Source organism: Oncorhynchus clarkii, chromosome 31, assembly GCF_045791955.1.
Source record: "Oncorhynchus clarkii lewisi isolate Uvic-CL-2024 chromosome 31, UVic_Ocla_1.0, whole genome shotgun sequence".
Lineage (NCBI taxonomy): Eukaryota > Metazoa > Chordata > Actinopteri > Salmoniformes > Salmonidae > Oncorhynchus > Oncorhynchus clarkii.
Window position 1 is genome coordinate 7,635,407 of NC_092177.1, and position 54,797 is coordinate 7,690,203.

General features: G+C 44.0%; 3 protein-coding genes across 8 annotated transcripts in view; all 3 read right to left on the reverse strand.

Annotated features, from left to right (window-relative positions):
• Positions 1-9,495: 9,495 nt before the first annotated feature.
• LOC139390921 (E3 ubiquitin-protein ligase synoviolin-like) lies at positions 9,496-24,127 on the reverse strand. 3 transcript variants are annotated; one of them, XM_071138315.1, is made up of 17 exons: positions 24,060-24,118; positions 23,866-23,939; positions 23,135-23,280; positions 22,941-23,033; positions 22,469-22,621; positions 22,250-22,298; positions 21,707-21,810; positions 21,405-21,531; positions 18,754-18,853; positions 18,500-18,565; positions 18,214-18,330; positions 17,241-17,401; positions 13,116-13,265; positions 12,724-12,861; positions 12,326-12,509; positions 12,098-12,210; positions 9,502-11,692 (listed from the first exon to the last, which is right to left on the reverse strand). In XM_071138315.1, exons 3-17 carry the CDS (start codon positions 23,264-23,266, stop codon positions 11,508-11,510), a joined length of 1,872 nt encoding a protein of 623 aa, XP_070994416.1. In that variant the 5' UTR covers positions 23,267-23,280; positions 23,866-23,939; positions 24,060-24,118; the 3' UTR covers positions 9,502-11,507. The 3 variants fall into 3 exon arrangements, with proteins under 3 accessions (XP_070994414.1, XP_070994416.1, XP_070994417.1); XM_071138313.1 differs by lacking the exon at positions 23,866-23,939 and having other exon boundaries at positions 9,496-11,692; positions 24,060-24,127; XM_071138316.1 differs by lacking the exon at positions 24,060-24,118 and having other exon boundaries at positions 10,311-11,692; positions 23,866-24,018.
• A 323-nt stretch (positions 24,128-24,450) lies between these two features.
• Positions 24,451-42,610, reverse strand: LOC139390923 (mothers against decapentaplegic homolog 5). 4 transcript variants are annotated; one of them, XM_071138321.1, is made up of 9 exons: positions 42,463-42,605; positions 38,428-38,756; positions 38,077-38,274; positions 34,552-34,767; positions 33,515-33,793; positions 31,171-31,272; positions 26,745-26,966; positions 26,157-26,413; positions 24,451-25,847 (listed from the first exon to the last, which is right to left on the reverse strand). In XM_071138321.1, the coding sequence occupies exons 3-9, from the start codon at positions 38,261-38,263 to the stop codon at positions 25,704-25,706; spliced, it is 1,407 nt and encodes a 468-aa protein (XP_070994422.1). In that variant the 5' UTR covers positions 38,264-38,274; positions 38,428-38,756; positions 42,463-42,605; the 3' UTR covers positions 24,451-25,703. The 4 variants fall into 4 exon arrangements, with proteins under 4 accessions (XP_070994422.1, XP_070994425.1, XP_070994424.1 ...); XM_071138324.1 differs by having other exon boundaries at positions 24,944-25,847; positions 33,521-33,793; positions 38,664-38,756; positions 42,463-42,610; XM_071138323.1 differs by having other exon boundaries at positions 24,944-25,847; positions 33,521-33,793; positions 42,463-42,609.
• A 7,550-nt stretch (positions 42,611-50,160) lies between these two features.
• Positions 50,161-54,797, reverse strand: part of LOC139390919 (transforming growth factor-beta-induced protein ig-h3-like) — a 22,190-nt gene continuing 17,553 nt past the window's right edge. Inside the window, exons 11-17 of the mRNA XM_071138310.1 lie at positions 54,539-54,675; positions 53,862-53,992; positions 52,333-52,457; positions 51,366-51,468; positions 51,186-51,235; positions 50,994-51,021; positions 50,161-50,910 (exon numbers count right to left, since the gene is read on the reverse strand). Of these exons, the coding sequence (XP_070994411.1) occupies positions 50,849-50,910; positions 50,994-51,021; positions 51,186-51,235; positions 51,366-51,468; positions 52,333-52,457; positions 53,862-53,992; positions 54,539-54,675 (636 nt within the window). The 3' untranslated portion in view covers positions 50,161-50,848. The remainder of the gene's footprint in view (positions 50,911-50,993; positions 51,022-51,185; positions 51,236-51,365; positions 51,469-52,332; positions 52,458-53,861; positions 53,993-54,538; positions 54,676-54,797) is intronic.

Sequence of the window (54,797 nt, forward strand, 5' to 3'; positions counted from 1 at the left end):
CAGCTGCAGACAGTCAACACCTCATTCCAATAGACTGATGCTGTCTGTCTGTTGAAGTGCTCTCTCTCGGGTTGCTGACCACTCACAGCTGCAGACAGTCAACACCTCATTCCAATAGACTGATGCTGTCTGTCTGTTGAAGTGCTCTCTCTCAGGTTGCTGACCACTCACAGCTGCAGACAGTCAACACCTCATTCCAATAGACTGATACTGTCTGTCTGTTGAAGTGCTCTCTCTCAGGTTGCTGACCACTCACAGCTGCAGACAGTCAACACCTCATTCCAATAGACTGATGCTGTCTGTCTGTTGAAGTGCTCTCTCTCAGGTTGCTGACCACTCACAGCTGCAGACAGTCAAAACCTCATTCCAATAGACTGATGCTGTCTGTCTGTTGAAGTGCTCTCTCTCAGGTTGCTGACCACTAACAGCTGCAGAGAGTCAACACCTCATTCCAATAGACTGATGCTGTCTGTCTGTTGAAGTGCTCTCTCTCAGGTTGCTGACCACTCACAGCTGCAGACAGTCAACACCTCATTCCAATAGACTGCAGGGTAGAGGATGCCATTTTGGACAGACCCTGATGCTGTCTGTCTGTTGAAGTGCTCTCTCTCAGGTTGCTGACCACTCACAGCTGCAGACAGTCAACACCTCATTCCAATAGACTGATGCTGTCTGTCTGTTGAAGTGCTCTCTCTCAGGTTGCTGACCACTCACAGCTGCAGACAGTCACTGACACCTCAGGTTGCTGACCACTCACAGCTGCAGACAGTCAACACCTCATTCCCTGATGCTGTCTGTCTGTTGAAGTGCTCTCTCTCAGGTTGCTGACCACTCACAATAGACTGATGCTGTCTGTCTGTTGAAGTGCTCTCTCTCAGGTTGCTGACCACTCACAGCTGCAGACAGTCAACACCTCATTCCAATAGACTGATGCTGTCTGTCTGTTGAAGTGCTCTCTCTCAGGTTGCTGACCACTCACAGCTGCAGACAGTCAACACCTCATTCCAATAGAGGTTGCTGACCACTCACAGCTGCAGACAGTCAGGTTGCTGACCACTCACAGCTGCAGACAGATGCTGTCTGTCTGTTGAAGTGCTCTCTCTCAGGTTGCTGACCACTCACAGCTGCAGACAGTCAACACCTCATTCCAATAGACTGCAGGGTAGAGGATGCCATTTTGGACAGACCCTGATGCTGTCTGTCTGTTGAAGTGCTCTCTCTCAGGTTGCTGACCACTCACAGCTGCAGACAGTCAACACCTCATTCCAATAGACTGATGCTGTCTGTCTGTTGAAGTGCTCTCTCTCAGGTTGCTGACCACTCACAGCTGCAGACAGTCAACACCTCATTCCAATAGACTGATGCTGTCTGTCTGTTGAAGTGCTCTCTCTCAGGTTGCTGAACACTCACAGCTGCAGACAGTCAACACCTCATTCCAATAGACTGATGCTGTCTGTCTGTTGAAGTGCTCTCTCTCAGGTTGCTGACCACTCACAGCTGCAGACAGTCAACACCTCATTCCAATAGACTGATGCTGTCTGTCTGTTGAAGTGCTCTCTCTCAGGTTGCTGACCACTCACAGCTGCAGACAGTCAACACCTCATTCCAATAGACTGATGCTGTCTGTCTGTTGAAGTGCTCTCTCTCAGGTTGCTGACCACTCACAGCTGCAGACAGTCAACACCTCATTCCAATAGACTGATGCTGTCTGTCTGTTGAAGTGCTCTCTCTCAGGTTGCTGACCACTCACAGCTGCATACAGTCAACACCTCATTCCAATAGACTGATGCTGTCTGTCTGTTGAAGTGCTCTCTCTCAGGTTGCTGACCACTCACAGCTGCAGACAGTCAACACCTCATTCCAATAGACTGATGCTGTCTGTCTGTTGAAGTGCTCTCTCTCAGGTTGCTGACCACTCACAGCTGCAGACAGTCAACACCTCATTCAATAGACTGATGCTGTCTGTCTGTTGAAGTGCTCTCTCTCAGGTTGCTGACCACTCACAGCTGCAGACAGTCAACACCTCATTCCAATAGACTGATGCTGTCTGTCTGTTGAAGTGCTCTCTCTCAGGTTGTTGACCACTCACAGCTGCAGACAGTCAACACCTCATTCCAATAGACTGCAGGGTAGAGGATGCCATTTTGGACAGACCCTGATGCTGTCTGTCTGTTGAAATGCTCTCTCTCAGGTTGCTGACCACTCACAGCTGCAGACAGTCAACACCTCATTCCAATAGACTGATGCTGTCTGTCTGTTGAAGTGCTCTCTCTCAGGTTGCTGACCACTCACAGCTGCAGACAGTCAACACCTCATTCCAATAGACTGATGCTGTCTGTCTGTTGAAGTGCTCTCTCTCAGGTTGCTGACCACTCACAGCTGCAGACAGTCAACACCTCATTCCAATAGACTGATGCTGTCTGTCTGTTGAAGTGCTCTCTCTCAGGTTGCTGACCACTCACAGCTGCAGACAGTCAACACCTCATTCCAATAGACTGATGCTGTCTGTCTGTTGAAGTGCTCTCTCTCAGGTTGCTGACCACTCACAGCTGCAGACAGTCAACACCTCATTCCAATAGACTGATGCTGTCTGTCTGTTGAAGTGCTCTCTCTCAGGTTGCTGACCACTCACAGCTGCAGACAGTCAACACCTCATTCAATAGACTGATGCTGTCTTTCTGTTGAAGTGCTCTCTCTCAGGTTGCTGACCACTCACAGCTGCAGACAGTCAACACCTCATTCCAATAGACTGATGCTGTCTGTCTGTTGAAGTGCTCTCTCTCAGGTTGCTGACCACTCACAGCTGCAGACAGTCAACACCTCATTCCAATAGACTGATGCTGTCTGTCTGTTGAAGTGCTCTCTCTCAGGTTGCTGACCACTCACAGCTGCAGACAGTCAACACCTCATTCCAATAGACTGCAGGGTAGAGGATGCCATTTTGGACAGACCCTGATGCTGTCTGTCTGTTGAAATGCTCTCTCTCAGGTTGCTGACCACTCACAGCTGCAGACAGTCAACACCTCATTCCAATAGACTGATGCTGTCTGTCTGTTGAAGTGCTCTCTCTCAGGTTGCTGACCACTCACAGCTGCAGACAGTCAACACCTCATTCCAATAGACTGATGCTGTCTGTCTGTTGAAGTGCTCTCTCTCAGGTTGCTGACCACTCACAGCTGCAGACAGTCAACACCTCATTCCAATAGACTGATGCTGTCTGTCTGTTGAAGTGCGCTCTCTCAGGTTGCTGACCACTCACAGCTGCAGACAGTCAACACCTCATTCCAATAGACTGATGCTGTCTGTCTGTTGAAGTGCTCTCTCTCAGGTTGCTGACCACTCACAGCTGCAGACAGTCAACACCTCATTCCAATAGACTGATGCTGTCTGTCTGTTGAAGTGCTCTCTCTCAGGTTGCTGACCACTCACAGCTGCAGACAGTCAACACCTCATTCCAATAGACTGATGCTGTCTGTCTGTTGAAGTGCTCTCTCTCAGGTTGCTGACCACTCACAGCTGCAGACAGTCAACACCTCATTCCAATAGACTGATGCTGTCTGTCTGTTGAAGTGCTCTCTCTCAGGTTGCTGACCACTCACAGCTGCAGACAGTCAACACCTCATTCCAATAGACTGATGCTGTCTGTCTGTTGAAGTGCTCTCTCTCAGGTTGCTGACCACTCACAGCTGCAGACAGTCAACACCTCATTCCAATAGACTGATGCTGTCTGTCTGTTGAAGTGCTCTCTCTCAGGTTGCTGACCACTCACAGCTGCAGACAGTCAACACCTCATTCCAATAGACTGATGCTGTCTGTCTGTTGAAGTGCTCTCTCTCAGGTTGCTGACCACTCACAGCTGCAGACAGTCAACACCTCATTCCAATAGACTGATGCTGTCTGTCTGTTGAAGTGCTCTCTCTCAGGTTGCTGACCACTCACAGCTGCAGACAGTCAACACCTCATTCCAATAGACTGATGCTGTCTGTCTGTTGAAGTGCTCTCTCTCAGGTTGCTGACCACTCACAGCTGCAGACAGTCAACACCTCATTCCAATAGACTGATGCATTTTTGCACAACAACAACAACAACAAAATGTTCAGAACGTCCTCACTGAATATAGTAACTAGGCAACGTTTAATCTGATCAACAGATGACTGACATCTGCAAAAGGGGGAGGGGTCTCTTGTTTTATTCCTTTGATTGGTCACAATGTGTTTTGTCAACTGACCGTTGTATTCATTAGCTTGATTGTGCTATTTCATGTCAACTCCTTGCCTAGTGGTTGACGTCATTTCCGGTCACGACTTGCAGACTTGTTTTTGAGTTGCTGTGCGTTTTGTTGCCAACCTGTTTTGCTACCTGACAAATTTACGGGTTTTACTTTTTAATTACCGTTTATATTTTTTCCTACTCAACTTTTTCACTCCGGACGCTTTATCTGGACACGGTTCGTCAGGACCTCCAACAGCCGAAGCTAAGTAGTAACATTAACATGATGCCTTCTAATTGCAGTCGCTGTACTCGCCTTACGGCGAGGATAGCTGTGCTACAAGCCCAGCTTCAGACGCAATCGCTAGGCAAGAGTAATTTTAGTGTAGGAAAGGATGAAACAGCGTCTGTGCCACCAGTAAGTACAGATAGTAGTATAAATCCCCTCGCACAGTCCCCGCAGCCGGACAACTTTCTCACGGTTTCTGGAAGGAAATGCTGTAGGAACGCTCAACCGGTGTCGCTCATTCAGCCGACAGAAACTTTCAACCGGTTTTCCCCATTAAGCAGCGGGTCGGAGTCAGAGGCCGAGTCTTCTCTGGTCTCTACTCCTCCCGTTACGGGGTCTGAGACGCCGAAGCTTCCCACCATTAGCTCTGACAAATTGAAAACTCTAGTCATTGGCGACTCCATTACCCGCAGTATTAGACTTAAAACGAATCATCCAGCGATCATACACTGTTTACCGGGGGGCAGGGCTACCGACGTTAAGGCTAATCTGAAGATGGTGCTGGCTAAAGCTAAAACTGGCGAGTGTAGAGAGTATAGAGATATTGTTATCCACGCTGGCACCAACGATGTTAGGATGAAACAGTCAGAGATCACCAAGCGCAACATAGCTTCTGCGTGTAAATCAGCTAGAAAGATGTGTCGGCATCGAGTAATTGTCTCTGGCCCCCTCCCAGTTAGGGGGAGTGATGAGCTCTACAGCAGAGTCTCACAACTCAATCGCTGGTTGAAAATTGTTTTCTGCCCCTCCCAAAAGATAGAATTTGTAGATAATTGGCCCTCTTTCTGGGACTCACCCACAAACAGGACCAAGCCTGACCTGCTGAGGAGTGACGGACTCCATCCTAGCTGGAGGGGTGCTCTCATTTTATCTACCAACATAGACAGGGCTCTAACTCCTCTATCTCCACAATGAAATAGGGTGCAGGCCAGGCAGCAGGCTGTTAGCCAGCCTGCCAGCATAGTGGAGTCTGCCACTAGCACAGTCAGTGTAGTCAGCTCAGCTATCACCATTGAGACCGTGTCTGTGCCTCGACCTAGATTGGGCAAAACTAAACATGGCGGTGTTCGCCTTAGCAATCTCACTAGGATAAAGACCACCTCCATTCCTGTCATTATTGAAAGAGATCATGATACCTCACATCTCAAAATAGGGCTACTTAATGTTAGATCCCTTACTTCAAAGGCAATTATAGTCAATTAACTAATCACTGATCATAATCTTGATGTGATTGGCCTGACTGAAACATGGCTTAAGCCTGATGAATTTACTGTGTTAAATGAGGCCTCACCTCCTGGCTACACTAGTGACCATATCCCCCGTGCATCCCGCAAAGGCGGAGGTGTTGCTAACATTTACGATAGCAAATTTCAATTTACAAAAAAAAAGACGTTTTCGTCTTTTGAGCTTCTAGTCATGAAATCTATGCAGCCTACTCAATCACTTTTTATAGCTACTGTTTACAGGCCTCCTGGGCCATATACAGCGTTCCTCACTGAGTTCCCTGAATTCCTATCGGACCTTGTAGTCATAGCGGATAATATTCTAATCTTTGGTGACTTTAATATTCACATGGAAAAGTCCACAGACCCACTCCAAAAGGCTTTCGGAGCCATCATCGACTCAGTGGGTTTTGTCCAACATGTCTCTGGACCCACTCACTGTCACAGTCATACGCTGGACCTAGTTTTGTCCCATGGAATAAATGTTGTGGATCTTAATGTTTTTCCTCATAATCCTGGACTATCGGACCACCATTTTATTACGTTTGCAATTGCAACAAATAATCTGCTCAGACCCCAACCAAGGATCATCAAAAGTCGTGCTATAAATTCACAGACAACACAAAGATTCCTTGATGTCCTTCCAGATTCCCTCTGTCTACCCAAGGACGCCAGAGGACAAAAATCAGTTAACCACCTAACTGAGGAACTCAACTTAACCTTGCGCAATACCCTAGATGCAGTTGCACCCCTAAAAACTAAAAACATTTCTCATAAGAAACTAGCTCCCTGGTACACAGAAAATACCCGAGCTCTGAAGCAAGCTTCCAGAAAATTGGAACGGAAATGGCGCCACACCAAACTGGAAGTCTTCCGACTAGCTTGGAAAGACAGTACCGTGCAGTACCGAAGAGCCCTTACTGCTGCTCGATCATCCTATTTTTCTAACTTAATTGAGGAAAATAAGAACAATCCGAAATTCCTTTTTGATACTGTCGCAAAGCTAACTAAAAAGCAGCATTCCCCAAGAGAGGATGACTTTCACTTTAGCAGTGATACATTCATGAACTTCTTTGAGGAAAAGATTATGATTATTAGAAAGCAAATTACGGACTCCTCCTTAAATCTGCGTATTCCTTCAAAGCTCAGTTGTCCTGAGTCTGCACAACTCTGCCAGGACCTAGGATCAAGAGAGACGCTCAAGTGTTTTAGTACTATATCTCTTGACACAATGATGAAAATAATCATGGCCTCTAAACCTTCAAGCTGCATACTGGACCCTATTCCAACTAAACTACTGAAAGAGCTGCTTCCTGTGCTTGGCCCTCCTATGTTGAACATAATAAATGGCTCTCTATCCACCGGATGTGTACCAAACTCACTAAAAGTGGCAGTAATAAAGCCTCTCTTGAAAAAGCCAAACCTTGACCCAGAAAATATAAAAACTATCGGCCTATATCGAATCTTCCATTCCTCTCAAAAATTTTAGAAAAGGCTGTTGCGCAACAACTCACTGCCTTCCTGAAGACAATGTATACGAAATGCTTCAGTCTGGTTTTAGACCCCATCATAGCACTGAGACGGCACTTGTGAAGGTGGTAAATGACATTTTAATGGCATCGGACCGATGCTCTGCATCTGTCCTCGTGCTCCTAGACCTTAGTGCTGCTTTTGATACCATCGATCACCACATTCTTTTGGAGAGATTGGAAACCCAAATTGGTCTACACGGACAAGTTCTGGCCTGGTTTAGATCTTATCTGTCGGAAAGATATCAGTTTGTCTCTGTGAATGGTTTGTCCTCTGACAAATCAACTGTAAATTTCGGTGTTCCTCAAGGTTCCGCTTTAGGACCACTATTGTTTTCACTATATATTTTACCTCTTGGGGATGTTATTCGAAAACATAATGTTAACTTTCACTGCTATGCGGATGACACACAGCTGTACATTTCAATTAAACATGGTGAAGCCCCAAAATTGCCCTTGCTAGAAGAATGTGTTTCAGACATAAGGAAGTGGATGGCTGCAAACTTTCTACTTTTAAACTCGGACAAAACGGAGATGCTTGTTCTAGGTCCCAAGAAACAAAGAGATCTTCTGTTGAATCTGACAATTAATCTTAATGGTTGTACAGTCGTCTCAAATAAAACTGTGAAGGACCTCGGCGTTACTCTGGACCCTGATCTCTCTTTTGAAGAACATATCAAGACCATTTCAAGGACGGCTTTTTTTCCATCTACGTAACATTGCAAAAATCAGAAACTTTCTGTCCAAAAATGATGCAGAAAAATTAATCCATGCTTTTGTCACTTCCAGGTTAGACTACTGCAATGCTCTACTTTCCGGCTACCCGGATAAAGCACTAAATAAACTTCAGTTAGTGCTAAATACGGCTGCTAGAATCCTGACTAGAACCAACAAATTTGATCATATTACTCCAGTGCTAGCCTCTCTACACTGGCTTCCTGTCAAAGCAAGGGCTGATTTCAAGGTTTTACTGCTAACCTACAAAGCATTACATGAGCTTGCTCCTACCTATCTCTCTGATTTGGTCCTGCCGTACATACCTACACGTACGCTACGGTCACAAGACGCAGGCCTCCTAATTGTCCCTAGAATTTTTAAGCAAACAGCTGGAGGCAGGGCTTTCTCCTATAGAGCTCCATTTTTATGGAACGGTCTGCCTACCCATGTCAGAGACGCAAACTCGGTCTCAACCTTCAAGTCTCTACTGAAGACTCATCTCTTCAGTGGGTCATATGATTGAGTGTAGTCTGGCCCAGGAGTGGGAGGGTGAACGGAAAGGCTCTGGAGCAACGAACCGCCCTTGCTGTCTCTGCCTGGCCGGTTCCCCTCTTTCCACTGGGATTCTCTGCCTCTAACCCTATTACAGGGGCTGAGTCACTGGCTTTACTGGGGCTCTCTCATGCCGTCCCTGGAGGGGGTGCGTCACCTGAGTGGGTTGAGTCACTGTCTGAGTTGGCGCCCCCCCCTCCCCCTTGGGTTGTGCCGTGGCGGAGGTCTTTGTGGGCTATACTCAGCCTTGTCTCAGGATGGTAAGTTGGTGGTTGAAGATATCCCTCTAGTGGTGTGGGGGCTGTATCCTTCCTGTTTGGCCCTGTCCGGGGGTGTCCTTGGAGTGGGCCACAGTGACTCCTGACCCCTCCTGTCTCAGCCTCCAGTATTTATGCTGCAGTAGTTTGTGTCGGGGGGCTAGGGTCAGTTTGTTATATCTGGAGTACTTCTCCTGTCCTATTCGGTGTCCTGTGTGAATCTAAGTGTGCGTTCTCTAATTCTCTCCTTCTCTCTTTCTCTCTCTCGGAGGACCTGAGCCCTAGGACCATGCCCCAGGACTACCTGACATGACTCCTTGCTGTCCCCAGTCCACCTGGCTGTGCTGCTGCTCCAGTTTCAACTGTTCTGCCTTATTATTATTCGACCATGCTGGTCATTTATGAACATTTGAACATCTTGACCATGTTCTGTTATAATCTCCACCCGGCACAGCCAGAAGAGGACTGGCCACCCCACATAGCCTGGTTTCTTCCTAGGTTTTGGCCTTTTCTAGGGAGTTTTTCCTAGCCACCGTGCTTCTACACCTGCATTGCTTGCTGTTTGGGGTTTTAGGCTGGGTTTCTGTACAGCACTTTGAGATATCAGCTGATGTACGAAGGGCTATATAAATAAATTTGATTTGAACTCTTTGTCACGTCAAATGTTTGGCTTGACAATGAGCAACAGTGTTGGCAAGAGGACAAACACTGACACTCAGGCTATATTCATTCCACTATGGAAAGTTTATTTTAAACTTTTCTGACGGGACCAAAAGTTTTTTTAGTTTTTTTACAGGTATTGTTTCCTACTTGCCGGCAAGCTAAAAGTAACGTCGGTGTGACCACTTCCAGAAGTAATGGAGACAACAGTAGATTCGTTTGTCATTTTCTGTGATTGTACATTGAAGTTATCTGATTTTAAATAAGTTATCACCTGTTGTTTTAGCATTTATGGAACAAATACCTTGTCATTCTCACCGGAATCCATTTTATACTGGAATTTTCTAGGGGCTTTATAGCTTAAACGGAATATACTGAGATCGGTGTTGTTAATCTTATAATTACAATGAACACATCGAATGTGAATGAAAATACTGAAGTGGGCCATTTCTTCTAGGTTGGTGCGCCTTTCCCCAGTTTAGGGCTGGATTCAATCCATAATTATTATTTTTTTTAAATCGCTGAAGATCCGCGTTAAAATGAAAGTAATTTCCGTTTGAGCCGAGATACGCAGCATCTACGGTGAAAGCAGTCTCTGCGACTGCGGGAACATTGCCTTTTGTCAAATCGCGCTACAAAGCGGATCGACAGTGCTACGTATTGACTGAATAGAGCCCCTACACTACCACTATAGTAAGTGTGAAAACATTAAAGGGAAACACAGATGCGATAGGTTTTCCCACCAGCGGAGTACAGTTCGTATTGGTCTGTCTTTCCTGGACAGCCGAGATGAATATTCCTGATAGTGAACCCATCCACGTAGTACATACCAACAAAGACATGCATGCTGAGCTCTGATAACAGCAACGTTACATTTCAATGGTTTATTCTGCAGTATGTACAGGTCATCCATAGTAAAACTATTTTTTACAGTATGTACAGGTTAAATCAACCCAATTTCTTATTAAGTTATAATGCTCACGCCTGCAGCAAAATCTTGATATCCCAAAGAAAGTATTAAATCGTCCATCACTCGGGACGCTATGGCTACAACCAATTCCCTAGGTAGTGCACTACTTGGACCAGACACCTATGCACTACATAGGGAATAGGGTACCATTACAGACAAAGCCAGATTGAAATTTAACATTGCTTCCTTTAAGTCAATGGGTCAGACCTCCCTGTAACACGGTCTGACAAGCTGGACAATAAGGAGGATAAATTTTATAGTCACGGGGGAAAGCAGAAGAAAAAGTAATCTTTCACAGTTGGAAGGACAAGTACCAGTGACCTGAGATTTAGAAACACTGTTCACTTTGTTGTCACTGAACAAGAACTCAGGACAGGTGTGTATATGAAAAAGTCCAGTCTCAGGATAGGTGTGTCTTTGAAGAAGTCTGGTCTCAGGCCAGGTGTGTATTTGAAGAAGTCTGGTCTCAGGCCAGGTGTGTATTTGAAGAAGTCTAGTCTCAGGCCAGGTGTGTATTTGAAGAAGTCTGGTCTCAGGCCAGGTGTGTATTTGAAGAAGTCTGGTCTCAGGCCAGGTGTGTCTTTGAAGAAGTCTAGTCTCAGGCCAGGTGTGTATTTGAAGAAGTCTGGTCTCAGGCCAGGTGTATATTTGAAGAAGTCTGGTCTCAGGCCAGGTGTGTCTTTGAAGAAGTCTAGTCTCAGGCCAGGTGTGTATTTGAAGAAGTCTGGTCTCAGGCCAGGTGTATATTTGAAGAAGTCTGGTCTCAGGCCAGGTGTGTCTTTGAAGAAGTCCGGTCTGTGTGTTGAATATGACTCCTCAGTATTGGGTAAACGGGAGGGGGGGGGACAAAACCTGCATATGGATCATAAGATGTCAGGCAGTATTTTCTTATCTTACTTTAATGTGTTCCAACAACAACAAAAAGGTTGTGGAACAACAAGTTGGTCCTTCCTCCTCTCTCTTGGCTGTCTGAGTTTAAACAACACAAAACACAGAGTCAGGAGGAGAAAGGAGAGAAATAAAATACAGCTATAATTATTAATTGGTCATCAAATGTATTGATTGATAAGTCAGTTCCCAGAATGCACCAGTTGGCATGTTTTAGTGATCAGGAGGAGGGGGTGTGGTCTCGAGTTTGCGGAGACGACGGCGCCTCAGCTCTGAAGGGTTGGGCTCTCCGTCTTCCCCGACTTCCTCTCCATCCCCCTGGTCTTCACTGTCGCTCAACGTGGTAGAGTCTGGCTGGGAGAAACCTGTGGCACCATTCACAGCTTCAGGTTCAGCGGCTGGAGAGAAGAGACATAGGAGTGAAACTAAAGTGAGAAAATGTGTCTACAGTGTAAAAAAAAATACAAAAAATGGCGCTTTAAAATCCCACTAACGGCTAGTCCGGATTCCTAACTGAACAATTCTGTTTCACAATATCTGTCAGTCAATGGGAAGACTTACCTGACAGTCGTTCTCCTGGGTTTCTGCACTAGTGGAGACTTAGTGCCTTCGGAAAGTATTCAGACCCCTTGACATTTTCCATATTTTTTTTTATAAATTAGCAACATCTTCTAAAAACCTGTTTTCGCTTGTCATTATGGTGTATTGTGTGTAGAAAAACGTTTTTTTTTTTCTTTCATCCATTTTAGAATAAGGCTGTAACTTAACAAAATGTGTGGGGGGGAATCAAGAATGCACTGCACCTGTACTGCTCTGAGAGTTGTTCTCCTGGTTCTCCTGGGTTTCTGCACTAGTGGAGGGAGGAGATGATCCGCTGGCCTCTCCAGCCGCGCTGCTGGTTTCTGACTGAGGAGGACTGAGGAGCAAAGGAGTAGCATGATAATCATATGCCAAACAATAAGGTAAATGTTGACCCACTACAGAAAGATGTGGTTTTTCCCCATATAAAAATTTAAACGAGGCATCATTACATGAGTGTGGCGACGGTAGTGAGGTATTGGTCGATGTTGAGCATGGCAGCGTCCAGTAGAGTGTGGATGTTGTGGAGACACTGCAGTCTGGCCTCCAGGCCTCTACGGCCCTCCTGCTCCAGCTCCCTCAGCTCAGCCTCTGACATGGTGGACAGGGCCGGGGGAGGAGGGGGCATGGATGACACTGGAACAGAGCACACAGCATGACAAGGTTATTCAAGATGCCAGCCTTACAGATTTGTGAACAGCCCTCCCCCGGCAACAGCCCTCCCACCGGCAACAGTCCTCCCCCCGGCAACTTGGTAAATAAGAATGTTGAAAATGGTGGCCAATCTACAGTATATCATGATGGAGGCTTCATTTATAAGTGAAGGAGTAAGAATGACTCTAGCTCTTACCAAACGGTGGAGGTGGTGGTGGCATAGTCAGCCACGGAGCTGAGGGGAATGGTGGGGGTGGGAAGGAGTGGAAGGGGAACCCAGGCATAGGGCCTCCTGGAGCAGGAGCAGCACCGACTGTACTGGCCCCAGTGGTGCCTGATTCACACAAAGAGAAATTATGACTTCAATGTTCACAGAATGTTAGGATGGACACTTTAGGGCTGGTCTCCCAGACCCAGAGGAAGTCTAGTCCTGGACCAAAAAAGCATGCTCAATTGAGAATCTCTATTGAACGTGCCATTTTGTCATCTAGGTCCAGGAAACTACTTCTTCAATTGGTTAATAGCTAGCTATTATAATAGAATGTCAAAATGCCAGTCCAAGTACCAGAGAGGAGAAACGACACTCACCAGCTCCCTGAGTCTGAGCTGCCTCTGTGGCCCCTGGGGTCTCTGTGGCCCCTGGGGCGCCAGCAGCACCAGCAGGGGGGGCCGCTCCAGGGAAGGGCCCCCAGAAAGGAAACAGCCCTGGGGGGAAGTGGGGCATCATTCCAGGGCCAACTAGAGGAGACAAGAGGGAGACGCATGTCAGTCAGCTGCTTGCTTGGGAGTCAACCCAGTTTATATCTAGTAACTTAATGAAACTATTACTAGATTCCTATCAGATACACAGTAACTTAATGAAACCATTACTAGGTTCCTATCAGATACACAGTAACTTCCTGAAACCATTACTAGGTTAGTATCAGATACACAGTAACTTCCTGAAACCATTACTAGGTTAGTATCAGATACACAGTAACTTCCTGAAACCATTACTAGGTTAGTATCAGATACACAGTAACTTCCTGAAACCATTACTAGGTTAGTATCAGATACACAGTAACTTCCTGAAACCATTACTAGGTTAGTATCAGATACACAGTAACTTCCTGAAACCATTACTAGGTTAGTATCAGATACACTACATGGCCAAAAGTATGTGAATGTCCCTTCAAATTTGTGGATTTGGCTATATCAGCCTCACCTGTTACTGACAGGTGTATAAAGTCGGGCATACAGCCATGCAATCTCCATAGACAAATATTGGAAGTAAACTGGCCTTACTGGAGAGCTCAGCGACTTTCAACGTGGCACCGTCATCTTTCCAACAAGTCAGTTTGTCAAATTTCTGCCCTGCTAGAGCTGCCCAGGTCAACTGTAAGTGCTGTTATTGTGAAGTGGAAACGTCTAGGAGCAACAACGGCTCAGCTGCAAAGTGGTAGGCTACACAAGCTCACAGAACGGGACCGCAGAGTGCTTAAACACATAAAAATGGTCTGTTCTCGGTTGCAACTCTCCCTACAGAGATCCAAACTGTCTCTGGAAGCAACGTCAGCACAAGAACTGCTTCTCGGGAGCTTCATGAAATGGGTTTCCATGGCCGAGCAGTTGCACACAAGCCTAAGATCACCATGCTCAATGCCAAGCGTTGGCTGGAATGGTGTAAAGTTCGCCGCCATTGGACTCTGGAGCAGTAGAAACGTGTTCTCTGGAGTGATGAATCATGCTTCACCATCTGGCAGTCCGACGGACGCATCTGGGTTTGGCAGATGCCAGGAGAACACTACCTGCCCCAATACATAGTGCCAACTGTAATGTTTGGTGGAGGCGGCATAATGGTCTGAGGCTGTTTTTTAATGGTTCGGGCTTTGCCCCTAAGTTCCAGTGAATGGAAATATTAACGCTACAGCATACAATGACATTCTAGACGTTTCTGTGCTTACAACTGTGGCAACAGGCCCTTTCCTGTTTCAGCATGACAATGCCCCTGTGAACAAAGAAGCGAGGTCCATACAGAATTTTTGTCGAGATTGGGGTGGAAGAACTTGACTGGCCTGCACAGAGCCCTGACCTCAACCTCATCTAAAACCTTTGGGATGAATTGGAAAGCTGACTGCGAGCCAGAGGCCTAATCGCCCAACATCAGTGCCCGACCTCACTAATGCTCTTGTGGCTGAATGGAAGCAAGTCCCCACAGCAATGTTCCAACATCTAGTGGAAAGCCTTCCCAGAAGAGTGGAGGCTGTTTATAGCAGCAAAAGGGGGACCAACACCATATTAATGCCCATGATTTTGGAATGAGAGGTTCGACAAGCTGGTGTCCACATACTTTTGTATGTGGTGTATCTAGTAATATCATCAAACCATTACTAGGTTAATATCTAGTAATATCATCAAACCATTACTAGGTTCATATCACATCTAGTAACCACCTGAAACGAGGGACCTTGTTTGCCATATATTAAATGATACTAATTGGCTAAAATGAAAATATACCGGTTTCATTTGAGGACAAAAATGTTGACAGCTGTGTCATACAGGTTGCAAAATAAATGGGAAGAGATTTGCGATGTACTGATTCCATGGCACATGAACTGATATACAAAAAAACCTACTCTTGATTCAACACTGAGTTTTTCCCAGTTAAACTATTATATAAAAATGACAGCATGCACTTCAAGTTAATCTTACAACTAGCAGGGTCGGGCGATCTGGAAAGCCAGTCAATAAATAACATAATAATACTCGTAGGAAAGGTTTTCATCTTTAGCTCACAGTCTGTGGATACTATAAGATTAGAATGGTATATTTTGATGTACATTTTATGTAAATTATGTAAAACATCACAGCACAATTCAAAGATAAATGGCCCATTGAAACCAAACGAGGTGGTCTATTGGTGATAGGTGGGATGGGCTGAGAGGTGGGATTAAAGAGCTTAGGTCTATTGGTGATAGGTGGGATGGGCTGAGAGGTGGGATTAAAGAGTTTAGGTCTATTGGTGATAGGTGGGATGGGCTGAGAGAGGCTGAGGGGTGGGATTAAAGAGCTGAGGTCTATTGGTGATAGGTGGGATGGGCTGAGAGGTGGGATTAAAGAGCTTAGGTCTATTGGTGATAGGTGGGATGGGCTGAGAGAGGCTGAGGGGTGGGATTAAAGAGCTGAGGTCTATTGGTGAGAGGTGGGATTAAAGAGCCGAGGTCTATTGGTGATAGGTGGGATGGGCTGAGAGGTGGGATTAAAGAGCCGAGGTCTATTGGTGATAGGTGGGATGGGCTGAGAGGTGGGATTAAAGAGCCAAGGTCTATTGGTGATAGGTGGGATGGGCTGAGAGGTGGGATTAAAGAACCGAGGTCTATTGGTGATAGGTGGGATGGGCTGAGAGGTGGGATTAAAGAGCCGAGGTCTATTGGTGATAGGTGGGATGGGCTGAGAGGTGGGATTAAAGAGCCGAGGTCTATTGGTGATAGGTGGGATGGGCTGAGAGGTGGGATTAAAGAGCCAAGGTCTATTGGTGATAGGTGGGATGGGCTGAGAGGTGGGATTAAAGAGCCGAGGTCTATTGGTGATAGGTGGGATGGGCTGAGAGGTGGGATTAAAGAGCCGAGGTCTATTGGTGATAGGTGGGATGGGCTGAGAGGTGGGATTAAAGAGCCGAGGTCTATTGGTGATAGGTGGGATGGGCTGAGAGGTGGGATTAAAGAGCCGAGGTCTATTGGTGATAGGTGGGATGGGCTGAGAGGTGGGATTAAAGAGCTGAGGTCTATTGGTGATAGGTGGGATGGGCTGAGAGGTGGGATTAAAGAGCCGAGGTCTATTGGTGATAGGTGGGATGGGCTGAGAGGTGGGACTAAAGAGCTGAGGTCTATTGGTGATAGGTGGGATGGGCTGAGAGAGGTGGGATTAAAGAGCTGAGGTCTATTGGTGATAGGTGGGATGGGCTGAGAGGTGGGATTAAAGAGCTGAGGTGTATTGGTGATAGGTGGGATGGGCTGAGAGGTGGGATTAAAGAGCTGAGGTCTATTGGTGATAGGTGGGATGGGCTGAGAGGTGGGATTAAAGAGCCGAGGTCTATTGGTGATAGGTGGGATGGGCTGAGAGGTGGGATTAAAGAGCTGAGGTCTATTGGTGATAGGTGGGATGGGCTGAGAGAAACGGAGAGGCGGGATTAAAGAGCTGAGGTCTATTGGTGATAGGTGGGCTGGGCTGAGGGGTGGGATTAAAGAGCTGACGTCTATGGTGATAGGTGGGATGGGCTGAGGGGTGGGACTAAAGAGCTGAGGTCTATTGGTGATAGGTGGGATGGGCTGAGAGAGGCTGAGAGGTGGGATTAAAGAGCTGAGGTCTATTGGTGATAGGTGGGATGGGCTGAGGGGTGGGATTAAAGAGCTGAGGTCTATGGTGATAGGTGGGATGGGCTGAGAGAGGCTGAGAGGTGGGATTAAAGAGCTGAGGTCTATTGGTGAAAGGTGGGATGGGCTGAGAGGTGGGATTAAAGAGCTGATGTTTGGTAATGTATTATTATGTGACTGCTTTATATGAAAGTATCATAGCAAAAAAGCTGTCAAAAAAAAAGTGAATAGATTTGTCCTCCAAAGACAGGTTAATAAATTAAACTAAAATAAAAAATACATACATATTTTTTTAAATCAATGAATGAAACTACATTTGACGTTAGACAATGGGCGTGTTGTTCTGTGTGGTGCCACCCACCGTTCCCAGGTGGACCAGGGACAGGGGCGTTGACAGGTGCTGCCGGGGCAGGAGGCTGGGCAGGCGCTGGGGCGGGAGGCTGGTTGGGGTTAGAGGCCCGGAGGACATCCATACGACATGTAGGACACGTCTGCTGTCTCTGGAACCAGGAACGAAGGCAACTGGGACACAAAATGAAGGAAAAGGTTAGTTAGCTACACAGTCTCTGGAACGAAGGCAACTGGGACACAAAATGAAGGAAAAGGTTAGTTAGCTACACAGAGTCTCTGGAACCAGGAACGAAGGCAACTGGGACACAAAATGAAGGAAAAGGTTAGTTAGCTACACAGAGTCTCTGGAACGAAGGCAACTGGGACACAAAATTAAGGAAAAAGGTTAGTTAGCTACACAGAGTCTCTGGAACCAGGAACGAAGGCAACTGGGACACAAAATGAAGGAAAAGGTTAGTTAGCTACACAGAGTCTCTGGAACGAAGGCAACTGGGACACACAATGAAGGAAAAGGTTAGTTAGCTACACAGAGTCTCTGGAACGAAGGCAACTGGGACACAAAATGAAGGAAATGGTTAGTTAGTGACATAAAAAGCAGAAAACCAACAGGACCAGCAAAAACACTAATGGGACAGAAATGGTGATGAAATGTATTCATATTTTTAATTTGACCTTTATTTAACTAGGCAAGTCAGTTAAGAACAAATTCTTATTTTCAATGACGGCCTAGGAACAGTGGGTTAACTGCCTGTTCAGGGGCAGAACCACATATTTGTACCTTGTCAGCTCGGGGGTTTGAACTTACAACCTTCCGGTTACTAGTCCAACGCTCTAACCACTAGGCTACCCTGCCGCCCCATATGACTAGACAAATGTAAAAAATATATAAAAAATATATATATAAAAAAAAAAACATGTATTTTCTAATTTCTGATACCGTTCTGTCTAAAACAGGAATAGTATAGTAAGTATCCATAAAATACCTTGCGTGGAAGATATGGTTGCAAGGAAGTTTCTTGGCTCCAGTCACCATCTCTTCACGACAGATGATACACACGTTGTCTGAAGCCAGCAGATCTTCAGGAGTGGCATCTGGGTAACTGCAGAGATACACAGAGTTAATAGACCATGGACTAGTCCATCAATGTTTATTAAAAAAAAATTAAAATATTAATCATAATAAAATGATGAATATGGTAAGAGGAATTATTTTTTCCCCATTGTGGAGACACAAAATAACAAATAAAAACAGATGCATAGCACACTCACAGTGTATTCATGTTGCGGATAGCTCGCCGAGACATTATTGCATCCGTAACAGCTTTCTTGAACTGCCTAAAGAATAGAATCCAGAAATTCAAGTGTTCTAATGGTTACACCTGCCTCTAATGACAACAAACCGATAAGAGAAGACAATCTGTTGGCCAGGTAACATATTGAGTCTTCAGAGAGCCCTGGCTTCCAGGTCTAATCATTTAGAATGGTATCTTTATTTTAAGGTTTAGAGCAGCTGTGTTGCTCACCTCATAGCCAGGTACATGGGCCGGATGGCGAATAGGGGGAAGGTGTGCACCTTTATCATGATGGTCATGAACGCCATGTACAGGAGGACCTTGATGAAACCTGGGGGGGGGATTTTAATGTCTTAAGCATCCCACTTCAGTGTGTGTGTGAGATATATATACACACACACACACACACACACACAAAAGTTTGGGGTCACTTGGCAAAAACATTTCTCAGGCTATTCCATGCAAGAAATTGCAAAGAAACTGGAGCTCTCGTACAACGCTGTGTACTACTCCCTTCACAGAACAGAGCAAACTGGCTCTGACCAGAATAGAAAGAGGAGTGGGAGGCCCCGGTGCACAACTGAGCAAGAGGACAAGTACATTAGTGTCTAGTTTGAGAAACAGATGCCTCACAAGTCCTCAACTGGGATCTTCAGTTTCTTGGCAATTTCTCACATGGAATAGCCTTCATTTCTCAGAACAAGAATAGAGTTACAGAAGAAAGTTATTTGTTTCTTGGCCACTTTGAGCCTGTAATCGAACCCAAAAATGCTGATGCTTCAGATACTCAACTAGTCTAAAGAAGGCCAGTTTTAATGCTTCTTTAAGCAGCACAACAGTTTTCAGCTGTGCGAACATAGTTGCAAAATAATTTTCTAATGATCAATTAGCCTTTTAAAATTATAAACCTGGAGTGGTTCTCTAATTCTCTCCTTCTCTCTTTCTTTCTCTCTCTCGGAGGACCTGAGCCCTAGGACCATGCCCCAGGACTACCTGACATGATGACTCCTTGCTGTCCCCAGTCCACCTAGCCGTGCTGCTGCTCCAGTTTCAACTGACCTGAGCCCTAGGACCATGCCCCAGGAATACCTGACATGATGACTCCTTGCTGTCCCCAGTCCACCTGATCGTGCTGCTGCTCCAGTTTCAACTGACCTGAGCCCTAGGACCATGCCCCAGGACTACCTGACATGATGACTCCTTGCTGTCCCCAGTCCACCTGACTGTGCTGCTGCTCCAGTTTCAACTGTTCTGCCTTATTATTATTATTCGACCATGCTGGTCATTTATGAACATTTGAACATCTTGGCCATGTTCTGTTATAATCTCCACCCGGCACAGCCAGAAGAGGACTGGCCAACCCACATAGCCTGGTTCCTCTCTAGGTTTCTTCCTAGGTTTTGGCCTTTCTAGGGAGTTTTTCCTAGCCACCGTGCTTCTACACCTGCATTGCTTGGTGTTTGGGGTTTTAGGCTGGGTTTCTGTACAGCACTTTGAGATATCAACTGATGTACGAAGGGCTATATAAATAAATTTGATTTGATTTGAGTAGTTATCACAACGTGCCATTGTAACACAGGAGTGATGGTTGTTGATAATGGGCCTCTGTACGCCTATTTAGATATTCCATAAACCAGCCTTTTCCAGCTACAATAGTAATTTACAACATTAACAATGTCTATGCTGTATTTATGATCAATTTAATGTTATTTTAAATGGACAAAAAATTATAACAGGTATCATACCAGTGTAGAGTATATTTAGTGATAACCGGTATCATACCAGTGTAGAGTATATTTAGTAATAATGGTATCATACCAGTGAAGAGTATATTTAGTGATAACCGGTATCATACCAGTGTAGAGTATATTTAGAGATAACAGGTATCATACCAGTGAAGAGTATATTTAGTGATAACCGGTATCATACCAGTGTAGAGTATATTTAGTGATAACAGGTATCATACCAGTGTAGAGTATATTTAGTGATAACCGGTATCATACCAGTGTAGAGTATATTTAGTGATACCGGTATCATACCAGTGTAGAGTATATTTAGTAATAATGGTATCATACCAGTGAAGAGTATATTTAGTGATAACAGGTATCATACCAGTGTAGAGTATATTTAGTGATAACAGGTATCATACCAGTGTAGAGTATATTTAGTGATACCGGTATCATACCAGTGTAGAGTATATTTAGTAATAATGGTATCATACCAGTGTAGAGTATATTTAGTGATAACAGGTATCATACCAGTGTAGAGTATATTTAGTGATAACAGGTATCATACCAGTGTAGAGTATATTTAGTGATAACCGGTATCATACCAGTGTAGAGTATATTTAGTGATAACCGGTATCATACCAGTGTAGAGTATATTTAGTGATAACAGGTATCATACCAGTGTAGAGTATATTTAGTGATAACAGGTATCATACCAGTGTAGAGTATATTTAGTGATAACCGGTATCATACCAGTGTAGAGTATATTTAGTGATACCGGTATCATACCAGTGTAGAGTATATTTAGTAATAATGGTATCATACCAGTGAAGAGTATATTTAGTGATAACAGGTATCATACCAGTGTAGAGTATATTTAGTGATAACAGGTATCATACCAGTGTAGAGTATATTTAGTGATAACAGGTATCATACCAGTGTAGAGTATATTTAGTGATACCGGTATCATACCAGTGTAGAGTATATTTAGTAATAATGGTATCATACCAGTGTAGAGTATATTTAGTGATAACAGGTATCATACCAGTGTAGAGTATATTTAGTGATAACCGGTATCATACCAGTGTAGAGTATATTTAGTGATAACAGGTATCATACCAGTGTAGAGTATATTTAGTGATACCGGTATCATACCAGTGAAGAGCTCGGTGTAGAGCATGTAGACTGCTTTGTTGTCCCAGGGGTTGTCACTCTGGAGGTCGACAGTGTGGAGGGTGTACTTGATGAAGGTGGTGAACACCATTGTCATCAGGATGGCATACTAAACAACAACAGTTATTATTTTGGTAAGAAGAGAAGTGCGCTGAATTATTACCAACTGCTTAGATTCATCAAGTCAACAAATATTACTTCAAAAACAAAATGTGGCATGCATGTACCAATAAAGCATCACATATGACTGAAATTCAAAAATGGCAACGTATAGTTTTACAAACCTCAAACCCAAAGACCAGCTGGACAGAGGCCCCTCGTGTGATGATACTGTGACAGGCATGGTTGACAAACAGGAAGTCCAGGACTCCCAGCAACAACATCAGAGCTAGGTGAGAGATGCAATGATTTTGATAAAATGACAAGTCAGTGGGTTTCTGTCCATGCCTACCAGTCATTTTGACTAAACACACTAGTATTGGCCTTGAGGTTCTTGCCAAGATATGCCAGTTGTGTTATCAAGCTTCAAGGTCCATGTTTCAGTTTAAATGATGTGCATCCAGGACCAGGTGCAGCAGTCTAATATATTTGCATATTAATTTAAGAAACACACTTGGTCCTAAAAACACCAGTTTCACATATCTGTGAATAAATCAGTCACACTCCAATAAGTAGTAACAATTACAGTACTGATATACACACTGTAGAGTCAATTAAAAGATAGCATAACACATACTGTACTGTAAACCACTGAAGGGCACATTACAAGGTATTGTAAATCACTGAGTGGGCCTTTAACACCTTGAAGAGATATAACCCATACTCACAGAACACCCTGAAGTGGAAGACCCAGGATATATTAGGACTTCTCTCCATCTGAGTGAGAAGGTGGGAAAATACCATCAGAACAGACAGACACACGTGCTTTCCTTTCACATTCATTGCCACTTTATGGATGGTAAACATGTTTAAGGGTAGGGTAAACTCAATGTCTTAACCATGTGAAATATCTATACAAATGTGTTTAACATGTAACAGCCTCTCACAAAGTCCACCCTGTCCTCAGCCAGCCAGTGGAAGCACTTGATGAAGAGCAGCAGGGTGAAGAGGGCTACGAAGCGGGGAGAGAAGTCATCTCTAAACACGGTAAAGGCCAGACACGTCTCTGTGACAGCATACCAGGATCGCTCTATCAGATGCTGAATGGAGAGGAAGGTGAATTTTAGTGATAACCTTTTAAAACACTATCATACTGACCCAAACGTGTACTGGCTTTGACATTTTATTTTCAGATTTTCCTTTCTGGCACGAGTCTAGTAAATATGGTGAATGCATAACCAAGACAACACAGCTTGGCTCAGCTGTGTGTAGAGGGTATAATGGTTGCAACACAGGCGTAAGCACTAGCAGAATTACATAGAAGTCCAGTGGTAGTTCATTGAACAACACAGCTCTAGAGCCCTAGCAAACCAAACAGGAGGTAAACAAATACTGAAATAACATATCATTGGTCCATACCTCCATCTCTGCAGCTCTCAGCTGCCCGAAGAAGACTTTACGCATGAACTTTCCCAACAGGAACACCAACACAAACGCCTGGATGTACAACACCTGACACGAAGAGGAGAGGGAGGGAAAGCCACGTTACAGGCCATACATCTGATAAACATGTCAATCAAACAGGGGAATGTAGAGAACTAGTGTGTACTCACTGCCATACTGGGGCTACTCTTGGTGAGGTAGACCACAGTGGGGTAGAACTGGTGTTTGAGCAAGTAGGCATGGGCAATCACAGCGCCAGTCAGAGCCAGACTGGTGGCAGTCACCAGCGCTGCACGCACCATTGTGCAGGCAATATCTACAGCGATGTGGTAGGATGACAGGGCAACACAGTCAGGCAATCAGAACATAGAGCAGGCGAGGACCTTGACATTTCATAATCCTGGTCGTTGGGCAATACAATGTGGAAATTGTCCAATTGTTTCCTTACAACTCGCTAGCTAACTAACAGCCAGTGAATATATACATGCATGTTGACAGCTGCCTAGGGGGCAAGTGTAAACAGAGAGCAATGATTGAACTAGATTGACACTTGACATCAACAAAATTACATATTCACTCAATTTGATTTAGCTTTAATTTCGCTTAAACTAAATCCTGCATTGTTGAAATGCCAAGTTGTATCTATCAAGCTGGGTAGACGTATCGGTTGGCAAGTAAATAAAACAGGCTAGTTTAACATACTAGTACCCTATTCAACTCAGCCACAAAGCTAATACTTAGCTAGTTAAGAGTGTAGTTGAAGGGTTGTGTAAACTAATCTGGCCTGGAAGGGACTGTTCTCTCTGCATACCCAGCTAGTTTAGCTAACGTACTACTGTCACTGAAGTACGAAACTAATTTGGACAACTAGCTAGCTACCTTGCTGACGTTAGCTACTCACGGTTTCCGATGGCGTTTTCGCCACGAAATGAACTTGCTGAGTTTTGATCCAAACGCCTTGATTGAGGGCGTTCACTAGGATTACAAATATATATATATCTCGACTTCAACTATATCACGACCAATTAAGTTCCCATTCTTCAGAACATTTCTGCTGTCTAGTTCACTAACATATATATATATATATATACACACCCCAGGTGCCAAAGACGCCTGAGTCTCTCGGATACGTGTTTCTTCGGCTTGCTCTTCCGAGTTGCCACGTCACTTCCGGGGAAATCCAAACTAGGTAAACCCAGCCATTCAAGGGGATGATTAAACGGAGAAAAACAAAAATCTGTTGGAATAGCAAGTTAACTGGCGTAATATTACAATATAAATTGTGACACTCAACCTGAAGAATGTGTCAGTGTTGTAGCTAATAGCTAGTTAACGGTCCTCAATGGAGTGCATGGGTTTTCACACCGGCGTACCCCGGTGGCGTTTTGGCATTGGATTTGTGTACCCTGGTGACCGTTAATAGACCCATCTTTTAGTAGACATGCGGTACAAAAAAAACACGGACCAATAGATGAAGCAGAAATAATTTACCTATGGGGATCTGGCAAGTTGCCTTCCTACCACCAATCAAATGATGGGTTTTATTAACCGTAATGATTGTAGTGGCGCAACCCTTACATTTCAGCATCATAAAGGTACACACCAATGCAGGTTTTTCTATAGAAGTTGTCCTAACAGGCAAGCAGGGACAAAACCAGTCAAAAATAACAGCTAAATAAAATGTCATTGTTGCCCATTACAAGTTCACATTGTGCTAATGAAGTTGATCATATATCAGAATGCCAGAAACTGTACCCTACACACCAAAACATACCTAGCCTCCACAGGATTCCCCCCCCAATTTTTTTTTAAAGAGGGCACAAAATGGTTAATACAGAGTCACTTGAACATATGTACAGAGAATCGACAAGCATCGTTGACATTGAAAACTTATCAGTAAAAGTTATCTGATGATAAGTGTGATGTTCCTAGCTTGTCACCTGTTCAAAGCATTGAGTAAATGAATCCACCATATCATATTTATTAGTTAGACATACTTTATTTAAGGCAGTAAATCAGTGTTGTTTTTTTTCTTCTAGCGATAGAAACTATTTTTTTAAAAAGTTAACATTTTGTTATGAGATCTGGATCTAATAGTGAACATAATGATATCTATACCTTAAGATGGCAAGAAATGAAAGTTAGAGTAAAATCACAAGTAGTTTGACTGTGGTAAAGGCAGAGTAGTGATACATCATTTTCTTTTAGCTGAAACTTACAGAAAGAAAAATCATTATGCAAAATCAGAAACATTTAAGGTACATGCTTTCAAGTCCTACTACTCTCAATAGAAGAAGCACATGGTTGGTAGTGATGACTCAGAGCAGTAGTTTGTCCAATATTTTGTGCCGCTACTCTGAATATTCTTCTGTCGGTATTTACGTCTATCTTCTGCTCGTTCTCAACATAATTCTGCTGCTCTGGGTTCAAAACCCCTTCTGCTGTCAGATAGTGGAAACAGTTCAGCCTTTGAAGACCTGCTTTTGCTCATTAAACATTTCAAAAAAAATTATAAAGTTAAGTTTGGAAAAAATGTGAAAGAATCTCCCAGCCTGGCACGCCACCTTAAGGACATTGAAGAGATGGAGGTTGAGAGTCTGGTCTGTGGGGGGGGGACCATTAGGACACCGAAGAGATGGGAGGTTGAGAGTCTGGTCTGTTGGGGGGGGGGGGGGGGGGTTAACCATTAGTACACTGACGAGATGTGGGGTTTGAGAGTCTGGTCTGTTGGGGTAACCATTAGGACACTGAAGAGATGGGGTTGAGAGGAGAGCCCATTTGTGTCAGCACTTTATCCAGCCATTGCAGAGGGCCGTGAAGATGAACTTCTATCCAACAGGGGGTGCTGGTGACATCTTGTCGGTGATACTCAGCTCCCCAGCCCTGTTGGGGGGGGTGGGGGGGAAGAGAGATAAAGCTGGGTCATATTCACGAAAGGAAGTAAATGGTCAGAAAAAGAGTGAATCAGCAAATTGTCCAATAAGAAATCCTAATTTTCCATTGCACAATGTTATGCTACAATGTGCCCTAATGTTATTCTCAACACTGCAGATTTGCTCTCAATGAAATTAATTGTCATTTCCACAAAAACTTTTTTTTTGAATCAATGGCCAAGATGATAAAAAAACAGTGAATTGTACATAGTACTGAAACTAGTAGAAACGTTCAAATCAAAATGTAATTGTATATCACCTTTACAAAGCTCATTCGGATGGTGCACATCTTGGTCAGTTCGTAGACAGCCTCAAAGCCATGGTTCACAGACTGGGCCAGTAGCTGAGCAAATTCCTGGTTGTTAAAGATCTTCAGACTGCAGCCACTAGGGATCTTACACACCGTGGTGGGGTGGAAACCGTGGTGATAGTTACAGTTACGACTCTGAACGAAGATACTGGTGTCACTCAGACACTCTGCATACACCTCACCTCCCACGTAGTAGAGATGGACCCCTGAGGAGAGAAAGAACGAGAGTTACAACTCTGAACAAAGATACGGGTGTCACTCAGACACTCTGCATACACCTCCAACAGTACAGAGAGAGCAAGTTAAAAAAAGAAGCTAAATGCTAGGTGTTTCTAGCTCCACCAGTAGAGTAATGACACCTAGCTAAATTTCTGGCGCCAACAGTAATAAAACATTTAAAAAAAACATCCATAAATGAAGAAATGCATGATTCAACAGAATATCATGCATGTGTCTCACCATTCCTTCCCACACTTTCTCTGAACCTCATATCCACTTTAAACAAATCTTTTCATCTCAATGTGTTGCCCTGCTCACCTTTGCCGATGTGGCGGCGTGTGTTCTCTATGGTTGAGTTCCGGTTGACGTTGGAGAGCAACCCCAGGCAGAAGCGGTTCTTGTTGTTGGAGGGGTCGGTGAAGCCGTCCACCAGGACGCTGGTAGAAGAAGCATGGTAGGCCTCGCCCACTCTGTTGTTCAACTCATAGTACACAATACTGCACCAGTGGCTCGGTTCCTCGTACTCCACTGGCTGCACATCTACAGGGACAAGGTGGAGAGGTCGTTCAACACAGTACGGCACCAGTGGCTAGGTTTCTCATACTCCACATCTACAGGGGTCCTTCTGTGTTGTAAAGGAAACGGGATGCGTAATCTTGAAAATGTACAATTTAATTTGATCAATTCATGAACGACGCGGTGCATTTGTTGTGCCCATGGTTCCTACTCTCGCGACAATTACACCTAACGAGGCCAATGAAATCCACGCCTCGCTGGGAGCCCAGCCTCGCACAGGTGATAATAAGCGTGAGGCTCGTCGTATTCATTACTTTAATTATTCAGCTCGGTGTGAACAGGAACGAGTCGCGCTATTTTGAAAACACACTGGAAAACGAGCCAGTCTTACGTTGCTGCGCCAACTAAACTGTCCCTTAGTGGTAGAGAGTGCTCACCCTCTGGAGGTTTGTGATTAGGAAACATGAGAACCAAACAATTAGTTATCTTTAGAATTGCTTGGCCTGGCTATAGCAATAAGTAAGATGGCTAATGCGACCGAAATGACAAAGCCTAATGTAGCAGGAACAATTTTCACCTGCATGTAGAGGAGTATTTATATTAAGTTATTCAAAATATTATATTCTCATTCTTAAAAGGGAAGGAATTCAAGGCTTATATGCACTGTTCTTATGCCCTCTCCTGGTATGACCTGGTACTGGTCTTTCTTTTTTTTATTTTACCTTTATTTAACTTCTTGAGAATACTTGACACGCAGACGTCCCAAGTATGCCCCTGGAAATGCAAATGCGCTACGCTAAATGCTAAATGTACTCGTTACAACTCAATCTTTGATCAAAATTCACAAGCAGGGTATTGAATTAAAGCTACACTCGTTGTGAACCTAGCCAGCAAGTCAGATTTTTAAAATGCTTTTCGGCGAAAGCATCAGAAGCTATTATCTGATAGCATGCGCCCCCCAAAATGCCAGCTCGACACGTAAACAACAGATTTTGCGATAGCCGGCGCTACCCAAAACGCAGAAATAAAATATAAAACATTCATTACCTTAGACGAGCTTCTTTCTTGGCACTCCTATATGCCCCATAAACATCACTATTGGGTCTTTTTTTCGTTTAAATCGGTCCATATATACCCAAAATAGCTTTGTATGGAAGTTGTGTCATTCAGAAAAAATCATCGTTTTTAAACGCTGCGTAATTTTTTAAAATTAAAAAAGTCGACGATAAACTTTCACAAAACACTTCGAAATCCTTTTGTAATCCAACTTTAGGTATTAGTAAACGTTTATAATCTATCAAAATGATTACAGGGCGATGTCTCTTCAATAGGTCTTCACTTCAAAAACAATGCCATCTGATATCTCCCTCAACTGCATCCGGGTGAAGACTGGGAAAATGGAGGTCAGATAGATGGATTTTCCAACAATTAATTCAATTGAAAATTAGGACAATGGCGCCATCGTGCGGAATTTGTATGAATTGCAGGCAGATTCCCATTAAATTCTGTTCTCTTTTAACAACTGGTGGAAGTGACTTATGGAAATTATTTTTTGCTTTCAGAGAGCAGTTTTTCTTGCGTTTTTCAATGAAACACACGATCTGTTATAGTCACAGCCGTGATTTAACCAGTTTTATAAACTTCAGAGTGTTTTCTATCCACACATACTAATCATATGCATATACTATATTCCTGGCATGAGTAGCAGGACGCTGAAAAGTTGCGCGATTTTTAACAGAATTTTCAAAAAAGGAGGGGGTAGAAGTAAGAGGTTTTAACTAGGCAAGTCAATTAAGAACAAATTCTTATTTTCAATGACGGCCTAGGAACAGTGGTTTTAACTACCTTGTTCAGGGGCAAAACGACAGATTTGTACCCTGTCAGCTCGGGGGTTTGAACTTGCAACCTTCCGGTTACTAGTCCAACACTCTTAACCACTAGGCTACCCTGTCGCCTCTACACTCTAACCACTAGGCTACCCTGCCGCCTCTACACTCTAACCACTAGGCTACCCTGCCGCCTCTACACTCTAACCACTAGGCTACCCTGTCGCCTCTACACTCTAACCACTAGGCTACCTGCCACCTCTACACTCTAACCACTAGGCTACCCTGTCAAGTTCACCAGTTGCCGCCATATTGGAGTTCCCTTTCATTTATGATTATGGCAAAGATGGTACATAGTAAAGGGTCAATACCTGTGATCTCAGTTTATTTGTATAGTTTATTTGTATAAATTAGCACAACAAAAAAAAGCTAAACAGTTTTTGCTTTGTCATTATGGGCTAGTGTGTAGATTGAATACATGTTAGAATAAGGCTGTAATGTTAAATGTGGTCTGAATACTTTCTGAAGGCACTGTATGTCTCGGCGCATGCTCAGGCTGCCCTCGCTCCAATCAGTTCGTTGCGGGGGACTAGGGCACAGCTGGCACTGTTCCCTTACTAGTCCGCGGTGCAGGTTCTCTTGACAATCGTGTAGCATTCTTTAGGGGGCTTGGTGTTCCCGATAGTCACTTCCTCTCCTGGGTGCCCGGACCTCAGCTGAGTCTAGGTTGAGGGATGGTTTGGGTTGTTGGTCTGGTCGCAGATCTTGTGAGATCCGTCATCGGTTATGAGAGGCTACTCAAAGAGAGAGGGGAACCAGGTTCTGTGAGTATCCCCCCACCACCTGCCTTGGTTAAGCACCGCTTGACTCCTCCCAGAAGGGTCCGGGTCCATCCTCTGATCCGGTCCTACGTAGACACCAAGCTAGCTAACAAGCGTTGCATAGCGTGCTAGCCAGTTTAGCCAACTTGCTGAGGCGAGCTAGTTACTGCTAGCTATTCCGGCTTCCTAATGGTGAAATTGCTAGGTTAGCCCACTTGTTTAGTATACGGTAAAAAAATAAATAAGTATATATATTTTTTAATCACTTGGTTATTCTAAACGGACCGTGTTGCAGTCAAATAAGATAGCTAACCTAGCTTAGAATCCTTATCATGGCTAACATCAGCTAGCACGCATAACAGCTAGCACGCATAACAGCTAGCACGCATAACAGCTAGCACGCATAACAGCTAGCATGCATAACAGCTAGCATGCCACAGATAAACGAGTTGGGGACCTCTACATGCTATCCGTACACCCTTCCTGTACTCAGTTCGCCCCGGGAGACTAAGGTGTCCAAATGCAGCCTTCGACACAAAAGTCACGGCTATGTCCTACAGGTTCTTAGCTTTGAGCCATTTTCTTTTTCCACGGCCCTCCTTCTGAAGAGCAACGGAGGTTGCATGCCTTAAGCACGTACATTGAACGGACCCAAGACATACTGTTGTGACCAGCTTTGGGGTCTGTTATGCTAATCCAGCTGGCGGCAGGGCGCTCCTTAAGCAGCGTTTCTCCCACTGGATTGTGGGGGCCATTTCCCTGTCATACAGTAGCAAAAGGTTAAAGGTCACCTAGCGGTGTGTGTTCCCACTCCACCAGGAGTCCGGCAGCGTCTCGGGTAGTTGTTTAAAGAGTTGACTATAGGAGACGAGTTGGGCATCACCACACACACGTCCTCAAGGTTATCGCCTGAATATCACTGCCCTTCAGTGTAGCCCAGTGTGCTTACGACTGGGAAAGGTCACTAAGGAGCACTCAGTGTGCTCAATACCCAGACTGCCACATCTGGTTGGGTCGGGTATGGATGGTTTGTCATGGGCCGTTTCATTTAGTATCTGTTGGGGTCGGCTTGGGGAGAGATCATATATTTCTCCAAGGTATGTTGTAGCGAAGTTAACTGACTGAAAGAGAACAAAACCTTACGACTGTAACTACTGTTCCCTGAAGGAGGGAAACGAGAGACAACACTTGTTTGGCCATGAGACCCATTTCTGGGCTCTGGGGAAGAACGGTATTAAATTGAAAGAATTAAATCGAGCCACTTATCACCTGTGGAAGGCGGGGCTTCCAGCGAGGCGTGGATTTCATTGGCCTTGTCATGAGTGATTGTAGATCCTTCAACAGAAGTCGCAAGAGTATGACGTACCTCGTTTCCCCTTCCTTCAGGGAACTGTAGTTAGTCATAACGTTACGATTACAATTTGTATTGACTGCTATGTGATCAGGACGACGCAGACAATTAGGATGAATCCGTTCCAATGAATGACGGATAATGTCTGAAAGCAGGAATTCCTGTGATCAGAAAAAATAAATAAATAAATCCCCCCCATGTTAAATAAACTGTCAATTCCAACTCCTCACCCCCACTAGGCATGTTCCTGGGCCCGCTGCTGCTGGTCTCCATGGACCCCTCCTGTCCCATCTGCTCGTCAGGGGGCATGTAAGCCGGGGGTGGGGTATCAGCTGGAAGGGAAGACCACAATGGACGGATAGTTAGGGAGACCAGCTGCTGCAGATGACAAATGGCTGTCCACACACTTACAGCGGACGGACACATACACAAGAGGAGGAGTCGAACGCATGCACGTCCAGTCACACACACACACACGCCGACAACTCCCAAGAGGAGTGAAAACCCAGCCACCACCACAGGATCTTTCTCTACCCGGAAACAGGTGTAGGGTTTCACACACATCCGTCACACGGAACACTAATGTGTGGCTCTATGGACAGTCCCATTTGTTTTGTATTACACAACCACTTATGGAGGACAGAAATTGAGAAAAATGGGGCGTGGGTGGGGACAATTGGTAATGTTTTTTTTTTAATGAGAAGGCTAATCTTCCTACAGACCAAACATTTACAGGTTACCACCTTGCTTAGAGGGTGGCCAGATTTCTCTTGAGATGTATTCGTATTTCAGAAAAACAATAACATTGCTTTTCCTTCCGTCACACCACTTCATAGAAGTGATAGCACTGCAGTATTTCATACCCGGGGGGGGGGGGGGGGGGGGCATTTCAACTCACAAGTGATAGCACTGCAGTATTTCATACCCGGGGGGGGGGGGCAATTCAACACAGAAGTGATAGCACTGCAGTATTTCATACCCGGGGGGGGGGGGGCAATTCAACACAGAAGTGATAGCACTGCAGTATTTCATACCCAGGGGGGGGGGGGGGGGCAATTCAACACAGAAGTGATAGCACTGCAGTGTTTCTGTACTACCATTTAACTTCTACTTCATTACATTTCTAAAGAAAAATGTACATTCTCCCTGACACCCAAAATTACTCGTTACATTTTGAATGCTTAGCAGGACAAACAACGGTTCAACTCACACTAAATCGAACATCCCTGGTCATCTGCCTGATCTGGAGGACTCACTCAACACAAATTATTTGTTTTTAAATGGTGTTTGAGTATGACCCTGGTTATCTGCCCTCTGCTTTGCTTAATATGAGGAATGTTAAATTATCCGTAGTTTTACTTTTGATACTTACGTATATTTAAAACCCAAATACTTTTACTCAAGTAGGAGCATGGAGTATATTTTCCACCACTGCATCGACGTGAAAGCACTGCAGTGATTCAGACCTGGGGGGCAATTCAACCCTCTTTCCCCACACTGCCATTCTGCCTGACTAAAACGGCCCATGTCTCTGTTGTGGATAAGTGTAGCAGCAAACGTCACTGGCTGGGGATATATTCACCAGAACAGGAGCTGGGGGTCAGACCCCATGCTGTGTCCAGAGATGGGTGCACTGACTGACGCTCACCAGTCACCCTGATGCAGACCGTCGGTATACACTTTAGACTGTCCCCCTGGCTGGCAGAAGACCCTGGTTCATGTCAGAAATGGTTAGAAAAATCTAACCAAATTGTTCTCCAGATTTCTAATTCCATTTTCATCAGAAAAAAAGGAGGGGAAAAAGGGTTATTTTAAATGGCAATCTTACTTGCCTTTTACATTTTCACATAAAGGCCAAAGGCAGTGTGAGACCAGGTGACGTGGACAGTACATCAGAGGTCAAAGGCAGTGTGAGACCAGGTGACTTGTACAGTACATCAGAGGCCAAAGGCAGTGTGAGACCAGGTGACTTGTACAGTACATCAGAGACCAAAGGCAGTGTGAGACCAGGTGACTTGTACAGTACATCAGAGGCCAAAGGCAGTGTGAGACCAGGTGACTTGTACAGTACATCAGAGGTCAAAGGCAGTGTGAGACCAGGTGACTTGTACAGTACATCAGAGGCCAAAGGCAGTGTGAGACCAGGTGACTTGTACAGTACATCAGAGGTCAAAGGCAGTGTGAGACCAGGTGACTTGTACAGTACATCAGAGACCAAAGGCAGTGTGAGACCAGGTGACTTGTACAGTACATCAGAGGTCAAAGGCAGTGTGAGACCAGGTGACTTGTACAGTACATCAGAGACCAAAGGCAGTGTGAGACCAGGTGACGTGGACAGTACATCAGAGGCCAAAGGCAGTGTGAGACCAGGTGACTTGTACAGTACATCAGAGGCCAAAGGCAGTGTGAGACCAGGTGACGTGGACAGTACATCAATAAGGCCAAAGGCAGTGTGAGACCAGGTGACGTGTACCCAGTGTGAATACATAACATATGCTGTTAGCCTATTATATTGTAAAAGCAGCTATCAATAAACACATAGGTGCATGATAAAGGATAGGAGTGAATACTGACATCTACCTGGAAGCTGGAAGGGGCTGGAGGGTCCGGAGCTGGCAGGAGAGTTGGGGTAGGTGCCCACCCCTCCGCTGGAGGCTGGAGAGGGAGGGTAGGGGGAGTTGGGGGAGATTGGGAAGGAGGTGCCGCTGCCCCCGCTGTGCTGCTGGAAGGACTCTGGGAAGGTGGCATTCACGGGCATGTGGGGCTCGTTGTGAGTCATGTTCCTGAACTGGACCAGGAGGCTGTGTTGGGGGTTGAACTCACTGTGGCGAGGCACCAACACCGGAGGCAGCACTGGTGGAGAAGAGATTTAAAAAAATAAAAAAATATATACATATTGATTTGAAGCTCTTTTTACATAAAACATTTTTTTTAAATGTAAAAAACCTTGGGACACTAGTATTTAATTTGAAACCAGTGAAAACAAAGGCACTACACACTAATAAAGGAATATTCACATGACCTGTTGTCATCGGGGGCTGTGGTGCATGTCCACTGCAAGGATTTACATGTTGTCAATAACAGTTGTCCCCCCCCCCCCCCCTAATTTAATTCTAAAAACATGCTAATATGATGCAGATCCTACTGATCAGACCATCTGTAACTGCGCTCTGCTCCTCCCACGACATGTGACTGACAGCTTTGTTTTAACCAATCCAAGAGCAGATATCATGTCACTCAGACGAGACACAACACATCCATCTCTAGGGTAGCAGCCAGAATGGCCCCATATTGTTTTGGAGGAAAATCACCTTGAGACATATTTCTTGGAAATTTAAAAAAAAATAGTACAAGTAGTCAAGGATTCAGTACTCTCCTTCAATTGGTTAACTGGTCAAGAATGTAGTACTCTATTTCAATTGGTTAAACGGTAACTTAAGTCAGATTCTCCTTACTGTGTACATGTTCGGTCCCTGTAGAAGGACGTGCACAACAGCCACAAAGCCATCACGTATAGGCTAGGTCTTTCAATGCATCAGATCAATACTATAGTAGGAACGAACATGACTTAGATGCCAGTGTGTACTAGCTACAAGCTAGTGGTTACGTACCTGGGCTCTCTACTCTCTTGTAGTGGTAGGGGTTAATGCAGACCTCCTTCTGCTTGGAGCCAAAGGGGTATTCACACACCTCCAGAGGCTTGAGCTCGTGGTGAGACTGTAGGTCGGGCCACCTCCACACTCTGCAGTAGATAACGTGGGGGAGACCCTTCCTGTGAGACACCTGGAGACGACCGTCCAGAGACCGAGGGATGGTCACACACTTACCTGGCAGGGCAGGAGAGAGACGGGTTTTAGGGAAAGGTTTGAAAATATCTGGACCAAGTAGGATTGCTGCTATGAAGTCATCTAGCAGACTCTCTCATCCAAAGAGACAGTGTCTCTCTCACACCTGGCCCGGACCAAGTATGATGCTGCACACAGTACACTAGAGAGCCATCATCGACTCAGTGGGTTTTGTCCAACATGTCTCTGGACCCACTCACTGTCACAGTCATACTCTGGACCTAGTTTTGTCCCATGGAATAAATGTTGTGGATCTTAATGTTTTTCCTCATAACCCTGGACTATCGGACCACCATTTTATGACGTTTGCAATTGCAACAAATAATCTGCTCAGACCCCAACCAAGGAACATCAAAAGTTGTGCTATAAATTCACAGACAACACAAAGATTCCTTGATGTCCTTCCAGATTCCCTCTGTCTACCCAAGGACGCCAGAGGACAAAAATCAGTTAAACACCTAAATGAGGAACTCAATTTTACCTTGCGCAATACCCTAGATGCAGTTGCACCCCTAAAACATTTCTCATAAGAAACTAGCTCCCTGGTACACAGAAAATACCCGAGCTCTGAAGCAAGCTTCCAGAAAATTGGAACGGAAATGGCGCCACACCAAACTGGAAGTCTTCCGACTAGCTTGGAAAGACAGTACCGTGCAGTACCGAAGAGCCCTTACTGCTGCTCGATCATCCTATTTTTCTAACTTAATTGAGGAAAATAAGAACAATCCGAAATTCCTTTTTGATACTGTCGCAAAGCTAACTAAAAAGCAGCATTCCCCAAGAGAGGATGACTTTCACTTTAGCAGTGATACATTCATGAACTTCTTTGAGGAAAAGATTATGATTATTAGAAAGCAAATTACGGACTCCTCCTTAAATCTGCGTATTCCTTCAAAGCTCAGTTGTCCTGAGTCTGCACAACTCTGCCAGGACCTAGGATCAAGAGAGACGCTCAAGTGTTTTAGTACTATATCTCTTGACACAATGATGAAAATAATCATGGCCTCTAAACCTTCAAGCTGCATACTGGACCCTATTCCAACTAAACTACTGAAAGAGCTGCTTCCTGTGCTTGGCCCTCCTATGTTGAACATAATAAACGGCTCTCTATCCACCGGATGTGTACCAAACTCACTAAAAGTGGCAGTAATAAAGCCTCTCTTGAAAAAGCCAAACCTTGACCCAGAAAGTTTTAAAAATATTATCGGCCTATATCGAATCTTCCATTCCTCTCAAATTTTAGAAAAGGCTGTTGCGCAGCAACTCACTGCCTTCCTTAAGACAAACAATTTCTACGAAATGCTTCAGTCTGGTTTTAGACCCCATCATAGCACTGAGACTGCACTTGTGAAGGTGGTAAATGACCTTTTAATGGCATCAGACCGAGGCTCTGCATCTGTCCTCGTGCTTCTAGACCTTAGTGCTGCTTTTGATACCATCGATCACCACATTCTTTTGGAGAGATTGGAAACCCAAATTGGTCTACACGGACAAGTTCTGGCCTGGTTTAGATCTTATCTGTCGGAAAGATATCAGTTTGTCTCTGAATGGTTTGTTCTCTGACAAATCAACTGTAAATCTCGGTGTTCCTCAAGGTTCCGCTTTAGGACCACTATTGTTTTCACTATATATTTTACCTCTTGGGGATGTCATTCGAAAACATAATGTTAACTTTCACTGCTATGCGGATGACACACAGCTGTACATTTCAATGAAACATGGTGAAGCCCCAAAATTGCCCTCGCTAGAAGCATGTGTTTCAGACATAAGGAAGTGGATGGCTGCAAACTTTCTACTTTTAAACTCGGACAAAACAGAGATGCTTGTTCTAGGTCCCAAGAAACAAAGAGATATTCTGTTGAATCTGACAATTAATCTTAATGGTTGTACAGTCGTCTCAAATAAAACTGAAGGACCTCGGCGTTACTCTGGACCCTGATCTCTCATTTGAAGAACATATCAAGACCATTTCAAGGACAGCTTTTTTCCATCTACGTAACATTGCAAAAATAAGAAACTTTGTCCAAAAATGATGCAGAAAAATTAATCCATGCTTTTGTCACTTCTAGGTTAGACTACTGCAATGCTCTACTTTCCGGCTACCCGGATAAAGCACTAAATAAACTTCAGTTAGTGCTAAATACAGCTGCTAGAATTCTGACTAGAACCAAAAAAAAATATCATATTACTCCAGTGCTAGCCTCCCTATACTGGCTTCCTGTCAAGGCAAGGGCTGATTTCAAGGTTTTACTGCAAACCTACAAAGCATTACATGCGCTTGCTCCTACCCATCTCTTCGATTTGGTCCTGCCGTACATACCTACACATACGCTACGGTCACAAGACACAGGCCTCCTAATTGTCCCTAGAATTTCTAAGCAAACAAAAAAAAAGCTATGGCTTTCTCCTATAGCTCCATTTTTATGGAATGGTCTGACTACCCATGTAAGAGACGCAAACTCGGTCTCAACCTTTAAGTCTTTACTGAAGACTCATCTCTTCAGTGGGTCATATGGTTGAGTGTAGTCTGGCCCAGGAGTGGGAAGGTGAACGGAAAGGCTCTGGAGCAACGAACCGCCCTTGCTGTCTCTGCCTGGCTGGTTCCCCTCTCTCCACTGGGATTCTCTGCCTCTAACCCTATTACAGGGGCTGAGTCACTGGCTTACTGGGGCCCTTTCATACCGTCCCTGGGAGGGGTGCGTCACTTGAGTGGGTTGAGTCACTGATGTGATCTTCCTAGCCTCCAGTATTTATGCTGCAGTAGTTTATGTGTCGGGGGGCTAGGGTCAGTTTGTTATATCTGGAGTACTTCTCCTGTCCTATTCGGTGTCCTGTGTGAATTTAAGTGTGCTCTCTCTAATTCTCTCTTTCTCTCTCTTGGAGGACCTGAGCCCTAGGACCATGCCTCAGGACTACCTGACATGACTCCTTGCTGTCCCCAGTCCACCTGACCGTGCTGTTGCTCCAGTTTCAACTGTTCTGCCTTATTATTATTGGACCATGCTGGTCATTTATGAACATTTGAACATCTTGGCCATGTTCTGTTATAATCTCCACCTGGCACAGCCAGAAGAGGACTGGCCACCCCTCATAGCCTGGTTCCTCTCTAGGTTTCTTCCTAGGTGTTGGCCTTTCTAGGGAGTTTTTCCTAGCCAACGTGCTTCAACACCTGCATTGCTTGCGGTTTGGGGTTTTAGGCTGGGTTTCTGTACAGCACTTTGAGATATCAGCTGATGTACGAAGGCCTATATAAATACATTTGATTTGATGACTACAGACAGGGACACTCACTGGGCTGTCCTGGGCTGCTGAGGGCTTTCTCCAGGTCCTCCATGGCTCCTTTCTTCTTCTTCAGTTTCTTGACCAGAGCGTCAACAGCCTTCTCAGCCCATTTCTCCTCCTCGTCCCCCTGCTTCCACCCCAGCAGACGCTTCACAGCTGGACTGGTGAAGGAGAACAGGCTGGACATAGAGGTCATGGTGCTGCTGTCTGTGGTGAGGGAGAAATTTACCAGAAAGTTAGGTGATTGACTGGTGATCTTCTTGGATCACAGTCAACAGGGAGGGAGTATGTTTGTGTGTGTGTGGTGGTTGGGGGGGTGGATGGGTGGGGGGTGGAGAGAGGAGGCTTAGCCTTGCACACCAAGGACAGGAAATAGAGGCAGGACGCAGGCAGGACACAGCTGCTCAGGAAAGGAAAGCCTGCCGTGAGGTGGGATGTACCCTGGCACTGGGTCACAACCAACCCCACTGAGGGGAGTGCAGTTTGGGGAACAAGTCCAGCTGAGATCCCCCCTCTCTGGGACACAACAGCCCAGAGGATTTACAAACGTAGCTAGTCAATAGGCAGATATAAAATAGGGGGGGAAAAAAAAGGACCTATTCTCTCCTCTTCTCCCTCTCTCTCTCTCTGAGTCTCTGGTTTAGTCCATATGTGGTGACCAGCGCCTCGGTTAAGGTCTAGTGTAGAACCTGGGTAGGGAAAAAAGATTAGCAGCTGTTAGAAATATATTGCAAAACAGAATCCTCAGGTTAGGTGACATCTAGGACTGGGACGATAACAGCATTACCAGACACCTTAGTATCGCGGCAAGGGAAAAAAACAAAGTGTTTAACTTCTTTAGGAAAACAGACCTATTGTCGGAAACATCGACCTGGCCAAGGCTTTCGACTCTGTCAATCACCGCATTCTTATCAGCAGACTCAGCCTTGGTTTCTCAAAATGATTGCCTCGCCTGGTTCACCAACTACTACTTCTCTGATAAGAGTTCAGTGTGTCAAATCGGAGGGCCTGTTGTCCGGGCCTCTGGCTGTCTATGGGGGTGCCACAGGGTTAAATTCTCAGGCCGACTCTCTTCTCTGTACACATCAATGATGTCGCTCTTGCTGCTGGTGAGTCTCTGATCCACCTCTACGCAGACGACACCATTCTGTATACTTCTGGCCCTTCCTTGGACACTGTGCTATCTAACCTCCAAACGAGCTTCAATGCCATACAACACTCCTTCCGTGGCCTCCAACTGCTCTTAAATGCAAGCAAAACTAAATGCATGCTCTTCAACCGATTGCTTCCCGCACCCGCCCACCCGGCTAGCATCACTATTCTGACTTAGAATACGTGGACAAATACCTAGGTGTCTGGTTAAACTGTAAACTCTCATTCGACTCACATTCAGCATCTCCAATCCAAAATTAAATCTAGAGTTGGCTTCCTATTTCGCAATAAAGCCTCCTTCACTCATGCTGCCAAACATACCCTTGTTGAACTGACTATCCTACCGATCCTTGACTTGAGGCTATTTTGTAAATGACATCGCCAACACTCTACTCAGCAAATTGGATGCAGTCTATCACAGTGCCATCCGTTTTGTCACCAAAGCCCCATATACTACCCACCACTGTGACCTGTATGCCCTCGTTGGCTGGCCCTCGCGTCATATTCGGCACCGAACCCACTGGCTCCAGGTCATCTATAAGTCTCTGCTGGGTAAAGCCCCGCTTTATCTCAGCTCACCATAGCAGCACCCACCCGTAGCACGCGCTCCAGCAGGTACATTTCACTGGTCACCCCAAAAACTATTCCTTTCTTTGGCCGCCTTTCCTTCCAGTTCTCTGCTGCCAATGACTGGAACCAATTGTAAAAATCACTGAAGCCTTATATCTCCCTCTAACTTTAAGCATCAGCTGTCAGAGCAGCTCACAGATCACTGCACATAGCCCATCCAACTACCTCATCCACATATTGTAAAAAATAAAATAAAATAAAAACTTTTGCTCCTTTGCACCCCAGTATCTCCACTTATTTTTTTTTTTAAAGGAACTCAGTCTGGCTTGAAACTTACTCTTGAAAGTCGTAATAGTAAAATGCACAAGGTGCCATTTCAAAACTGGGTAGTGCATCATCATGGGGCGGCAGGGTAGCCTAGTGGTTAGAGCGTTGGTTGCAAGTACAAATCCCCGAGCTGCCCCTAAACAGGCAGTTAACCCACTGTTCCTAGACCGTCATTGAAAATAAGAATTTGTTCTTAACTGACTTGCCTAGTTAAATAAAGGTTGAAAAAATCTGTTCCTTTTGTCATGCTAGTCATTGCATTAGAGAGCTTTATAAAATTGTCAAATGCCCATAGATTGACAAAAAAATCACAACACTCAAATATCACATGGATACACCGAATTGTATAGAATTGCAAGAAAATGTGCTTTAAAAACGGCAACATTTTCTTTGTGCCCCTTGACTAAATTGGTAGAATAGCAGGAAATAAGCTTTAAACCTGCTAAATTCTCCCAACCAACAAGAGGGGTGTGAACTGTTTGTGTCATGAACAGTGCTTGTTGCCATAGAAATAGACTTGGAGCACGCAGGAGGAGGGGAGGGGGCCCTTGAGTGAAAATGTTTGGAAAACCCTGATCTAGAGTCACATGTATTTATCTACCACGCTATAGCACACAATATTTCACATATAGCAGGTTTTTAAAAGACCAAAGAGTTTGGTATGCTTGAGATAGTTATCTAAGCAACAGCCCCACAAAGCCCCAATCTGGGCGATGTATGGATGGGATTGACAGCCTGACGGACAGACAGATCTCTGGGTAGACAGACAGGAAAACCGGTAGACAGACTTCTGGGTGGACCGGCAGGGGAAAACCGGCCGATAGACAGGCAGACATTGGGTGGACAGAGACCGAAAGACGACAAACACAGGCATGGCCGCACAGCTGTTGAAAACAGCCCTAGCAGAGGATGTGAGGTCACTGAAAGCTGCTTCCTCTCCCATCCTTTCCCATCATATCCCTCCCTTACGGCACACAGCTGTTCAACAGCACCAGGCAGTTTACCCCTTCATTGGTACGATAGGGAAAAAGCACTAATTGAGCTCTATAGGCAATACAATATACCCTACACTTCAGTCACCACAGGAAAAATAAATTAGCTTTGCATGTGTCACGATTAAGTGAGATGACAGGGCATTCAAGGAAAACAGAAATGTAGAAGAGACTAGGTAGGCCATTTACTGACTCTAAAGATGCACGTAGGCCTGTTTCATCCATGAAGATATGGACAAGCAAGCTCTCTAGACACAGCCTGACCAAATAATATGCTGGTTTCTGTGAGGATGTAATGCCATGTGACCGATGACAGCGATACAATAACTTTAATGACAGGAAACGTGCACAGATCCCCAGAGTCCAGCAACTGATCACATCACACCTCAGTATTTTCCTGCCTGGCTGTCCTGTAAAGCAGGGTCAGGAAGCAACAAACAGTGTGCATGTTGAGACAATTCTGACATGGCATGCTCTGGCTACAGGGTAAAAGTGAAAAATGGAGAAGACAAAGGATGATTCAGGTAACTAAACATGAGATGTCTCCCCATCCAAGGTGATACTCAAAGAGGATTATTGCCTAATTGCCAAATGGATGATCATTTGACACCAGAAACCCACACTGACATCTTCACTGCAGGATGATAAATCAAAAACGAACTTACTTGACCCATAATCACAACTGAAGCTTGAAACCAGCACAAAAGCCATGTCCCGATGCCCATATAAAACAACTTTGTAAACGTAACTAGTTACACTGAACAACGTGACAAATTTAACTTCCAAGGTACACAACATGACATGCCTATCCCAACTTAACTCGAAAGCATAGGCACCTAAAATTCCACTTGATGTTTATACACATAGTTAGCTAGCTATGCATTTTGTGTGAGATATCTATAAATTATGTATGTAGCTGTGATTAGTTATGGCTATGAAGAGTGGAAAATATATAAAATAAAAACTCATCCAATTTCGCTAACGTGAACTTAGCTAACTACGTTTTGTTCAGCTACGCTTAGCCAAGTAGCGTTAGCTTGCTCAACAAGCTACATGTTCATTAACTAGCCTGTTGGGTTATCGTTGTTGAACCGAATTGATGTTTACAATCAAAACGTTATTCGTGTGGTTTTACATGGCTGATGTTAATTTTATCCCACTCGAAGTCTAGCTAGCTACCTCTTCCCCTCTCCAGATAACTTTTGCAATCCCTTCTCTAGCTAACTGGCTAGCTACAACAACCCCCCCTCCTGAAAAACTACCCAAGCCTAACTTCACTGATTAAAAACTTGGTCATTTCCTATTGGAAACATGCTTATCTAGTAGATAAAACTATAGTTTATCCTTCGCATACCTTTGAATAATTGAGTCAGGCTGGTCGCTTCCTTATTAATTTCTCTCTATTTAAAGCAGTCCGACATGGAGTTGTGTTTTTTAATTTCCGACTTGTTTCCCGACTCCTCCGTCCTGGCGTCACGCCTGGGAGGCGGAGCGCATATCCCTCCGCGAAATGACCGATTTTTACTCTCTTCTTTTTTTACACTTTGTCACAGTCTTCTTCAAATGAGAGCTATTCCACGTTTAATTTTTTTTTTTTAAAGAGTGATGCTGAGACTCAGATGTCTCACGTAAAAATGTATTTCGAACAAAAAACAATAATTGCAACCATACAACTCTATGCACAAGGACTACTTTATACAATTTCCGTAGAACATTTTACTAAAACATTTATTTGAAGAACAGTGCATATGCAAAGTTTGGTAACAGAATATGAGTTTGTGCCATAATTCTGTTCCCTAACTTCGTATCCGCACTGTTCTCCAAGTAAATAATAATTTACTACATTTGTAACGCGCTTTTCATTATACAGGACAATCTCAAAGTGCATAAAATAAAAAAAACTAATATAAACTATTTTAAATTACAAATAAAATGTGTTTTTGTATAATTTTCTGTGGAAATTATCAAAAGCAGTCATTGTTCATAGAGTTGTGTGGTTCGGTTAACTTTGCAATCATTTCTCTTTGTTTGACATTTTAAAGTGAAAAATCGGAGTCTCAGAATCACTCTGTTTCTATGGAATTGCCCATGAGCGGTTTGTAAAGAAATATGTCGTAAATAAAAATCATCATAATCGTACATCGTGGTCTGATGAAGCAGACGCTAAGCCATAGGACTGTTTCGCTAGCAGACTGGAATATGTTCTGGGATTCATCTGATAACAGTGAGGAGGAGTTTACCACACTTTCATTAAAAAGTGCATCGACGATGTCACCCCCACAGTTAATTTATTTATTTCACCTTTATTTAACCAGGTAGGCTAGTTGAGAACAAGTTCTCATTTACAACTGCGACCTGGCCAAGATAAAGCAAAGCAGTGCGACAAAGACAACACATGGAATAAAAAAACGTACAGTCAATAACACAATAGAAAAAGTGTGAAAGTGAGGTAGGATAAGGGAGGTAAAGGCAATAAATAGGCCATAGTGGCAGAATAACTCCATATAGCAATTAAAACACTGGAGTGATAGATGTGCAAGTAGAGATACTGGGGCGCAAAGGAGCAAAATGAATAAAATAACAGTAGGGGGGATGAGGTAGTTGGATGGGCTATTTACAGATGGGCTATGTACAGGTGCAGTGACTATGTACCCCAGTCAGAAGCCATGAATTTACAGGCAACATCCGCAATGAGCTAAAGCTGCCACTTTCAAGGAGCGGGATATTAATCCAGACATCTATAAGAAACCCAGATATGACTGCTGACGAGCTAACAAACAAGCAAGTGTGTCAATACAAGACTAAGATCGAATCCTACGACACCAGCTCTGACACTCCACAGATGTGGCAGGGCTTGAAAACTATCACAGATTACAAAGGGAAACCCAGACACAAGCTTTCCAGCGACGCTAGCCTACCAGACAAACTAGATGCCTTCTTTGCTTTGCGGCAAAGCAGCTGTTCTGGACGACTGTGTGATCTTGCTTTCGGTAGCCGATGTGAGTAAGACCTTTAAAAACAGGTTAACATTCACAAGGCCAGATGGAATACCAAGGCACAGTACTCAGAGCATGCGCTGACCTGGGATGATGGCAAGTATCTTCACTAACATTTACAACCTATCCCTGACCCGGTATGTAATACCAACTTGTTTTAAGCAGACCGCCATAGTCCCCGTGCCCAAGAACACCAACAGTCATTTAGGCTGGTTATCGCACCGTAGCGCTCACATCTATATCCAAGAAATGCATTGAAAGGCTGGTCATGGCTCACAGCAACACCATCATCCCAATCACCCTGGACCCATTCCAATTTGCATTCCGCCCCAACAGATCCACAGATGACACAATCTCTATTGCACTCCCACACTGCCTTCACCCACCTGGACAAAGGAACACCATAGTCCCCGCCAAGCGCATCACCAAGCTCAGGACCCTGGGACTGAACACCTCCCTCTGCAACTGGATCCTGGACTTCCTGACAGGCCACCCCCAAGCGGTGAGGGTAGGCAACAACTTATACACCACGCTGACCATCAACATGGGGGCCCCTCAGGGGTGTGTGCTTAGTCTCCTGTACTTCCTGTTCACCCCCGACTGTGTGGCCGCAAACGATTCAAAACACCATCGTCAAGTTTACTGATGACACGACAGCGGTAGGACTGATTACCGACGACGATGAGGCAGCCTATAGGGAGAAGGTCAGAAACCTGAGCGTGTGGTGCCAGGAAAACAACCTCTCCCTCGACAAAACAAAGGAAACGGAGGGGTGAGCACCCCCCCATTCACATCAATAGAACTGTGGTGGAGCAGGTCCAAAGCTTCAAGATCCCCAGTGTCCACATCACTAAGGAATTAACATGGTCCACACACACCCAGGCACAAAATTGCGAACAGGGCACGACAGCACCTCTTCCCCCTCAGCAGGTGGAAAAGATTTGACATGGGCCCTCATATCCTCAAAGGTTCCACAGCTGGACCATTAAGAGCATCTTGGCTGGTTGAATCACCGCTTGATACGGGCAACTACAAGACACCCTGGTTGTGAGTACGGCCCAGTACATCACTTGGGCCGAACTCCCTGCCATCCAGGACCTCTATACCAGGCAGTGTCAGAGGAAGGACAACAAAAAAAAGGTCAAAGTCTCCAGCCACCCAAACCATAAGCTGTTCCTTCTGCTACCGCACAGCAAGCGGTACCAGTACACCAAGTCTGGAACCAAGAGGGCCCTGAACAGCTTCTACCGCCAAGCCATAAGTCTGCTAAACAAGACTCCTAAATAGCTAATCAAATGGCTACCTGGACTACCTGCATTGACCTCTCTTGCACGGACTCTACACACACGGTGACACAGACACACTGACACCATACTCACTGGCGCCACTGCTGTCTATTAACTATCCTGTTCTCTAGTAGTAGTAGTAGTAGTAGTAGACAATGGACCTGATCGGACAGCTCAGAGCCTCTGCTCTTTTCTGTCCATGTACACACCAGTGATGGCTGGTGGGAGGAGCTATAAGAGGACGGGCTCATTGTAATGTCTGGAATGGAATTAACTGAACGGAGTCAAACACATTATACATATGGAAAGTGTTCCATTGATTCCATTCCAGCCATTACAATGAGCCTGTCCTCCAATAGCTCCTCCAGTCAGCCTCCACTGATACATACGGTAGCTACCTCAATTACCTCTTACCTGTGCACATTTTCCTCGTTACTGGTGTTCATTTTTACTCGTTATTCACTGTGTATTTATTCCTTTGTTGGAAAAGGACCTGTAAGTAATCATTTCAATTTAAGTCTACACTAGTGGTTCCCAACCATTTTTCGGTTAATGTACCACTAAGTGCATTTTTCTCTACTCGGAGTAACCCCGGAGTACCCCCGGAGTACCCCTCGTGTGCATTTTACCAGTAGGCCTATGGTCTCATGAGTCTCATCAAGTACCCCCTGTGGATAGACCATGTACACACCAGGGTTCCTAGTACCCCTAATTGGGAAACACTGGTCTACACCTCTTGTTTACGAAGCATGTGACAAATAACATTTGAGTTGATAAAAATGAGGAAGCAATAGATTTTTATTCAAGAATAGGGCTAGCTAGAATAAATTGTGAACTTCATTGCTTTTCATGTTTGACTATATATTTTATACATGCATGCAATAGGCTCTATTCATTGTAACAGTATATAGTTTAGCTAGGCTACATTGTAACAATGTTTCAAGCTTTGAATTCTAGGGTTGTGCTTCGGCTCTGGTACGTCACACAAGTTGGCTCCAGTCTGTCTGGGGTTCACTTCACGAGAGAGAGGCTACCAATGGAAAGTGTGTCCCGCAGTAATGTTGCTCTCCCTACCAAATGAATTACTTGTGTTCCCGCGACAAACACGTTTTCCAGCTGCTATCTTTTCTATGGCACTTGTCTTTCCACCTTAGAATGAAATTATGAAGTCATGTGTGGACAAGTTAGAATCACGTGAAACCGCTTACACACACTCACAACAAACGCAACGGAACAACCACCGACCAAAAAGCAGAGGTGGTGAAGTGTGCGCCGCTCGTCTGTGTTTGTTGGGTTGTGGTTTGTCTGATTCGACACGTCCAATCGGCGTATGTTCATCATTAAGACAGTGGCTACAGCCGCTCCAAAAGATGCAACTGGAAGGATCCGCCACTAGTGGGCAGTCTTCCTTCACACGTAGCAAGTTCTTTTTTTGATGAGACAGGCTGAAAGACAGACAGGAAGGAGCAGACAGCGACAGACAGGAAGGAACAGGCCGACAGGCATCGGCAGACAGGAAGGAGCATGCCGACAGACAGGAAGGAAGGAGCATGCCGACAGACAGGAAGGAGGAGGCAGGCAGGCAGACAGAAAGACAGGAAGGAAGGAGAAGGCAGACAGCAGTATATTAGACGTTGGAATATGACTTTTCTAGTTAAATAAAAAATAATAAAACATTGGAATATTGAAGTTATAAAAATTAAGTATATAGATGAATTGATGTTTTAATCAGATAATGGACAGTTAATTATTTTTTATTTAACCTTTATTTAACTAGGCAAGTCAGTTAAGAACAAATTATTATTTACAATGAAGGCCTACCAAAAGGCAAAATGTCTCCTGCGGGGAGGGGGGCTGGGAATACAAAAAATTATTATATATATATATTTATTTTTTTTTTTTTATTTCCAGCCCCCCAAGGACAAAACACACATCAGGACAAGAGATGTGTGTCCTGTATATGGCCTCGTAATTGTTATGTGATTGTGTTACTTTTTATTATTTTTTACTTTCGATCATTTGGTAAATATTTTCTTAACTCTTCTTGAACTGCACTGTTAGTTAAGAGCTTGTAAAGTAAAGCATTTCACGGTAAGGTCTACACTTGTTGTATTCGTCGCATGTGACAAATAAAGTTAGATTTGATTTGAGAGACAACGCCACACTCCAGGCTGTATCACAACCGATCGTGATTGGGAGTCTCATAAGGCGGCGCACAATTGGCCCAGCGTCGTCCGGGTTTGGCCGGTGTAGTCCGTCGTTGTAAATAAAATAAAATGTTCTTAACTGACTTGCCTAGTTAAATAAAGGTTAAATAAAATAAAATAAAGAGAGACATAAGACAAGAACAATGTTACAGCAGTAACCTATGGGAGAACCATGTGTCCACTGTCTCCTCAGAATGAAAAGCAGTCCGGGTAATGCTCTTGGGGAGACGGAGGAAACCAACCCCCTTACAACGGGTCTAGAATTTCAACAGGCGGAAACAGAACTGCGAGGGAAGGCGTTCCTGGATCAGAATGTAAGTACACAGCAATGTCAATAACAGATGGAAGGGACATGGTGATACTGTATTTCAAGACCTGATGAACAGAAAACCTATTTTGCCTTGTTGTTTTCACTCATCTCCTTTATCTCTCCTTTAAGTTAGATTATTTCATTCAAGGTTTAAAATATAGGCCTACAGTTTACTCTTAAGTCCTCATCTATTTACTTAGCCTATAGGCTCTGCTTTTAGCCTATAAGCTCCATACTCTACAAATCACCCATAGACAGATACTCTCCCTTTGATGAAAGGAAATTAATTGGTTTGTGTGATCTTTATTGACAGCTCTCACATGTAACGCAGGAGATGCAATAGCCATTTGATCTGTTCCCCAAATTCCCGGCCGCATCTTGGGTGTTCTCCTCTTGACATAAGTGGGCCACTGGTCATTTTAATAGGGGGTATATCAGGGGGGGGTAACAGATGGACCACAGGTCAACCATTGTACAGGGGCTGAAGGCCTTCTGTTCTGGTGAGAAACATCTGCCTCTATCAATACAGAGAGAATGACAGGATCTTATTATAACAAGCATCTGTTTGTGCTCTCTTGCCACCTTTTATGATCATCAAAATGGTCTTCAAAATGACCTTTAGGAGTTGGAAATAGAGCACAAACTGATCTTGGACCAGTGTATAGAGAGATATGTAGGTATAACTGGTGAATGTTAGGTCAAGACACTCTCTTCGCTGATGTCGGTGAAACATCCTGCTCTGTCAGAGATGAGTGATCACTGTTGGAATTACAACTTTAATATAGGAAGAACAAAGCTCTTAGGCTTAGTAAGCTACCTGTCTTTCCTCTCCTAGGAAGGGTAACAGCTGTCTTCAGGCATTATAATGTTATGGCTAGGTGTCTCGAAGAAGTGTTAAAGCCACGGGAACAGGACCAGTAGAGGAATACATGAGGTGAAAGCAGTACTAAAGCCAATGTGTTTGTAATAGTACCACATGTGTTCCTTATTACAGGGGAATAACGGGCGCTAGGCTGACTTCCTCATGGTCCAGGAGGGCACAGTTTAGGTAAAGAAGGACTGAAACAGAGGCTTGAACTTAAACAATGGGTACATTGACATAGAAAACCCTCTGAACTTGCATGACTTTTGCATTTAAAATGGTGTGCCAATGTCTTGCTGAAACAATATACTGTAGGCTACTAATAGCATGTAATAAACTACATGACATCCAGCAACAACATTAAGTCTCTACATGTTTGGTTACTGATGTAATAGTAAGGATGTAACAACAATGACTCTTCCTGACATTCTTTGCTCCATCTGTTACCTTGAGCAACAAGTCTCTTATCAAATCAGAACTCTGACATTAGAGAGAGTTCCAGAATCCGGTGGGAATTCCAGAACTCTAATAAGTGCCGTGACCTCCATAATTTGTCTCACAATATTTAGACTTGTTAAATTGTTTCTTGGCATGCAGACCAGTCAGTGGCCTTCAGTTCCTGACCAGGACTCCTAGCCAGTGGTCTCTCTGCCCCCTGTAGCTCCAACAGCTTGGTAGTGTCTGCTCCAGAGTGTAAAACACTTTGGAATGTTTCATTCATTGTTCCGGATCATTTGCCGGGAGGCCTGCCAACTGGGAGCTGGCTATTGCACACATATCTCTCTCTCCCTCTCTCTCTCTCTCTCCTACCTTACAACATTCTTATACACGGTCCCTCTCCTGAGGCTCAACCAATAAACCGGAACTCACAGTAAGGGTTCCTATGTTCTAATTTCTTGACAGACAACAATTCTTCCTTTTCTCCCTCCTGAGAAAATACATAAACTTCAAAAAGATTTTATAACTTAACATTAAAGTCAATGTTAGTGAGTGGTGAATTGAAAGTATTGGTCTTGGATTCAAGTATTATTGATATCACAATCACATGGATGAGAAAAAAAATGTCCTTTTCAGTTCCTGTACACTGAGGTGTTGACTTTGTTCTACTGAAGGATCTGTGAGGGCGGTTTTCAGCAGGAGTTAGTTTAATTCAAACAGAAGGAAGACATTGCTCTCAGACATTGGATAGGTACGTCCCAAACAGCACCCTATTCACCTATACAGTACACTGCCTTTGACCAGAGCCCTTGTAGTACACTATAAAGGGAATAGGATGCCATTTGGAACACAGATAATATGATATAATATACACAATTGCCGTGCCAATATCTTGAAACACTGACGTGTTGTCATGGATAGAAGTTTTAAGAAATCCAAACAAATTCCGGGGCTACAAAATGAACATTTTATTTTTGAAATGTGCGACCATTGCTCTTTGGTTTCCACACAAAATTATATTGCTACAGTCTGTTACACATGGAAAGCATGTGACTCGACTGTGGGTGCATTATTGTTTTCATTAGGTTTAATGACAAAAAAAAAGTGAAAGAGAATCAGAACCGAAGAGGCCTTCATTTGCGTGTGCACGAATAGCTTTTCCGTTCCAGCCTAAACATGCAAAACATGCTACATCTATCATATCAAAACAAAATACAGTATACATTTCTCAACAAACAAAAAATCTGCTCTGCGTTTACATTTAAAAACAGAAGTCACGTGTGAACATTCAAAACACTGATGAAACTACAGTATATGTAGTCATAGCTAGTTGCTGTTTTTTTTTTTGGTTGACCATTTTTACATGAAAGGAAACAGACAAAGTTAATTCTATTTCAATTTAAATCTTCGGTTTTTGGTAAAAAAGGAATGATATAACATATTCCAGTAAGAGATATCCCATCTCTGTTCATCTAATGCTGGTTTATTATTGATCCTCTTTGACTAAGTTAGATCGATAAGACTCCCTTTTAGAGTTCCAAATAAGAATATTTTCCATCAACAAAAGTAACAATCCCCTGATTTTGTGTTGATGTACTGTAGGCAATTATGTTTTGTTTTTTTCTCCTCTTAAAATTTGTTTTACTGGACGCGACTCATCGTCCTGCTGGAGAGACTTTTCCTGACCTTCTGGAAGAGGTCATCTGAAACAAAAACCAAGATCATAACAACATTTAACACCAGTTCAACAAAAGAGACTGAGAGATATAGATCAGAGAGTAGTTACCATTTTTTACTCCGATTCTTGAGTCCGTCTGTGAAGAAAGGAATACAACAATATTTAGATAAACATTTACAAATACAAAAACACATATTTTTAAGATAATGAACATTCACATAGCTGCGGATTTACAAAAACGATCATCTAATAAGACAGTCAAAAGAGACGTGATAAGTTAACCGTCTATAAATGTCTTACTCTCATGGAAGAGACGGGGGCATCAGCCTGTTCCCTGTCAACCTTAGGAGCTGGAGGAGAGAGAGAGAGAGAGAACAAGACAGAGTTGGAATGACAATTGGAGGATAATACAGTACGTTATATACAGTCATGTGAGATGGTTTATTCGGTCTTCATGGACAGTGAAGCGATTGCTCTTACGCAGTGGCTTTATGATGGCTCCCACAGCGTGGACAACTCCATTGGTGGCCATCAAGTCGGCTTCAACCACTGGGACCTTGTTGATGTACACGGTCTGGTTCCTCTGAAGAAGAAAAAGATACAGGGTATATATATATAAGATGAAACTTAATATTTTCATAACAGGGGTTCAAGACAATCAAGTCATGTTGAAAGAATGTATATCAATACATTGTACACAAATGATGTAAGTAATAGAAGTACACAACAAAATAAGTACCTCTTTTCTCCACTGAAAACAAAATCATCAATTAAAAGAAAAACATGTACATGTCAGTACTGATATTACATGGTAGTACTGATATTACATGGTAGTACTGATATTACATGTTAGTACATGGTAATACTGATATTACATGTTAGTACTGATATTACATGGTAGTACTGATATTACATGGTAGTACTGATATTACATGGTAGTACATGTTAGTACTGGTATTACATGGTAGTACTGATATTACATGGTAGTACTGATATTACATGGTAGTACATGTTAGTACTGGTATTACAATGTAGTACATGATAGTACTGATTACATTAGTAGTATCAATATCAAATGTGTGTTATAGGATCACATTGTTACAGGATAATGTGTTCTACGATCAAATTGTTCTAGGATCATGTGTTCTATGATCAAATTGTTCTAGGATCAAATTGTTCTAGGATCATATTGTTCTAGGATCATGTGTTCTAGGATTACATTGTTCTAGGATCACATTTTACTAGGATCCTATTGTTCTAGGATCATGTGTTCTAGGATCAAATTGTTCTAGGATCATATTGTTCTAGGATCATGTGTTCTAGGGTCAAATTGTTCTAGGATCCTATTGTTCTCGGGTCAAATTGTTCTAGGATCAAATTGTTCTAGGATCAACTTGTTCTAGGATCTTGTGTTCCAGGATCAAACAGTCATAAGGGCCTACTGTACCATGTTCAGCTCCAGCTTGTCTCCCTGCAGAGGCTTCAGTCTGGTATGGGAGCCCACTCCTCCACTGACCAGAATCTCCTTAGCCATGTGGTACTTCAACACACTGGCCAGCTCCTTGGGGTTGCCTAGACAACAAGCTGATATTAGAACACCTACCGGACCATGTTGCATCTCTATGGTCTAGACATTTACAAACAGAAGAATTAGGAAAACTAAAACACTAAAAAACTGAAGAATGAACATTGATTAAAAAGTGAAAAGTAATCAGTTGTGCAAGATACAACACGGAACTGATGAGTTAAGGTACTTGGCATATACTTTAGCATTACAGCTACATTCTTATTGCTGTGGCCAAGTCATTGAACATGAAGTTATTCAACATGATGCTAATATTATTTGTATACACGTGTCCTGCTCATCTAAACAGTTGTTGCGAAATGGTTAGGGCAATCATTAACAAACAGCACTGTTTATTTGTTTTTATAAATTGTTTTATATACCCAAAACGAGTGTAATTGTAGCTCCAGTATACTGTAGGTAGGTCATACTGTAACTGAACAACTGGCTCCTGTTAACCACAGCTGTTTGGCATTCATACGTGTGGCAGCATCCAAGATGCATTCCATCGTGTCATCATTTCCTGGGTGTAGATAGGTTATTAGGTTCATTCCAATAGTTCTGTCTGTCTGCCGAACATATTCTCACTGTGGGCCAAATCAGGTTGTCCTTAGGTGCCACTGATTTTTATTTTAAAGTGATTTGTTTTGTAAAGCCAGTCGTGAAACCTGTTCACAGTTTGGTTAAGGCAGGATGCCAGACACCCAAATACACTAAATATGGCATTCACCACATATGGCATTCACTACATATGGCATGCACTACACTACATATGGCATACACTACATATGGCATACACCACATATGGCATACACTACATATGGCATGCACTACATATGGCATAAACTACATATGGCATACACTACATATGGCATACACCACATATGGCATACACTACATATGGCATGCACTACATATGGCATACACCACACATGGCATACACTACATATGGCATGCACTACATATGGCATGCACTACATATGGCATGCACTACATATGGCATGCACTACATATGGCATGCACTACATATGGCATGCACTACATATGGCATACACTACATATGGCATACACTACATATGGCATGCACTACATATGGCATGCACTACATATGGCATGCACTACATATGGCATACACTACATATGGCATGCACTACATATGGCATGCACCACATATGGCATACACTACATATGGCATGCACTACACTACATATGGCATGCACTACACTACATATGGCATACACCACATATGGCATTCACTACATATGGCATACATTTGATAGAGCACATATGGCAGAGAGGTATCTGTTATAATTATCCTAGTCTTACATTTCCAGACCTCAACCCTTTGTTCTTGTTTGAGACTGGTTTTGTTTGAGAAAAACTAGAATGTCTGGAGCCAGGGATGTCCTTACCCATGAGTTTGTTGAGGTCAGCCTTTGGCAAGGCGCTGAAGGCATCGTTGGTGGGAGCGAACACGGTATGGGGACCGGCCTGGTTCATCAGCTCTGTCAAGCCAGCCGTCTGGATGGCACCGACCAACAGACTGGAACAGAGGAGGGAATGCACACTTAGAAAGACCCTCCTCAAGAGGATGAAAGAAGGCTTGACAACTGACTGATTCCCAACACACACACAGTTTAAAAATTAAAATTAACATATTCAGAGGAAGAAACAGAACTTAAACAGTTGACTAATAGGAAAGTTTAAAAAGCATCGATGAGTTGTGGTTTCTGATGTGCCAAATTTACCGAACATGTATGAGTTGAATCATGGCAGAACAGAACAGATCACTGGTAGTGAAAAGATACAGAGTAAACAGAACATATCTCTGAATGTGGGTGGAAATGAATCAACATGGTGCCTTTCAGGTCTGGATACAACATTAGACTCTTGGAGGGACTTCTCAGGATATCGAGCTACAGAACGTACGCTGTGGTACGTAGGCAGAAGCTACTATCTTTTTTTGCTCATATGCTTACATGTCTGTTCTTGCTCTTATGAAATTGAATTTATATTGCCTCAAGATATTATTGAGGACAAACTTGGTAATCCTTTTCATTGAATCACTCACTGATTCATTGACTCTCACCTGAATCGGTTATCAGCCTTCAGGACATCCATGATGGTGCCCATTGGGGGAGTCAGGACCTTGTCGACTGTGAACATGCTACCGAAACGGCCGATCTTGTCGTGGGCAACGATACAGGAGTTCTCTATGCACAGGCTCTGTTATTTTGAGAGAGAGAGAGAGAGAGAGAGAGAGAGAGAGAGAGAGAGAGAGTGAGAGACAGAGAGAGAGAGACAGAGAGCGAGAGACAGAGCGAGAGAGAGAGAGAGAGAGAGAGAGA

Coding starts and splice junctions, on each gene's coding strand:
- LOC139390921 (XM_071138313.1), bottom strand. CDS start 23,266: ATGGTGCGTGCAGCGCTGGTGACTGCCACCAGTCTGGCTCTGACTGGC. Junction 22,299..22,468: donor CTGAGGACAGGGTGGACTTT/GTGAGAGGCTGT, acceptor CTTCTCACTCAG/ATGGAGAGAAGTCCTAATAT. Junction 17,402..18,213: donor AACCATATCTTCCACGCAAG/GTATTTTATGGA, acceptor TTTGTGTCCCAG/TTGCCTTCGTTCCTGGTTCC.
- LOC139390923 (XM_071138321.1), bottom strand. CDS start 38,263: ATGACCTCTATGTCCAGCCTGTTCTCCTTCACCAGTCCAGCTGTGAAG. Junction 34,768..38,076: donor CAGCAGCCCAGGACAGCCCA/GTGAGTGTCCCT, acceptor CTGCCCTGCCAG/GTAAGTGTGTGACCATCCCT. Junction 26,414..26,744: donor ACGCCGCCACATCGGCAAAG/GTGAGCAGGGCA, acceptor TTCTCTCCTCAG/GGGTCCATCTCTACTACGTG.